The 70,133-nt window shown below is 55.2% G+C and overlaps 4 non-coding genes across 4 annotated transcripts; 3 read left to right on the forward strand and 1 right to left on the reverse strand.

Moving 5' to 3' along the window:
• Window positions 1-2,053: 2,053 nt before the first annotated feature.
• Window positions 2,054-2,241, reverse strand: LOC127041372 (U2 spliceosomal RNA). The gene has a single exon (XR_007771656.1). It is a non-coding gene; the product is annotated as a U2 spliceosomal RNA (small nuclear RNA).
• Window positions 2,242-15,576: 13,335 nt separating this feature from the next.
• Window positions 15,577-15,670, forward strand: TRNAI-UAU (transfer RNA isoleucine (anticodon UAU)). The gene is made up of 2 exons: window positions 15,577-15,614; window positions 15,635-15,670. It is a non-coding gene; the product is annotated as a tRNA-Ile (tRNA).
• Window positions 15,671-64,892: 49,222 nt separating this feature from the next.
• On the forward strand, window positions 64,893-64,964 carry TRNAE-UUC (transfer RNA glutamic acid (anticodon UUC)). The gene has a single exon. It is a non-coding gene; the product is annotated as a tRNA-Glu (tRNA).
• Window positions 64,965-66,232: 1,268 nt separating this feature from the next.
• On the forward strand, window positions 66,233-66,304 carry TRNAA-UGC (transfer RNA alanine (anticodon UGC)). The gene has a single exon. It is a non-coding gene; the product is annotated as a tRNA-Ala (tRNA).
• Window positions 66,305-70,133: the final 3,829 nt, after the last annotated feature.

Genomic DNA, 70,133 nt, shown 5'->3' on the forward strand with positions numbered 1-70,133 from the left:
ATCAACGATTTAGGTGTTGGCATAGAAAGTACGCTTGAATACTGGTCAAATCTGTATAAAATATACAGAACTATGTCAAAACTGTTGTTGCAGGACAGCCATTTGATCCAGCAAATGTCAATTAAAAGATCCAGTCCAACTAAAAAAACCAAAACAACCCAATAAACCAAAATGACCACAGCCTGAAACAAACCTACACAGAAGCAAAATTAAACCTGTACCAACACAGGAACAAACGATGTAAATTTCTAATTCTAACTTCTTGTTTCTCCCAGGAGGAAGGTGTTTTGCACCCCAGTAACCAGGCTGTCACTGCAGCTTTCCTTTCACTAAATAAGATTTTTACCAAATATAAATTGCCCTCCAATTTCTCTAAGAGAAATTGAAATTGTATCTTTGCACTAATAGCCCAAGTGTGCAAGTCCATCCCCTCAGAACAGCCCCACACCCTGAGGCCAGGGGAGAATCCCAGCTGGTTTGTACATTTGTAACCCTGGGGCCTGAAGCTGATGAGAGAAAGAGAAGTGAGCGATCTTGGAGCTTTCTGATACCACGTGCTGGGAGCGCAGGGAATTGACTGAGTGACGTCCTGGCTAATTTTCACCTTGTTCTGGGCCAGCAGGCTCCACTGGACAACTCGGGAGTGACTTGACCATGGCAACACCCTATTTACATATTAAAAGCTGGCATTTTGGAGCCAAGGGGGTGAAATGTGAGTACTTTTGGGGTTGGGACCCACGTGAGAAGGGATGTGGACAAACTGGAGAGAGTCCAGCAGAGGGCAATAAAAATGATTAGGGAACTGGGGCACATGACTTACAAGGAACTACAGGCCATATCCTGTATGTTAAGCTAAGGCAAAGTTAGCATACCTATGTTGTGACCTTTTACTAAGAAAGGAAAATTGACCTTTATCTTGTTACTTAAATAGATAAGTACCCATTCCTGTCTAAGAACTTTACCTAGACCAATCGACAATGGAGAATGGCATAGGGTTTTTTTCAGTGTTGTACCCACAGACTTAACAGGTACACCACAAGGGAACTTATGTGTATATGTACATGTCATCAACAAGCACAAACATACTAGCCTATGAAGTAAACGTACCCTAATGTTTTGTTGGCGAAGAATGAAATTTGGCCATAGGAGGAAGGATTTCCAGCGCTTGTACCCTATGAAAGAGGTAACCCACTTCGCTAGAGCACTTTGCTCTAGCATTCTGACTTACTTCCTCCACTCTCTCTCTATCTACTATCAGTAGGCTGTACTTGTTCTTAAACTTTAAGTTTCAAGGGAACTAGCCTAAGTTCGGTTTCCCTAAGTTTTTATTCTTTGTTTATTAGGTTTTGATTTTAGGTTGAACATAGTCAAATGAACCCTAAGTAACATTAGCTCAGGGGTCGGCAACCTTTCAGAAGCGGTGTGCCGAGTCTTCAGTTATTCACTCTAATGTAAGGTTTTGTGTGCCGATAATACATGTTAACGTTTTTTAGAAGGTCTCTCTCTATAAGTCTATATATTATATAACTAAAATAGTGTTGTATTGTAAAATAAACAGGGTTTTCAAATGTTTAAGAAGCTTCATTTAAAATGAAATTAAAATGTTGATCTCATGCTGCTGGCCCGCTCAGCCTGCTGCTGGTCTGGGGTTCTGTTCACCTAGGCCGGCAGCGGGCTGAGCGGGGCCTGCGGCCTGGACCCCGGCTGGCAAGGGCTCTCAGCCAGAACCCCAGACCAGCAGTGGGCTGTGCGGGGCTGGCGGCCAGGACGCAGAGGGCTGGAATCAGGGCTGGGTATGTGAGGGGGTGTAGGTGTCAGGGCAGAGGGGGTGCTGGGTATGGGTGGGGGTGCAAGAGTCAGGGCTAGGGTTGCGGGTGGTGGTGGGGGGATGAAGGAGTCAAGCAGAGGGCTGGGTATGTATGAAGTTATGTATGAGACGTAACTGATGAAAGAGTTACAAATGACTCGAACCATACTCCTAGTACAAAGCAAATGTTAAGACAGACACCACCACTTTTCTTCGCTGCTCTTCAACCACGATATTCTCCCCAAAGGGAGGGCCACCGTTCCTGGAGGTTCAGTGCCACAATAACAGGGCGCTGAGTGCAGTGGGTGCGGGAAGCTGCTGTTCCATCTCCCGCTTTCAAAAAATCAGTTTCATAGCTAGTCCTGAGATAGAGGAAGTATCAGTTCTTAAAGTGATAAGAACCGATGTAAAACTTGGATTCCAGAGAATGTTAATTAGATCTAAAATACAGGTTAATAAAAAGACTCCTAGTCCTTTGCACAGAACATTTAAATTATCCCCAAATAGCAAGTTTTGGTTTAAAAAATCATAAAAGGCACATCCTCCAGAATCTGACACTTGGTAAAATCTAAGTCTGGAACCTACCACTGATTCTGGGGCTGTGCCCTGCTTCTCAACAGTCTGGTCTAAGATTGCAACTCACAGTCAAGAGCTATTCCAGAAAGCTCAAACCCCTCCTTCTCCTGGATCAGTAACCTTTCAGCAGATAGGAAAGAAAAACTAGGAATCAATAGTCTATTTTTACAACTGAAAGGGGTAAATAGCAGGTTTCTAAAGTAGAAAATGAGAGAGATAGATTGGCCAGCCTTTCAATTCACTATGCTTTAGAACTCATGAGCCTTGTCTAGCAAGAATGATTTAGGCTACGGTTAGTCCATCAATCATGAAATGCCAAGTACCTTTCTGCTGTCCTTCATTCATATAACCACTATAACTACACTTTATTGCTCCTGCCCTAATAACAAAGAGACTAGGGATCCCACAGCAGCTGAAGTCATGATTTGGACAAGCAATCATGCAATGCAGGGTGGATGTGACCATGCAAATTACATCAGCCCCAAAAGTCCTTTACAACAGATCACCAACAGATGTCAGAGTAGAGTTCAAACTGACCCTGCTTACATCCTCTCCCCAGCCAAGGATTTGTGGTTCCCACAAATCACACTCTGTATTATACCATCTCATTGGCATTGAATGCTGAAGTCACAGCTAGCAAAAGTGGCCACCAATCTCTGCCCTGTAGCATCCAGCTTAGCCCTTGTTAACACGTAAGTCAGTGGATTGTTCTCTGTTCTCTGTCCATACTTGAAACTGAGCACCATATAAGTAGTCTCGAAATTTCTCAGTGATGGCTCATTTCTTGGGGAATGTTACTGTTGTTCTCTTAGCCGGAGATGAAGTAAAATCTGGTTCTGATACTGAGTTCCTCTTACAATCTGAGCCAGTCTTGTCTGATCCATCTGCTCAGCAGTCACTGCTCACCTCATGACAGCTCTCAGAAGCAATCTCTCCAGCCTCGGTATATAGGCGGAAGCCTTCTCGCCCCTTAGCTGTTGGGAATTAAGGAACTTACAGTAGCTGTCTTCAGAGCCCTCTATGCTCCCAAACATGTGATCAAGAGCCTCTAGGCAGTCTTTCACACTGACCCCAGGGTCAATGAGCTTCAGGGGGCAAATCGCATCTAATGCTGGGCCCATAAGACTCTCTAGTACACATCTGTGCTTTTCTGCATTGGGCATCTGCATCGGGTATGGCCCATTCCTGCACCATTTCAGTGGTGTGCTCTAACCAGGATTCAAACTCCTCTTCACCAGCAAATAACCTGAACATACAACAAGAGTCTGATGTAGCATGGGACAGCACAACCTTTTCCAATGTTTTCCCCAGTGCTTTTGCCCAATCGTTGGCTGAGGCTGCGGCTCCTGAGCTAGAGGCTGTTGAGCCAGGATCCAACAAACCTGACATATTAGCCATTATACAAACAGTCATTTCCTCAAAATATAAACACGATAGTTTCCCAATGTAGTGGATTGCTCAACAGGTGCTTGACAGGGATACTGACCCAGGGATCACGGACGAGCCCCCCAAAATGGAACCCTTCTGCCCATCAGAGTTGGCAGCAACAAGTGCCGGGGTCAGTATCTAGGGGTTCTGTTTCAATAACACAATGCAAAACTGGCTTGAGCCTCCACCCGCTGACTCGGGACAATTATACACCACCCCCTGGGTGCCTCTAAGAGGCAATACTTCCCCTCTCGCAAGCGCAGAGTCTGAGTGTAGCAAAAGCCTTTTAATAAAGGAGGGAACCAATGTGGCGTTATGTGGGGAAACACCACAAACAGGCTCCATAACAAAAATCATGAGCAAAAGATCCACCCCAATTAAGTTTGTCGTGTCTTTTTCCCCTCAGGGTCTTAAGTCCAGCAACCCAACAGTCACCCCACCCACAGTTTCTGTCCTTGGTCAGTGCAGCCCCAGAGTTCAGAAGTTTATCTGCAGACTTTACCTCCCAGCCTGAGTGGAACCGGGGGGAGGCATGGGGAGGCATCTTATATGTTCTGCTGCTTGTGTTGATGGCTGATTGCCACACCTCTCCATGGGGTTCTGCTGCAGTCTCCACCACCGGCTGCTCTTCTCCGCCAGCCATCCAGCTAGCCGCTCCTCTCCACCAGCCTTCCTGCTAGCTGCTCCTCTCCGCCAGCCTTCCAGCTAGCTGCTCCTCTCCACCAGCCATCCAGCTAGCGCTCCTCTCCGCCAGCCTTCCTGCTAGCCGCTCCTCTCCACCAGCCTTCCAGCTAGCCGCTCCTCTCTGAGCTGGGCACTGCAGGGAGCTCAGAAAGGAGCCATCTCCAGATGAGACCAGTGGATATCAAACTTTCTGGGTTTAAGACCTCAGTTCCCTGTAAGCTGCGCAGCCATGCAGCAGGCTCTCAAGGGCAGTGCAGGCTGGGAGAGGAGCCCCTCCCCTGTCCCAGCCCAGGCACACCAGAGCTGTGGGAGAGAGGAGTCCATGGCCCAGCCTGGCCCAGCTGAGGCCCTCCAGAGGAGCCCCTCCCTCCATCCAGGCCCACCGGAGCTTCTGCACGGGGGGAGAGGTGCCTCTCACCTGGCCCCTAGCTGCTCTGGTGAGAGGGGGATGGGAGAAGTCCTCTCTCCCCACTGCAGCCCTGGGGCAGCTGGCACCCCAACCCCTCACTCCCCCACCACAACCCTCTGCCCTAGCCTGACTCCCCTCTCGTACCTCAATCCCCTCTTCCCTGGCCTCACCCCAGAACCTGCTCCCCCAACCTGAGCCCTCATCCCCCTCAGCCCAACCCTCTGCCCTAACCCTGAGCCTTCTCCTGCATCCTGAACCTCTCATTCCAACCCCACCCTGGAGCTGCACCCCCAGAGCCAGTGCCCTTATCCCCCTGCACCCCAACTCTCTGCCCCATGTCGCTTGATTTAGGGTATACTAATAATATTAATTAGGATAATATGGTGGAAATTTAATGTATTAGTTTAATTTTAATTGTATTTAATTTAATTAGTAATATGAATACTAATTAATTATCAATATTATTAATATGGGTTTTAGGCTTGCCAATCTGTTTGACCAGAAGATGAAAGTTCTTATCCCGAATCAGGCGCCACAGAATTTACAAAGGACCCTTGGGGATATGACAGGAAACTCACACTGAGACAGATTATAGCCTTAAAGACCTTTTTATTAAAATCAGTGAAATAGTAAGTAAATGGTAAAATAAGCAGAGGTACAAAGTTACAGTTGCATTACTGCTATTCAGAAGATACATATGACATTCTATGCAACAAAGTTTTGGTTAATATACTCACACCCTTCCCTGATAATCTGGCGGTAAGAGACACAGGACCAGCCTTGCAGTTCAGGTTTCTCAATTCTTGAGTGAAAGATGCAGTGCTTAGAAAAAGCGAATGTTACGTAGGGTTTACTTGACTAAGTTAAACTTAAAATCAAAACCTAATAAACAAAGACTAAAAACTTTGGGAAACCGAACTTAGCCTAGTTCCCTTGAAACTTAAAGGTTAAGAAGACCAAGTAGAGCCTACTGATAGTAGATAGATATTACAGAGAAAGAAAGTGGAGGAGGGAAGTCAGAATGATAGAGTGAAGTGCTCTAGTGAGGTGGGTCACCTCTTTTATAGGGCACAAGTGCCAGAAATCCTTCCTCCTATGCCCACATTTCATTCCTCACCCGCAAAACATTAGGGTACGCTTACTTCACAGGCTAGTATGTTTGTGCATATTGATGATATGTGCATACACACAGAAGTTCCCTTGTGGTGTACCTATTAAGTCTGTGGGTACAAGACTGAACCCCCCCCCCCATGCCATTCTCCATTGTCGATTGGTCTAGGTAAAGGTCTTAGGCAGGCGTGGGTACTTATCTATTTAAGTAACAAGATAAAGGTCAACTTTGCTTTCTGAGTAAAAGGTCATAATATAGATATGCTAACTTTGCCTTAGCTTAACATACAGGATATGGCCTGTAGTAGATCCTGTGCATTACAGCCAAACTTACTTTCATATAAATCTATAAACCTTTTACAATAAGCCAAATACTTAAACTCTAAGAAAAGATATATATATGCAAGCAAGCAGGTTAGTCCTATAGGCTACACCCAGCCCTTAGTCCCCTCCTGTATCCTGAACCCCTCATCCCAAGCCCCCTGTGCCCACACCCCCAGCCAGAGCCCTCACCCTCCCACAAACCAACCCTCTGCCCCAGTCCTGAGCCCCCTCCCACAGTCCAAACCCCTGAGCCACATCCCACCACACATCACCTCTATATTGGCACACCTAAAACATTTAATTCCACACATGGACAAAACAAATTAAAGAGAACACTGCTCAGGGCCCATTTGTAAATCATAGAATATCAGGGTTGGAAGAGATCTCAGGAGGTCATCTAGTCCAACTCCCTGCTCAAAGCAGGACCAACACCAACTAAATCATCCCAGCCAAAGCTTTCTCAAGCCTGACCTTAAAAAACCTCTAAGGATGGCTATTCCATCACCTCCCTAGGTAACTCATTCCAGTGCTTCATCACTCTCCTAGTGAAATAGTGTTTCCTAATATCCAACCAACCTAGATGTCCCCCATTGCAACTTGAGACCATTGCTCCTTGTTCTGTCATCTGCCACCACTGAGAACAGCCGAGCTCCATCCTCTTCAGAACCCCCCTTCAGGAAGGCTGCTATCAAATCCCCCGTCACTCTTCTCTTCTGCAGACTAAATAACCCCAGTTCCCTCAGCCTCTCCTCATAAATCATGTGCCCCAGCCCCCTAACCATTTTTGTTGCCTGCCGCTGGACTCCCCAATTTGTTCACATCCCTTCGCATGTGGGTCCCCACCCCAAACGTACTCACCGGCTTTTAATATGCAAATAGGGTGTTGCCACGGTCAGATCACTCCCCAGCTCGTCAATGGAGCTGCTGCCAGAGAACAAGGTGGTAGTTAAATTAGCAGGGAGATCACTCGGTCAATTCCCTCTGCGCACCAGTAGGTGGCATTGGAAAAAATCTGTAGTAACAGCCTGGTTACTGGGGTGCAAAACACTTTCCTCCTGGGAGAAACAAGAAGTTAGAATTAGAAATTTACATCGTTTGTTCCAATGTTGGTACAGGTTTAATTTTGCTTCTGTGTAGGTTTTTTTTAGGCTGTGACTGTTTTGATTTATTGGTTTAGGAATTTTTTTTTTTAGTTGGAGTGGAGCTTTTCATTGCCATTTGCTGGATGGAATGGCTGACCTGCAATACCAGTTTTGACATAGTTCTACATATTTTACAGATTTGGCTAGTATTCAAGGATTCAGTTCCTTTATAGGAGGTTTTAGTGGTCGGGCTTTTTATTTTATATTATTTTATCATCCTGCTGTAGCACACTTTTTTGATAAAATTTTTGAAATAATTAATTTATGGCATTTGTTAGTTTTTATTTTTACAAACAAAGTTTTTCTTAATGTTTGGGTTTTAAATTAAGCATTGTTTTTGGTTTCAATTTTTCATTTAGGTTTTGGTTTCTGATGGGATCTTTAAGAGGATTTTGAATTTAATACTAAAACTTGGACAGATTTAGATTTTTTTTTTAGAGTAAGCTCTGTTTGCTATTTGATTTTAATAAAGGTTGTATTGCTGTCAACCCTGGCGAGGAGATGAGCCTGGTCTTTAACTGAGAAGGAGCAGAGGTATAGCCCCCATGAAGAGTGGGGCCAGGTGATGAGGGGCCCAGCCCCCCAATTTTTTTGTGTAGCCCACCTCAGTCCCCCATCAAATGGGAAGAGGCTGATGCCACCCCTGCTGGTCACTGGGTGTCACTGCTGCTCCATGGGAAACATGCTCTGTGCATTACCCAGATTGGTGGGAAACACACTATGTGCCTTATCGTGACTGGTCCGTGGGTGTCACTGCTCCTAGAAGGCAGACACACGCTGTGCATTACGCCACCTGACCACTGCGTGTCACTGCTGCGCCAAGGAAAACACCTTCTGTGCATTACCCTGAATGACCACGAGGTGTCACTGCTGCTCCAAGGGAGACATAAGAACGGCCAGACTGGTTCAGACACAAAGTCCATCTAGCCCAGTATCCTCCTGTCTTCTGACAGTGGCCAGTGCCAGGTGCCCCAGAGGGAATGAACAGAGCAGGGACTCATCAAGTGATCCATCCCCTATTGCCCATTCCCAGCTTCTGGCAAACAGAGGCTACAGGCACCATCCCTGCCACCCAGGCTAAGAGCCCTTGATGGATCTATCCACCATAAACTTATCTAGTTCTTTTTTGAACCCTGTTATAGTCTTGGCCTTCACAACATCCTCTGGTTGACTATGCAACTGCCCTGAGTTTACCCCCCTTCCCCTGGCCAGGTTGTATATGGAAAAGAGGATGAGGATGAGGAGAGCCATGATGTGTCTGTCACTGGCTGGTGACTCAGTTTCCTCTAGGCAGCAGTGCTGCAGGCTCCTTTGGTCAGTTCCCATGCAACTGTGTCTGGGGAAGGAGGAGTAGAGGTTCATGCTCCTCAGCTCCCATGCCACCAGCAACTGGGAAATACAGGCCAAATGTAACCCTGGTAGCTAGGCTGGGATTAGCCTGGGCCAGGGTAGGGCTGGGGAGGAATTGTGGGGGGAAGAGACAGACACACCACCCATTCCCTGCCAACCCCCCTCACTCCTTGCAGCATAGCACCCCCTAGCATTTCTTCCTTGTTGCGGGGACTGTCTGCTGCCTGCTTCTCCCTTAGCATCATCTCTCTCCACCCGGGGCACTGATATCAGCTGTCCTCTGCAAACAGGCAGGCCTCGGTGTGCTCCATGGCACTGCCCTGCAATTGTGGGGGAGGCAGCTGTTGGATGGAGTCATATGGAAATACGGGGGAAGGGCAGGGCTGGGATCCAGGGCTCCTGCGTTTTCTGCTTTTCTCCTGCAGTTGCCTCAGTCCTTTCAGTGCATTTCCTGTTCCAAATTAATTTGCTGACTTATGCAACCCACCTCAGAGATGGCTGCATCTCAGTGTTGGGTGAGGCATCCTTGGCTGCATCACTTCCTAACCATGTCCCTCTCCGTCCTGCAGGTGACCCTGCAGCACTCAGCAAACATCCGCAAGATTGTGGGGCACTTTGAGCATTGGGCAGGCAGGGGCCAGGCATCAAGCTCTTCCCCCCCGCCAGAATGGGACCCAGCACCCCCTACTTTTTACAGGGATTAAAAAGGGGCAAAGGATGGCAAATCAGAGGAGAAGGGGTGGCCAGGCTCTGAACGGGGCAGGGGGGAATTGACTGGTCAGGAGTATCAAGCAGTTGGAGGCAGAGTTAGGAGAGGGACTGAAGAGCAAAATCAGAAAGGGGGGAAAGGAGCCAGAGTTAAGCCCAGGGATGAGGCGCTGCCTGAGGGTTAAACCCCAGCACAGGCACGGGAAGAGGGTAACAGTAACCCTGGGGGGCTGCAACTACAGTGTTTGCAAAAATAGGATGGGGGAGCAGAGGGGCTTTTTTATTTCCCCTCCCACAGGCAGCACGTCTCAGCATGGGCTTCCCAGGGCTGGGCTCTTAAAGGCACAGGCACAGGCATCCCACTGCCTAGACACTGCAGCTCCTCTCTGAATAACCTACTGAGGTGCTGCAGTAGGAAACTCAATTCAGTGAAACTGGGCATTCCCTATACGCCCCCCAGCCAGGGGGCTGTGCACCCCCTTCCCCGAATTTCCCTAACACTTCCCCACTCCCAGGTGTTAAGGTAGTTACATACAGCACTGCCAATTTTGTCATTGGTTGCAAATTTGAATGGAAATTGAAACGTTAACACACACTTTAAAAGCAGATACAACGTATGAAAAATACTTGTACCTGAGAAAGTATAACAGGTTTTTTTAAAAGTCTGGACAAAGACTGGTTTCATCACCCAGCTGTTGTGTTTGCTAACAATGTTGGTGCATTATGATTTGCAAGCAAGGTATGAATGAGCTCTCCCCTGACAGCTAGTGATGAGCCAGGGTTAGGGCGAGGCTTTGGGACCAGACTGTATTTACATGAACTCACCTATTCTGCTGAGGTATGCAGCGAACAGAGCTGTGCTGCCTCTGCTCTAAGTGCCTGGAGGAGGGAAGGTGTGTGGGGCTCCAGCCTGGGACTCTTCCTCCCTCCTGCCAAGGCCTGACTATTAATCCCAGCCCAGGCACTCCTTTCTTCAAGCGCCACGTGGGCCAGAGGAAAAGTGTGGTGGGAAGCACAATGGCCAAACTTGTGGGCATTAGGTGAAGCAGCAAGAATCACAACCATTAAGTCAAACTGCAGGACTGCAGACAGCAGTAGCCAGGGTAGCAAGTTCTGGAACCCCAACCCACTGCAGCCATCCTGACCAGAGACCTGGCTCCAGCGGGTGTGAGTCACCCAGCAGCAGGGAAAAGACTCACTCTTGTACAACTGGAGACAGGAAAGAGGAGCACTTTGAGCTCCAGGGCTTTACTGCAAACCAGCACAAGGTCTGACTGAGATTTGAACTCAGATTGCCGGATTCAGAATCCTGGTTGCTGAGTGTTACATCATGGGACCAGCTTATGTGGCCTTCTCTGCCCATCGGTGACCCTCACAGGGCTGGTTTGTGTAATGGGCCTGCTCTTGGCCCTTTATTAAAACTTGGTGGGGGGCGGGTTGGTTGGCTAGTTCCCAGTCCCAATAGAAGGGGGAAGGGCCAATGGGAAATCAGGACCCTGAGACTGACAGACCCCGGGGCAATGGGGAGAGGCCAAAGCTCAAAGTTAGCCGGACTGATAGGCCAAGCAATCAAATGAGAGAGTCCCATCCTCTGTGTGAGCTGCAACTGTCTGGGCCAGAGTGGGGCGAAGCTAAGGAGAGAGCAGGAGCCCAAGAAGATCAGGGAGCAGAGCTGCACAGGTGTAGTGCCAGAAACTGCTGCATGTAGGAATTTGCAACCTGTAGCAGTTACTGATACCTGAGGTTGTTTTTATTTGCTGACTTGTCCTAATTGGCTAAAACTTGACAGTGGTTTCTCTAGCAAAGGCCAGTCCCTGGCCCCTTGGTCCAGACATTCACATTCACATCAGGCTTCAAGTTGAGAATCATTTCCCATTCCCGCTCTGTGGGAGGGGAGACTTTTGAAGGTGCTCTCTGTGCAACTGCACATGGCTAAGCAAAGAGAACTAACCTCAAATCCCCCCTGTGCTTTGGGAGCCAGGTTTGCTGTGGGAAATCTTCAGGCCTGGGCATTGTGATTATTGACCAGTTCATCGTGATTATTTATTCTGTGGTACTGAAACCTTATTATGCTGATGGCTGAGTGGTTAAAGTGTTAGAATTGATAAATCCAATAGTATTCCTCTCTGTAGGATTGAATCCTGCTCACAGCCTTTCACCCACGCAATACCTTTATACAAACTGATGCTCTCAATTCTCTCCCCACCCCAAGTAAATCCTGCTCTGCTCCTTTCATAGAGATGCCTAGGACACCACCTCACACTGTATCCCTGAGGTGTCAGGCAAACTCTCAGCACCTGAAGTCTCTGCCAGTCACCTGGTTCTGCTCCTCTCTTTAGAGCACGAAAGGAGCTGAGTCAGTGAATGCAGGGGTGCTATGGGGCTGCAGAACCAACAGGGGGGGAAAAATGGTGCTCAGCACCCACTGGCAGCCAGCTCTGCCCCTGCTTCGGGCCTTGTGGACAAGCTCCTGCTCTTCCCCTTCAGCACCTCCCCCTGCCAGTGGTCAGCTGTTCAGTGGGGTGCAGGAAGAGGAGGGAGAGGAATGGAGCAGGAAGATGCAGGGCAGGAAGGGGTGGGCCTTGGGGGAAGGGTTGGAGTGGGGAAGGGCAGAAAGGGGGGGATTTGTCCCAGGTCCTGCACCCCTCTAGGGCCAGCCCTGAAGGGAAGCACTGACTATTACAGTGGCAAGAAAACTGACCAGCATTGCGGGGGAGACTGAAGATCAGCTCTCATCAGGTCTCTTCTCTCCCCCACGGTGAGCCAGACACTGCTCTCTCCTGGCTCTCACTCTAGCAGCTGGACGCCAAGGAGCCATTTCCCCACAGGAAGTGCATTGAGTGCCCCTGTGGTGCTGGGGGGGCTGGCGCTTCTGCTGGCTCTGGGGCTGGCAGGGGGGTTGATGTCTGCACAGACTCTCAGCTGCCAGGCCGGAGGGGGCACTTGGGACCTTACCAGACTGGCTCAGTGAAGATGGGGGGTTGACAGATCAATACAGATGCTTTCCAGAGCACGGAGCAGCATCCGCCCATGCAGCCAGGCAATGAGCATTTCCCACAGCCTGGAGCCGAGGGGGAGGTGTCAGCTGCTGTTCCAGCTCCTCGAGGACAGGCCCTGTCAGCCAACAGACACTTCTTACTCACCACAGCTAAGGTCGTCTGGTTCCTCTCATGGGAGAAGTATGGAGCAGCCATTTGTTTTCCTGTGTGTGCTCCTCTGTGATGTGAAAATCGGGGAGGGGAGGTAGAAGCCCCACTTCCCTTCCTAAATGACATCCACTGGGGGAAGCCAGGACAACAAGGTGGGGCAGCAAGTGGTGGCCAGACTCTTACTGTCAGGGTCTAGTCTAGCTCATGGTCCAGCTCAACTTCCTCCCCGCATCACTGGCCCCCAGTCCCCTTCTGCCACCAGGTCAACCCGGGAACTAAGGCAGCAATGGTGTGAGGAAGCAAGTCAAGCTGAGCATGGCAGGCAAAAGCGAGTCTTGTCTTCGTGGGCCACTCACAATGACGTCCTTTTTGTGTGCCATGGCCATGACCGATAAAAACATCCCAGACAGAGAAGCAGCAGGCTGAAAAAGCAGTATGCAGGTGCCAAAGTAGCTCAGTTGAGCAAGCATTAGCATGAAAATCTAAAGGTACCTGGTTCAATCCCTGGCTTTAACAGCCCTTTTATCTTTCTTTGTGTGGAGGTGGCTTGTTTTCTGGGAACGCAGCAGCACCTTTACCTGAGGTGAATCCCTGATTTTGAGATCCCCAGCAAGACAATGGAGCATGGACTTCTGCCCCAGTTGGCCCACCTGACCTTTTAAAATCAGAGATAGGAGCTGTATTTCCCATGTGACTTATTGGTTGACCCAATATGGTGGGAAGAGAATGAGGCAGGGTGGCCCTCGGAGATGGTGCCAGAGGGGGCAGGGACTGGGGACAAAAGCTCCTCTCCACAGCTGAGCGAGGGCAGTACTGGGGAAGGAGCATCTGTAAAAGTGTCCACGTGGAAGGTGGCAGGGATTGGAGGGCCCAGGAGGAGATTGTAGGATGTCCAGTGACTTGGAGAAGCTGGACTTGGACATGGTGTCCATTCAGGAAATGCACATTAACAGCTTTAGGGTGGCTTGATGGGTAGAGGGTGGTTGGAGGAAGGGCCTGTCTTTCTGGCCCTCCTGGCCAGGGAAGAATGATGAGGTTGGAGTCTTGTTCTTCACATTTGCAGTGCTCCATGGCACTTGTTACTGCTAGATTAGTGTCTTTGGTCCCCAGTTAAGGTGTGAAAGGAACTGGCTCCCTTCCTCTGGACTACACAGTGTTTGGTGTAGGGGGTGGATTTTAATTGTGTCAGACGGCCTGAGAACCGCTGGTCCCATTTTCCCAACTGTCAGAGGAAACTCTTCTATGATGACCACTCCCTGGTGCAGGATTGTAGTGAGGTCGGTTTAGAGGACATGTCTCTCCATAGTGGAACCAGTGGAGGGCAGGAGGTAGCCTCCAATTCCTCTGATCTGAGCTCACACCAGACGCAGATGAGGCACACCTTTCTGCAGGGATAGGCCAGGAGTTACACTGATTTATGTGAAAGAGAGCACGTCGACAGCCCAGTTGCCACCCTCTTCCTCTTGCCCAGGTTTAATAGTCATGGATAGGCAGGAGGGAGGAAGAGTCTCAGGCTGGACCCCAGTACACCTCTCGTCCTCTGGGCACCTAGAGCAGAGGCAGCTGGTGCTGACAGCTCCAAGGGAAGGCTTAAAAGCCACAGAGCAACTGAGGGTGGGGCAAGAGGAGGGGACGATTTCCCCCAAGAGGCTCTTTCCCAGCTGCTGAGAAGCACAGAAGTACCCGGTGTTTGCTCTTGCAGTGAAAGGGGTTAATATGTTTAGGCGGCCTGGTTAGCTCAGCTGGCAGCACTTCTGCCTCTTACTCTGAAGGTTGAAGTTACAATTCCCTGTCTGGGTGCTTAGGGCTCCTCTTCAACAATACAACACACAATCTGCTTAATCTCCCACCCAGTAACCTGCGAAAACTAGCCCTGGCCACTGGGTGCCTCTAAGAGGTGACATTTTCCCCACCTACAAGCACTGAGTGTAGAAAAGAAACTTTAAGAAAAAGGAGGAAACTCACCTTGTATTAACTTGGGAAAACATCACAATGAGGATTCATAACACAACACTATGAGCAGAACACCCACCCACAGCCCTCTGTGCAGTGGCCTTTTGCCTCCGGCTCTTAAATCCAGACACCAAAAGCTCTGTGGATGTTCCCCTCCCTTCACAGCACCTCACCCACAGCTGCTGCTCTGGGTCAGTGAAAACCCAGAGTTCACCTCTTACCTCCTGGGGGGAAAGCCCCTTTCTCCCTCCACTGTCTGGCCACATTGCCGGCCACTTGCCGTTCCTCCCTGTCACTGCTCTGCTGGCCCCTCTCTGCTCTGGGACGTCTTGTGGTCCCACCAGGAGTGGAACAGGCTCCCTAAAAGTAGTGGCCACCAGAGCCCGAACAGTAGCTCCATCCCTTCCCCTTGAGGCCACGCCCCTGCACCACCCCTTCCCCCCAAGGCCCCACCTCCTGCTCACTGCTCTCCCCCCCTCCCCCTTCACTAGCCCTTATGGTCATTACAAAGTGGCAAGGCAGAGCTCTCCCATTTTTAAAAGTTCTGGGGTGTTGTTTTCCCCTGTTCAGGCACCCCTGGGGCCCTGCACTTCATGCAACTCTCCCTGATTTCAGCTGTTAGTGAGGGAGCCTCACTTCTAGCGCAGACTGAGTAGTTTGTTGGATGAGAGACGCTGTCCCAAAGCAGGACTAATGCTTAGACCTGGTGATCAGTGATTTCAGATCTGTTGGTCTGCAGCAAGACTCTACAGTGAGTCTTAATGAGCTCTGTTATTACACGGGACGAACAAAAGGGTCAAATGGTGCCTGGAAGCCTTAAGAAGAATCCACTCCACCAAGTACAACGCTTGTCGCTACCTGCTCTCAACTCCACTGAGAATGTTTTGGGGTCACTCCTTGCATTTATCAACCTAGGGAGAATGGCAATTAACAGGTGCTCCAGTGGCACAATTGGTTAGCGCACAGTACTTATAGGGCAGTGCTGAGAGGAGCTATGCTGAGGTTGTGAGTTCAAACCTCACCTGGAGCACTGGTTTTCATTAACCAAATGGCATCACCCCCTCATTTGGCCCTGTGGAATGTACAATTCCAGCCCAGGGGACACTGAGGCAGGGAAGAAGTTAAAAATGCCCCTTCACTTATTAGCTCTTCTCCAGAGTGCATGTCAGAATCTACAATCCTTTCTCCCCCACCAGCCCCTGTGCCAGGATCCCTCCAGCAGAGCCTGGAGTCCTGCCCATGGCGTCTGTACTATTGACAAACACTAAGTGACAGGGACAAAACACTCAAATCCCACCTGGTGCAGGGAGCCAGGTTTGCGCTTCAAATTCTGTTGTTCATAAATTTCCAGGCCGGGGAATATCCCACAACAGCATTTAATGGGAAGCTGCCTGCAGAACAATTACACTGCACAGAGCTGCTATGGAGGAAGGGTGGGAATTGATAACATTTTGAGGATTGTTTGGGAAATGAGCCTTTTTATTGTGAGGTTAATAACTATCTCCTCAACTTTATTTACTCAATTTAAAAATGGGTGTCACTTGATTTTTGCATCTCCCTGTGAAAATACAACTGGCACGTGTGGCTTTCTACAGGGGGTCATGATGTTAAAGTTGGGGAATTCAGTCTCTGTACTTCTGGGGGAGTGTTGCTTTTTTAAACTGCCTCACTGCCAGGCACACCGGGCTGTTAGCTGCACCCACTGTCCTTGCCAGGGGCCCTTGCTGAACCCTGGGCGGCTGCATTGCAGAGCTGGGGTTACTCTGCAGGGGGAGAAGCTGCTGGGGAACAATGTAGAGCAGGCGCAGGAAGGAGACGGGGTCACTATTCACATTCTGAACTGCACAATTTTCCAAATTTGGGAATAGATTCATAGATTCATCCTCCAGCAAGTGACCCCCGTGCCCCATGCTACAGAGGAAGGCGAATGTCTGAGAACAATTCTAAGGGGAAGGTGAATGCAGAGCTATGACACTGGAGATGCCCAGACCTCCAATGGGGGCAGCATGGCAATTAATAATGGGAAGATCATTTGCAAAATTAGTCGTCACTGACAAGATTTGTCTCTGTTCCTATTTCACGCTGTGGTGTTAGAGGAATCAGTACAGAGTTTTACTATATTAATTAAACACTTAATTTTATGTAACCAAGCCAAAAACTTAGTGTCACTTATTTTTTCTCTGTCCTAGTAAGAATGAATTGAATTTTATGACTTTCTGGAAAGTGCAGCAAGATTAAATGTGGGGAATTCAGTCTCTGTGTTTGTGATCTGATGTTTTCCTCTCACAGGTCAGTGCCTGCCTTGAAATACCAAGAGGAATCTAAGGGCTGGTGTACACTGGGCACTTAACTGGCAGAGCGACGTCTCTCAGGGTGTGATCTCCCTCGCAACCCATAGAGTTAAGGTGACCTAAGCCCTGGTTAGATAGTGCTAAAGAAAAGAAAGAACTGTTCTGTCAACGTAGCTATTACAGGGATGGGAAAACCCCTCCAGTCACTGTCTGCTCCAGAGAGCTATAGCAGCGCCACAGCAGTGTTTTAAGTGTAGATAGAGTGAAACTAGATCTGGCGCCAGTTCACACTGTGGATGCTCAGGCACTAAGGGTGCAATAATAACAACAACAACACTGCAGTTGTCAGAATTTGAACCTGTGCCAGGAAACCACAATGGATTTGTGATCTATCACCTTAACCACTTGGCCACAACTACTTAACATACATTTGTTTCACTACATGATGATTCTGTTCTCACTGAATTGTCATTCCCATTGTTTGCTCAGACCAGCTTCCCCAGCACACTCATGGCTGCGCATCAGTGTACGTGTGTCCTTGGCCGAACAGCGAGAATTTCTGCCCATTTCCCTTCCGGCTGGAGCAGGATGAGAGTGTGTTTGTGTGAACGACATTGCTGTAGAATGTTGTTCATTCCCCACTCTGACAATTCAGACAGTCCCTTTCCTAGTCAAATCTCCAGCACATCGTTCCAATAGCCGGGGCAGGATTTCTCTGGGGCACTGAAATATTTCCGGGAGCTGGTGCATGAGCTCAGCCTTGCATTTCACCCTCGATGTTTCATGGATGAACAACAGCAGCAGAAAGAAAGAGCCGAGCCAATATCTCCCTGGCAGGGATGCAGGTGCCACAACCCCTCTGTCTGCCCATCACCATGGCAGGAGAGAAGTGTTCACTGGAATCGAATGCCCTGGCTCAGACCAGAGACATAGGGAGGTTTTGCTGCTCATGGATTTGTGCAAAGGAAATTGTGTCTCTGTATAAAATTGAGGAGAGAAATGAAACGTCCACATGGTGGTCGAATGCTCTAGGGAATGTGGGTGAAGGACTCGGGCTGAGAAATGATTTAACGGGGTTTGTTTCAATTATTTGCCCTGATTAAAAACTATGGCTAAAAGGTAGCTACTGTTGTTAGTACTTGTACCTGTGTAGGGACACCCCAGTGGGTGTTAAGTCCATTGCCTTCACCAAGGGCAGTTGATTATTTTATCAAGGTACAAATTTCTTGGTCAAGGCCTAGACTCCAGAGAAAACAATACACTGATGATAAGAAGAAGTACATAAAAAGATTTTGCAGCCACCATGGGCATAACTATGATGTGTCATGTTTCACTCTTTATATCTGGCACCACCTTCTTTCCCTTTCGCCTTATAGTTGACCAAGGGCAAAACTGAACATCTGTTCAGATACCAGGGAGTGTTTATGTCCATCCCTGCGAGCTACACAGAGGTTTGATGCTGCTGCTTTCAATCCTCTGCCTCTGCCGGGATAAGGAACATTTCAGGCTGTCACTGAACTAAAGGAGGAAGATCATTTTTTGACAGGGAGAGGGACGCCTCCTCTTAAAGGTGTTTGTCTGGCTGGCAGTCCTGGTTCCCAGGTCTTGCCCATGGGGCTTCAGCATTTTTGGGACCAGGTCACTCCCTTGGCCCCATTTGCTGCCTCTAGGGGCTCCCCTCCAGGGGCCCCAGCAGTGCAGCATCTGCCTGCTCGCTCCAGTGGCTGCCAGCCTCTCCCCATGGCAAGGGGGGGCAGAGCTGTGCCTCTACGCGGTGCCCCCACTCCAAGCCCCTGCAGCCAATGGGACGCTGTGGGGGTGATGCCTGGGGGCAGCAGCATGCAGAGGCCCCCCAGCCTGCCCTACCTTGGAGCCCCAGGTAAGTGCCGCACCCCTGACTCCCTCCCAGAGCCTTCACCCCCTCCCTCCACACACCCCCTCCCACCCACCCCAATCTCCCTCCCAGATCCTGCACCCCCACCCCTCCTCCTATTCCCCCTACCCTCGCCTACAGCCTGCACCCAGCACCCAAACTCCATCCCACAGCCTGCACCCTAGAACCTCTCCCCCACCCAAACTCCCTCCCAGAGACCAGCCTCTCACCCCTTCTGCACCCAAACTCCCCCCAGAGCCTGCACCCCTCCTGCACCCCAATCCCCAGCCCCAACCCAGGGCCTGAACCCTAGACCTCCTCCCCCCATCTCTCTCCCAGACCCTTAGGCAAGTGAGAGGCAGAGTTTTGGAGGGTGAGTTCTGAGTGGTATGAGTGACATTATTGGCCCACTGGGAGGATTGGCACTGGCCCTTAGGTAAATTGAGGTTGAGATCCCGCTTTAAGGGATTGGAGCAACGCTGGAGAGACTGACGGGCAGGGAGCTGGGGAGCCGTGTGTGCTCCAAGGAGAGTTGTTGTTGTGCTCTGGTGACACAGAGTAGGGGTGGGGAGTTTGTAAGCTGTGGTGTTTGTACACAGAGAAAGTTTAGTAACCCCTAGGTTCAAAGCTGTTCCTGCTCTGGGCTATACATGACACTCTTTGTTGCGAGTATAGATCAGTGGGTGAATGTTTCCCTGCAGGATAATAGGTTCCTAGTTCCAATCCAAGTGATTCCCTTGAAAAACTTTTTCGAATGAAAATGGATTTCCAGACCCATCTCCAGTATGTTCAGGAGTTCGCTGAATGGGGACAGGGGGCTTTAAATCAATTTAAACACTCAGCATTTTCCTATGCAAATGTATAAAAACCTAGCAGAGCTGTCCAGCAGCTGAAATCAGTTCCAGTCCTCGGAGTGTCTAAGAGGGACACTCTGTATGTGAGTCGTGTGCGACACTTCTGGGATGATGACAGGTGAAAAAATGCTGGATTCAATGAAAGATGAGACCATAGGAGGGGAAGGTGAACGGCAGCACCACACAGGGTCATAACACTGAGACACGGGGCTTCACTGTCACTGCCCCTGTGTTTTCCATCATTTATATCCTAAGGAACACACCCTCCCCCTCCCCCTCCCCCACACACTGTCACATCTAAGGCTAATACTTCACCAATTGCCCTTAAAATTGTTCTGTGTTACTGTCTGTATTCCTGACACCTGGATTGCAGCATTCCAACAATTTTGCTTAAAGGTACAGACAGCATTTCTTTAATCCTTTCTATTTTCACAATATAATTCATTCTACTTTCACACTCAGTCTCCTAGCAGAGCTGGGAAGGGAATCAAGTGCCCCACCCCCATTTCAACGGGCGCTCCCCAGTCCCCTCACAGAGCTGAGGTGGGGAGGTAGCGCCTGGCCCCTGCTGGAATGGCCGCCCCCCAGTAACCTGGCAGAGCTGGGGAGGGAACACAGCACCCCACCCCCACAGGAACGGTCTATCCCCAGTCCCCTGGCAGAGCTGGGAAGAGAAATCAGCACCCCCCCCCGCAGGAATGACTGCTGCCCTGTCCCCTCACAGGGCTGGGGAGGGAACCCAGCGCCCAGCTCCCACAGGAACGGCTGCTCCCCACACCCCTCACAGAGATAGAGAGGGAACCCAGAGCCTCGCCCCAGCAGGAAAGGCCGCTTCCCGGTCCCCTCGCAGAGCTGGAGAGGGAAGGCAGTGCCCCACCCCCGAAGGAATGGCCGCTCCCCAGTGTTGGTGTCACTAGTCATAAATCTAAGCCTTAGTGAACCAAAGCTCCTCAATGCTGAACTCTACTTGATCTAGAAAGCTAGCAGCTGTGAAATGAAATGTGTAACAGTAAGTTATCAGTTGCAGCACAGCTAAAACCGATCTAAAGCAGTGGTGATAAGGCCTTTGCACCTTTAGCAGAAGGACAAGATAACTTACAGAAGGAAAACTTACTAACGAGCCGCCACGGCCAAGATTACTTAATGCACCTGTGCTTACATAACTGCTACGGGGGAGGAAGGAGGAGGAGGAGGGTGGGGGAAGAAAGAAGAAAGAGAAAAAAAAAAACGTATAAAAAGGGAAAAGCTGCTTGTGTAGTGGTGCATGATTTGAGGCGTTCGTCTCCTTGCACTGCTTTGAGATCCCAATAAACTTTGCTTGCTTCTCCACCCTGGTGTGTGTTCATTGGCGCTTCGCACTCTGGACAACAAACCACTGTTGCTTGCCTCGGGCACCCTCTGTGTCGGCAACAGAAGGCATCGCCCCGACCCCCGCTGGAACAGCTGCTCCCCAGTCCCTCCACAGAGCTGGGGAGGGAACCCAGTGCCCGGCCCCCGCAGGAACAGCTGCTCTCCAGTCCCCTAGCAGAGCTGGAGAGGGAAGGCAGCGCCCTGCCCCTGCAGGAACGGCCGCTGCCCAGATTCCTCGCAGAGCCATGGAGGGAAGGCAGCGCCCCGCCCCCGCAGGAACGGCCGCTGCCCAGTCCCCTCGGAGAGCCGGGGAGGGAACCCAGCACCCCGCCCCCGCAGTAACGGCCTCTACCCAGTCCCCTCACAGAGCTGGGGAGGGAAGGCAGCGCCACACCCCCTCTGAATCGTCCACTCCCCAGTCCGCTCGCAGAGCTGGGAAGGGAAGGCAGTGCCCCACCCCCGCAGGAACGGCCGCTGCCCAGTTCCCTCGGAGAGCCGGGGAGGGAACCCAGCGCCTCGCCCCAGCTGGATTGGCCCCTCCCCAATCCCCTTGCAGAGCCAGGGAGGGGAGGCAGCGCTCCTCCCGCACTGGAAAGGCCACTACCCAGTCCCCTCACAGTGTCGGGGAGGGAACCCAGCACCGCAACCCCACTGGAACGGCCTCTACCCAGTCCCTTCACAGAGCCAAGGAGGGAAGACAGCGACCTAGCAGCACTCCTGTCTCGGAGTATGGGGTAGTCCGGTCCTGCACCCCTCTTCCTGGACTCCCAGTGACTCTCAGCCAGCCAGTAAAGCAGAAGGTTTATTCGACACAGGAATGGAGGATACAGCATAGCTTGGAGGCACAACCAGGACCACTCAATCTAGTTCTTCTGGGTGTTCAGGGTAGTTGGATCCCAGCTTGGGATACCCTGAATTCCAACCACCCAGCCCAAAACAGAAACTGAACTGCCCCTCCTCCAGCCGGCTGCTTCCTTTGTCCAGCTTCACGGGCAAAGGCGCTGACACCCTCTCCCCGTACCTGGCTCAAGTTACAGGCTTAAAAATCCTGTCCCTCACCTAATGTCCTCCCCAGCTCTCCCATCCCCCCACAAAGAGAGTCCCTACTGCATCAAATCTCTCCCCCCTTCGAGACTGAACTGAGCGGGGTAACTCTGACCAGTGACCTGGGGAAGTTCAGGGCCCCCCTTTCCGGGACATCGCGTCCGCTATCAGTTGGCACTTCCCTTCACATGGATCATGTCCATGTCATAGCCCTGCAGGAGCAGGCTCCACTTCAGGAGCTTGGCGTTGGCTCCTTTCATCTAGTGCAGCCAAGTCGGGGAGAGTGGTCGGTGTACACAGTGAAGTGTCGCCCAAAGACATATGACTCCAGTTTCTTAAGGGCCCACACCATGGCCAGGCATTCCTTCTCGATGGTCACGTAGTTCTGCTATCGCGGTACCAACTTCTTGCTCAGGTACACGATGAGGTGTCTCTCCCACTTTTCATCCTCCTGCATTAACACCGCCCCCAGTCCCATGTCTGAGGCGTCGGTGAACACCATAAAGGGCTTGTCGAAATCTTGGTTTGCCAGAACTGGTCCACTAACTAGAGTCTTCTTCAGCACCTGGAGAGCCTGCTGGCACTGCTCGGTCCAGACCAGTTTGTCTGGCTTCCCCTTCTTGCACAGCTCAGTGATGGGGGCAGCTATGGCTCAAAAGTGGGGCACGAACCTTCGATAGTACCTCAAAATCCCAATAAAGACCTGGACCTGGTTTTTGGTTTGGGGAGCAGGCCAGTCTCTGATCACCTCCACCTTGGCTGGTTTCTGCTTTAGGCAGCCACTCCCCACCCGATGACCCAGATAAGATACTTCAGACATCCCCACCTTTCACTTCTCAGCCTTTACGGTTAACCCAGACTTCTGGAGTCAGTTCAGCACTTGTTTAACCTGGGACACGTGGTCCTCTCAGGGCCGGCTAAAGATGCAGATATTGTCAATATACGTCACGGCAAAATGCTCCATCCCCCTCAGTAGTTGATCCACCAGGCGCTGGAAGGTGGCTGGCACTCTCTTGAGGCTGAAAGGCAGGGTCAGAAACTCTTAGAGCCCAAGAGGGGTGATAAAGGCCGATTTCAGCCTGGCATCTGCGTCCAGCAGCACTTGCCAGTAGCCCTTTGTAAGATCCTCGGAGGTGAGGTACCGAGCGCCTCCCAGCTTCTCTAGGAGCTCATTAGGCCTGGGCATGGGGTAGGCAACAGATACAATGATGGCATTGAGCTTTCCATAGTCCACACAGAACCGGATCGACCCATCCCTTTTGGGGACCAGCACCACTGCAGAGGCCCAAGGCCTGGAAGACGGCTGGATCACCCCCAAAGCCAGCATGTCCCTGACCTCTCTTTCTAGGTCCTCGGCAGTTTTCCCGATGACCCAAAAACGGGATCATCTTATAGGAGGATGTGACCCGGTCTCCACCCAATGGACAATCAAATTAGTGCGTCCAGGCTGGTTGGAAAACAGCTGTCGGTACAGATGCAGCACCCCTGTGATCTCAGCGTGCTGGGCCGGGGTCAGCTGATCAGAGAGGGGAATTGCCTCCAGCGAGGAACCAGCTTTTGTCCCAGGAAATAGATCCATTAAAGCGTCATCTCCCTGCTCCTACCAATGTCCACACACGGCCAACACCACATTTCCCCTGTCATAATATGGCTTCATCATATTCACATGGTACACTCGACAGTGATGTGACCAGTTTGACAGCTCCACCACATAGTTTATCTCATTTAGTTGCTTGACAACCTTGAAGGGCCCTTCCCGGGGTCCTGAAGTTTGTTCTTTCTCATGGGGATGAGAACCGTCACCTGATCCCCGGTGGCGAAGGCGCGGGCCCGCACCGTGCGGTCATATCAGACCTTCTGCTTCCTATGGGCTCGGGCCATATTCTCCCTGGCCAGGCCCATGAGCTCGGCAAGTCTTTCCCGGAAGGTCAGGACATACTCCAACACTGATTCCCCATCGGGAGTGGCCTTCCCCTCCCATTCGTCTCTCATCAGGTCCGGGGGCCTCCTTACCTGCCTTCAATATAACAGTTCGAAAGGCGAAAACCCAGTAGATTCCTGGGGTACCTCCCTATATGCAAACAGCAGGTGAGGTAAGTGCTTCTCCCAGTCCTGCGGATGCTGGTTCATAAATGTTTTTAGCATCATCTTTAGGGTCTCGTTGAATCTTTCCACGAGCCCGTTGGACTGGGGGTGATACGCTGAGGCCCGGCTGTGCCGGATCCAACATTTCTCCCACAAGCACCGGAGCAGGATCAACATGAAGTTGGACCCCTGGTCCTTTAAGACTTCCTTGGGGAACCCCACCCTGCTGAAAATGGTCAGCAGCACATCTGCCACAGTGTCTGCTTTGATAGAGGACAAGGCCACCGCCTCGAGGTAGCGAGTGGCGAAATCTACCACCAGAATGAGGGATTTTTCTGCAACTCAGCCTGGAACTCAGCAGCTGAGACAGGGATGAAGACACGCTCTCTCTCTAGCTGGCTTGTTCTGTGGCCGCAGCCTTTCTGAGCCGTGTCCCTGGGTGTTCTCCTTGGGACGGGATTCTCCCTATTACCTCTTTGGGAGGTCCCAGGATGAGACTCTCTCTGCATCACTGTGGGCCTGTTCCTTTGGGACTCCTCCCTGCCACCTCCTGACCAGATCTTCACAAACTCATCAGCCAGCCACCCTGTATGTTGCGGGTCCTCTGGTTTTTGGTGCCTCAACCACAGCCTCAGATCAGATGGGTACTGCTCATACAGTTGTTCCAGTCCTAGCAGTTTAACCAGGTCCCCCTTCATCTGGGCCCCACTGGCCCACTTGCTGGTGTATCCCTCCATGTGGACAGCTAGTAGCAGATATGAGACCTCAGGGGTTTTATACTGACCCCGGAAACTCTCTCGGTACATCTCAGGTGTCAGCCCGAACTCGCATAGCAGGGTCTGTTTAAATAGTTCATAGTTCCCTTTCTCAGCATCTCCCAATTGGCGGTACAATGCCATGGCCTTGGGGTCCTGTAAGGGAGTGAGAACTTGGAGCCTGTCCCCAGGATGTACCTGGTGCAGCTTGCAGGCCATCTCAAAGGCAACCAGGAAGTCATCCATGTCCTCCCGCTCCTTACGCTGAGCCAGAATGCACCTACCAAAGCTCCACGCAATCCTGGGCCCCCCTCACTCCTTGCAGTTGGGGGCCCCACTGTTCCTCAGCCAAGCCAGTTCTAGCTCATACTGACGCTGTTATTCTTCATATTCGCTCTTTCTCGCTTTTTCCTCCTGTTCTCGCTGTTTTTGTCTCTCTTCATGTTCTCTCTGTCGCTCACGATCCTCCAGCTCTCTCAGTTTTAGCTCTCTCTCCCATTCCAGCCGCTTCTGCTCCACGGATGCCGAGCGTCGCCGGGACGATCCCCTGCTGGCGGGTGAGCTTTGCCAGCAGGATCCTCTGCTGGCCGGGGGTGTCACGGTGCCCTTGGTATTCGCTGGGCTCCTCCTGACCCTTCCCCTAGGCATGGGAAGGGGGGGTCTCGGGAAACCCTTAGCCGCCGGCTGACCACTCCCAGTGGGGACAGTGTGATGCAGTAGGGACTGTCTGTGTGGGGAGTGGGAGAGCAGGGGAGGACTTTAGGAGATGGACGATGCCAGAGCCTGTAACCTGAGCTAGGTAAGGGAGGGGAAAGGTCAACACCTTTGCCCGGGAAGGGGACAAAGGAAGGGAGTGGCAGGAGGGAAGCAGTTTGAGTTTGGGCTTGGGGCTGTGTGGGCGGAATTCAGGGTATCCTAGCTAGGATCCAAGCACCCTGAAAGCCCAGAAGGACTCGGTGGAGGGGTCCTGACTGTGCCTGCAAGCTCTGCTGTAACCTGTGTTCCTGTTGTCCAATAAACCTTCTGTTGTACTGGCTGGCCGAGAGTCACTGTGGGGCCCAGGAAGAGGGGTGCAGGGCCGGACTCCCCCACACTCCGTGACAACTGGTGGCAGCGGCGGGAGATACTGCACCCCGTGGACGGCGCTTCCTGCAGTAAGTGACTGGGGAGCAGTAAAACGAAGGGGTGGTTAACCCCTGGGAGTGTGTGCCCAGTGAGAAGGACTTTGCAGTAACAGGGTCCCCCGGGGGATTGCAGCGAGCGGTCCCAGGGGCGGAGGAGTCTGCAGCTCGACCCTGGCAGAGAGGTGGTGACCTCAAGAAGGGCTGGTGCACTAGGGGTCCCCCTGGAAACCGTGGGGAGCGGCGAGCACCCCGGCCTGTGAGTGGCCAGCAGGAAGATGTATGCCAAGCGGCGCAAGTGTGACCTGCTAGAGCTGTGTAAGCAGAGGGGCCTGCACCCGGGGAGGCTCAGCAAGGACCAGCTGATTGCACAGCTGGAGCAGGGAGACCGCATGAATGAACGGAGCCCTGTCTCTGAGGGAAGCAGCCGAGCAGATGCAGCGCAGGCACCAGTGTCTGTCCCCGCTGGGAGTGGTCAGCCGGCGGACGAGGGCTTCCCGAGACCCCCCCTTCCTAGGCGTAGAGGAAGGGCGGGGAGGAGCCCAGTGTATACCGAGGGCACCGTGACACCCCCGGCCAGCAGGGGATCTGCCCGGCGAAGCCCACCCCCCAGCAGGGGATCCTCCCGGCAACGCTCGGCATCCTTGGAGCGGATGCGGCTGGAATATGAAAGGGAGCTGAGACGGGAGGAGCTCGAGTTAAAGAGGCGAGAGCTGGAGGAGAAGGCGAAACAGCGTGAACATGAGGAGAACCAGCGTAAACATGAGGAGAACCAGCATAAACATGAGGAGAACCAGCGTAAACATGAGGAGAACCAGCGCCAGCGTGAGTGGGAGGAGAAGGAGAAACAGCGTAAACATGAGCTGGACCTGGCCCGGCTGAGGAGCTGTGAGGCTCCAGCTGCGGTGAGTGAGGGGGGACCCAAGCCTACAAAGAGCTTTGATAAGCACTTGCTGCCCCGGCGTAAGGAGGGGGAGGACATAGATACCTTCCTGACGGCCTTTGAGAATGCCTGCGAGCTGCACAGGGTTGACCCTGCAGACAGGATTGCAGTTCTCACCCCCTTACTGGACTCCACAGCCGTGGAGGTGTACAGCCGACTGAAAGGGGCGGAGGCAGGGGACTATGAACTGTTCAAACAGGCCCTGCTCCGCGAGTTTGGGCTGACTCCTGAGATGTACCGGAAAAAGTTCCGGAGCCAGCGTAAAACCCCTGAGGTCACATACCTACAACTGGTCAACCGGGCGCAGGGGTATGCCCGCAAGTGGACAGCTGGGGCCCAAACTAAAGAGGACCTGCTTGACCTATTCATACTGGAGCACCTGTACGAGCAGTGCCCGTCCGACCTGAGGCTGTGGTTGATGGACCAGAAGCCGGAGAACCCGCAGCATGCAGGCCAGCTGGCCGACCAATTTGTGGACAGTCGGGCAGGGGATGGCAGGGAGGAGTCTCGAAGGAGCAGGCCTGCCTCAACGCAGAGAGAGTGTCAACATGGGACCTCCCAAAGGGGGCCTATGGAGAACCCCCCCAAAAGGGGAACATCCAGCGGCAGGTCCCTCCGACCCACTCAAGGGGACCCACGAGATATGGGCTGCTATCGCTGTGGCCAACGAGGTCACATACGGGCCCAGTGCCCCAAGCTCAGGGACAGACCAAGCAGACCCAACCCGCAGAGGGTGGACTGGGTAAAAACCCAATCGGAGGAGGGGCTACATTCCCAGGAAAGGGGGGTTGGCAACATACCACCTATGGATGCTCCCGGTTCCGGGTTTTTGGTTTACCGGGTGGGCGCGGGGCTGCCCCTCCGGAAAGAGTGCATTGTTTCCCTGGAAGTGGATGGGAGGAAGGTCACTGGGTACTGGGACACGGGCGCAGAGGTGACGCTGGCCCGGCCCGAGGTGGTGGCCTCAGATCGGATGGTGCCCGACACCTACCTGACCCTGATGGGCGTGGGCGGGACCCCATTCAAGGTACCCGTGGCAAGGGTACACCTGAAATGGGGGGCCAAGGAGGGCCCCAAAGATGTGGGGGTACACCAATATTTGCCCACTGACGTGTTAATGGGAGGGGACCTTGAGGACTGGCCTAGTAACACCCAGAGTGCCCTGGTCGTGACTCGTAGTCAGAGTCGGCAAATGGCACTGCACCCCGAAAACGGGGAAGGTACTCGACCTGAGGTGCAGGACCCTAACTCAGGGAGCGGGGAACGCCCAGGGGCACGGTGCAGAGAGGCTGCGGCCTCAGACCCAGCCAGCAAGAGAGAGCCGGTCCCCATTCCTGTCCCAGCTGCTGAGTTCCAGGCCGAGTTGCAGAAAGATCCCTCCTTGCGGAAGCACAGGGACCGGGCTGACCTTAGTGCGGTACAGACCATGAGGAGAGGTTGCAAGGAGAGGTTCCTGTGGGAGAAGGGGTTCCTGTACCGAGAATGGGCTCCCCCAGGGGAAGTAGAGTCATGGGGGATCAGGAGGCAGCTGGTGGTTCCCCAGAAGTTCCGTCACAAGCTGTTGTACCTGGCCCATGACATCCCTCTCGCAGGGCACCAGGGAATCCGGCGCACCAGGCAGAGGCTGCTACAGAACTTTTACTGGCCTGGGGTCTTTACCCATGTCCGACAGTACTGCCAATCCTGTGACCCCTGCCAGAGGGTGGGGAAGGCCCGGGACAAGGGGAAAGCGGCTTTGAGGCCTTTACCCATCATAGAAGAACCTTTCCAGAAGGTGGCCATGGACATAGTGGGACCCCTCAGCAAGATGACCCGGTCAGGGAAGAAATACATCCTGGTGGTGGTGGATTTTGCCACTCGCTACCCCGAGGCGGTGGCCTTGTCCTCTATCGAAGCAGACACAGTGGCAGATGCGCTGCTGACAATTTTCAGCCGGGTGGGGTTCCCCAAGGAGGTCTTAACGGACCAGGGGTCCAACTTCATGTCGGCCCTGCTCCGGTCCTTATGGCAGAAATGTGGGGTCCAGCACAACTGGGCCTCAGCGTATCACCCCCAGTCCAACGGGCTGGTAGAAAGGTTCAACGGGACGCTGAAGATGATGCTAAAAACATTTATGAACCAGCATCCGCAAGATTGGGACAAGTACTTACCTCACCTGCTGTTTGCGTACAGGGAGGTACCCCAGGAATCTACCGGGTTTTCACCTTTCGAACTGTTGTATGGAAGGCGGGTGAGGGGGCCCCTAGACCTGATGAGGGACGAATGGGAGGGGAAGGCCTCTCCCGAGGGAGAGTCAGTGGTGGAGTATGTCCTGACCTTCCGGGAAAGACTGGCCGAGCTCATGGGCCTGGCCAGGGAGAATCTGGCCCGAGCCCAGAGGAGGCAGAAGGTCTGGTATGACCGCACAGCACGAGCCCGTGCCTTCGCCACCGGGGATCAGGTGATGGTTCTTATCCCCGTGAGGAGAAACAAACTCCAGGCCACCTGGGAAGGGCCCTTCAAGGTTATCAAGCAACTGAATGAGGTAAACTATGTGGTGGAGCTGTCAAACCGGGCACATCACCGTCGGGTGTACCATGTGAACATGATGAAACCATACTATGACAGGGGGAATGTGGTGTTGGCCGTGTGTGGACATTGGGAGGGGCAGGGAGATGACCCCTTAGTGGATCTATTCCCTGGGACAAAAGCTGGTTCCCCCCTGGAAGCGATTCCCCTCTCTGAGCAACTGACCCCGGGCCAGCACGCTGAGATCAGAGGAGTGCTGCATCTGTACCGACAGCTGTTTTCCAACCAGCCTGGACGCACTAATTTGACTGTCCACCGGTTGGAGACGGGGTCACACCCCCCTATAAGATGCTCCCCTTTTCGGGTCACTGGTAAAACTGCCCAGGATCTTGAAAGAGAGGTCAGGGACATGCTGGCTTTGGGGGTGATCCAGCCGTCTTCCAGCCCTTGGGCCTCGCCAGTAGTGCTGGTTCCCAAGAAGGATGGGTCAATCCGGTTCTGTGTGGACTATCGAAAGCTCAATGCCATCACCGTATCTGATGCCTACCCTATGCCCAGGCCTGACGAGCTCCTAGACAAGCTGGGAGGTGCTCGGTACCTCACCACTATGGATCTTACCAAAGGCTACTGGCAAGTGCCGCTGGACGCAGATGCCAGGCTGAAATCGGCCTTTATCACCCCTCTGGGGCTCTATGAGTTTTTGACCCTGCCCTTCGGCCTCAAGGGAGCGCCGGCCACCTTCCAGCGCCTGGTGGATCAGCTACTGAGGGGGATGGAGAGTTTTGCCGTGGCGTATATTGACAACATCTGCGTCTTCAGCCAGACCTGGGAGGACCACGTGTCCCAGGTTAAACAAGTCCTGGACCGACTCCGGAAGGCTGGGTTAACAGTAAAGGCTGAGAAGTGCAAGGTGGGGATGGCTGAAGTATCTTACCTGGGCCATCGGGTGGGGAGCGGCTGCCTGAAGCCGGAACCAGCCAAGGTGGAGGTGATCAGAGACTGGCCTGCTCCCCAAACCAAAAAGCAGGTCCAGGCCTTTATTGGGATGGCGGGGTACTATCGAAGGTTCGTGCCCCACTTCAGTGCCATAGCCGGCCCCATCACTGAACTGTGCAAAAAGGGGAAGCCAGACAAGGTGATCTGGACTGAGCAGTGCCAGGAGGCTTTCCGGGCGCTGAAGGAGGCTCTGGTTAGCGACCCAGTTCTGGCAAACCCAGATTTTGACAAACCCTTTATGGTGTTCACCGATGCCTCAGACATGGGACTGGGGGCGGTGTTAATGCAGGAGGATGAAAAGGGGGAGAGACACCCTATCGTGTACCTGAGTAAGAAGCTGCTACCCCGGGAACAAAGCTACGCGGCCATCGAGAAGGAATGCCTGGCCATGGTGTGGGCCCTTAAGAAGCTAGAGCCATATCTCTTTGGGCGACACTTCACCGTGTACACCGTCCACTCTCCCCTGACCTGGCTGCACCAGATGAAAGGAGCCAACGCCAAGCTCCTGAGGTGGAGCCTGCTCCTGCAGGACTATGACATGGACGTGGTCCATGTGAAGGGAAGTGCCAACCTGACAGCGGATGCGTTGTCCCGGAGAGGGGACCCTGAACTTCCCCAGGTCACTGGGCAGAGTGACCCCGCTCAGTTCAGTCTCGAAGGGGGGAGAGATGTGATGCAGTAGGGACTGTCTGTGTGGGGAGTGGGAGAGCAGGGGAGGACTTTAGGAGATGGACGAGGCCAGAGCCTGTAACCTGAGCTAGGTAAGGGAGGGGAAAGGTCAACACCTTTGCCCGGGAAGGGGACAAAGGAAGGGAGTGGCAGGAGGGAAGCAGTTTGAGTTTGGGCTTGGGGCTGTGTGGGCGGAATTCAGGGTATCCTAGCTAGGATCCAAGCACCCTGAAAGCCCAGAAGGACTCGGTGGAGGGGTCCTGACTGTGCCTGCAAGCTCTGCTGTAACCTGTGTTCCTGTTGTCCAATAAACCTTCTGTTGTACTGGCTGGCCGAGAGTCACTGTGGGTCCCAGGAAGAGGGGTGCAGGGCCGGACTCCCCCACACTCCGTGACAGACAGACACTGGTTTCTGCGCTGCATCTATCAGGCTGCTTCCCTCAGAGACAGTGATCAGTTCATTCAAGTGATCTCCCTCCTCCAGCTGGGCAATCAGCTGGTCTTCTGTGAGCCTCCCTCTGCTCAGCCCCCTCTGCTTGCACAGCCCAACCAGGTCGCACTTAAGCCACTTGGCATACATCTTCCTGCTGGCCACTCCCAGGCCGGGGTGCTCACTGCTCCCCACGGTTTTCAGGGAGACCCCTAGTGCACCAGCCCTTCTTGAGGTCACCACCCATCTGCCAGTGTTGATCCGCAGACTCTTCCACCCCTGGGACCGCTCACTGCAATCCCCCGGGGGACCCTGTTACTGCAAAAGTCCTCTCTGGTCACACACTCCCAGGGCTTAATCACCCCTAGAATCATCCCTTAGTTTTACTGCTCCCCAGTCACTTACTGCAGGAAGCGTCATCCACGGGGTGCAGTAGATCCCACCACTGCCGCCAGTTGTCACAGAGTGTGGGGGAGTCCGGTCCTGCACCCCTCTTCCTGAGACTCACAGTGACTCTCAGCCAGCCAGTAAAACAGAAGGTTTATTGGACAACAGGAACTCAGGTGACAGCAGAGCTTGTAGGCACGACCAGGACCCCTCAATCTGGTCCTTCTAGGGGTTCAGAGTGTTTTGTCCCCAGCTTTGGATTCCCTGAATTCCAACCACCCAGCCGTAAAACTGAAACTGCCCAAACTCTCTCTAGTCAGCTCTCTGCCTTTGTCCACCTTCTCGGGCCAAGGTGTTGAACTCCCATCGCCCCGGCATCGCTCAGGTTACAGGCTCAGGTCCTGTCCCTCACCTAAAGTCACCTCCTGCTCTCCCATCCCTCACACAGACAGTTCATACTCCATCACAAGGGGCACCAGTAGAGCTGGGGGAATCCCAGGGGGCTGCGGGTTGGGAGTGATGGGCATCAGCAGACCTGTGAGTCTGGAGGTCAGGACTGGGATAGCAGGGGCTGCGGGTCAGAAGTGAGGGGTACCGGTTGCGCAGTGAGTGGGGAACCTAGCGGGGAGCCCAGGGGGCTGCAGGTCAGGAGTGAGGGTCACCAGCAGAGCTGGAGGGAGCCCACGGGACTACGGGTCGGGAGTGAGGGGCACCAGCAGAGAGTCTGGAGGTCAGGACTGGGATATCAGGGGCTGTGTTTCGGGAGTGGGGGCACAGGCAGTGCAGTGACTGGGGAGCTCAGCGGAGAGCTGAGGGTGCTGTGGCTTGGGAGTGAGGGGCACTGGTAGAGCTGGAGGGAGCCCAGGGATGGCGGGTCAGGAGTGAGGGGCACCGCTAGAGCTGGGGGAATCCCAGGGGGCTGCAGGTAGGGAGTGATGGGCAGCAGCAGAGCTGTGAGTCTGGAGTACAGGACTGGGACAGGAAGGGCTGCGGGTCAGGAATGAGGGGCATCAGCAGCGCAGTGACACGGGAGCTCAGCGGGGAGCCCAGGAGGCTGTGGTTCAGGAGTGAGAAGAACCGATAGAGCTGGAGGGAGCCTAGGGGGCTGCGGGTCGGGAGTGAGGGGCACCGTCAGAGCTGGGACAAACCCAGGGTACTGGGGTTTGGGAGTGAGGGTCACCAGCAGAGCTGTCAGTCTGGAAGTCAGGACTAGGATACCAGGGACTGCGGGTAGAGAGTGAGGGGCAACGGCAGAGCAGGGATCGGAGAGCTCAGCGGGTAGCTTAGAGGGCTGTGGGTCGGGAGCGAGGGGCTCCGTTAGAGCTGGAGGGAGCTCAGGGGGCTGCGGGTCAGGAGTGAGGGGCACCATCAGAGCTGTGAGTCTGGAGGTCAGGACTGACATTGCAGGGGCTGCGGCTCAGGAGTGAGGGGCACCGGTAGAGCTGGAGGGACCCCGGGGGCTGCAGGTCAGGAGTGAGGGGCACCAGCAGAGCTGTGAGTCTGGATGTCATGATTGGGACAGGAGGGGCTGCGAGTCGGGAGTTAGGGGCACCAGCAGCGCAGTGACTGGGACTCTCAGCGGGGAGCTCAGGGGGCTGCGGGGCTGCAGTGAGAGACACCATCAGAGCTGGAGGGAGCCCAGGGGGATGCAGGTTGGGAGTGAGGGGCGCCAGCAGAGCTGTGATTGTGGAGTTCACGACAGGGATAGCAGGGGCTGTGGGTCGGGAGTGAGGGGCAATGGCAGCACAGTGACTGGAGAACCTAGCGGGGAGCCCATGGGGCTGTGGGTCCGGAGTGAGGGGCACCAGTAGAGCTGGGGGAAGCCCAGAGGGCAGTGGTCGGAAATGAGGGGCAATGGCAGCACAGTTACTGGGGAGGTCAGGGGCAGCACAGCAGTCTGCGGGTCGGGTGTGAGGGGAACCTGTAGAGCTGGGGGGAGCCCAGGGGATTGCAGGTCGGGAGTGATGGGCATCGGTAGAGCTGTGGGACCCCCTGGGGGCTGTGGGTCGGGAGTGAGGGGCATCAACAGAGCTATGAGTCTGGAGTTCAGGACTAGGACAGCAGGGGCTGAGGGTCAGAAGTGAGCGACACCAGCAGAGCTGTGAGTCTCAAGCTGAGGACGGGGATAGCAGAGGCTACGAGTCGGGAGTGAGGGGCACCATCAGCGCAGTGACTGGGGAGCACAGCCGGGAGCCCAGAGGGCTGTGGGTCGGGAGTGAGGGGCATCGATAGAGCTGGGGGAAGCCCAGGGGGCTGTGGGTCGGTAGTGAAGGGCATCAGCAGAGCTGTGAGTCTGGAGATTAGGACTGGAATAGCAGGGGCTGTGGGTTGGGAGTGAGGTTAAGCACTAGAGCTGGGGGGAATCCAGAGGGCTGCGGGTTGGAAGTGAGGGGCACTAGCAGAGCTGTGAGTCTGAAGGTCAGGACTAGGATAGGAGGGGCTGCGGGTCGAGAGTGAGGGGCTCTGGCAGTGCGATGACTTAGGAGCTCAGAGGGGAGTCCAGTGGGCTGCAGGTCGGGAGTGAGGTGCATCAGCAGATCTATGAGTCCTGATGTCAGGACTGGAACAGCAGGGGCTGTGGGTCGGGAGTGAGGGGCACCGTCAGAGCTGCAGGGAGCCCAGGGGCTGCGGGTCAGGAGTGACGGGCACCGGTAGACCTGGGGGAAGCCCAGGGGGCTGCGGATCTGGATTGAGGGCCACCAGCAGAAGTGAGAGTCAGCAGATCAGGACTGGGAAAGCAGGGGCTGCGAGTCGGGAGTGAGGGGCACCATCAGCGCAGTGACTGTGGAGCACAACCGGGAGCCCAGGGGGCTGTGGGTCAGGAGTGAGGGGCACCGATAGAGCTGGCAGAAGCCCAGGGGGCTGCGGGTCGGTAGTGAAGGGCATCAGCAGAGTTGTGAGACTGGAGATTAGGACTGGAATAGCAGGAGCTGCGGGTCGGGAGTGAGGGTAAGCACTAGAGCTGGGGGGAACCCAGAGGGCTGCGGGTTGGAAGTGAGGGGTACCAGCAGAGTTGTGAGACTGGATGTCAGGACTGGGTTAGCAGGGGCTGCGGGTCGGGAGTGAGGGGCACCAGCAGAGCTGTGAGTCAGCAGGTCAGGACTGGGATAGCAGGGGCTGCGGGTCGGAAGTAAGGGACTGCGGGTCGAGAGTGAGGGGCTCCGGCAGTGCAGTGACTGGGGAGCTATGCGGGTAGTCCAAGAGGCTGCGGGTTGGGAGTGAGTGACACCAGCAGATCTGTGAGTCTGGAGGTCAGGACTGGGATAACAGGGGCTGCGAGTTGGGAGTGAGGGGCACCGGCAGAGCTGGAAGGTGCCCAGGGGGCTGCGGGTCGGGAGTGAGGGGTACCGCTACAGCTGGGGTGAACCCAGGGGGCTGTGAGTCGGGAGTGAGGGTCACCAGCAGAGCTGTGAGTCTGGAGGTCATGATTGGGATACCAGGTGCTGCGGGTCGGGAGTGAGGGGCATGGGCAGCGCAGTGACTGGGGAGGTCAGCGGGGAACCCAGAGGGCTGCGGGTTGGGAGTGAGGGTCACCAGCAGAACTGTGAGTATGGAGGTCAGGACTGGGATATCATCCAAACTGATGGTAAGTGATACCCAGCTGAGCCCATGGCCAGTACATCCTGCTCCACCCACAGCCCGGCTGGGAGCCAGGACTCCTGGTTCTTATCCCCAGTCTGGGACGGCAGTGCAGTCTAGTGGTTAGAGGAGTGGATGCTGGGAGCCAGGCATGGGCTGTGACTAGAGGGGACCTGGGGAGGCACCTGGCCCATGCTCCACTCAGAGGCCCTGATCCCACTCGTCCTCTCCCCCCTAAAGGCCCCATCCTCACTCTGTCCTGTCCCAAGTTCCCATCCGCCCACATGAAGCCACGGGGGGAGAGGCAGGGGTGCAAACGTCAGACAGGCAGGCAGGGGCCTTGGGGTAGGGGGCAAAGGGGCACAAGTGGCAGGGCCCTGGGGGAAGAGACATGAGAGTTAGGCGGAGGGGGTCAGGGGAGTGGAACAAAGGGGGCCTGAGGGTGGAGTGTGGGTGGGGCTGAAGGGGGAGTGTGGGCGGGGATTCAGCAGGAGGAGGCAGAGTGGGAGCGGGCCTTGGGGCAGGGCCGCAGTCCGGGACCACCCAGCCCCCACAAATGGAGGCGTCCCAAGCTGCCCATGGAGCCAGAACTCCTGGGTTCTATTCCTGGCTCTCCCACAGACTCCCAATTGGAGCTGGCGCAGGCCATATCACCCTCCCTGGTGCCTCAGTTTCCCCATGTGTGAGACAGGTACCAGTGTGAGTGGATACAAAACTGTGGAGAATCTAGTCCCTTCTCCTGGCGGCTCCTAGTAGCCCTCAGTAAGCAGCCAACTGCTCCAGACCCTGGATCCCATATGGGTAGACCGGGGCTGAGGGCTAGATCTGGGCAATGGAAAGAAGAAATCCACTCTTATCCGACCGCACCCCGGGATACATGGCAGGGAGGCTGGTGTTGGAGGGGGCAGGGAGCCCTGCAGCCCTCGCAGGGGAGAAAGGGGGCGATTCCCCGGCCTGACTGCTGATGGCAGTGGCAGGGCGGGGGGCACTGGGGGATTGTGATCTCATCCCAGCGGGGCTGGAGATGGAGCACGGCCTGCTGGGAGCTGACGTCTCCTCTGTATGTGGGAGGGTGACACTGAGCCAAATTGTGGGACCCCTGCCCCCCCCCCGGGACAAGGGAAGGTCCTCAGCCTTGCCCGCTCTTCTCTCTTTTACCAGGATCTGCCCAAGCAGCTGGGCCAGCCCAGGCCCCACCTTCCTCAATGCCAGCAGCTTCCAATTCTGGGGAGTGGAGCGGTCGGGGAGTGGGGGCCTCTCAAGCCCACCTCGGGGAGCAGGGGCTAGGGCACTAGGGGGGCAAGGGCTGTGATGCGGGGAGGTGGGGTTGGAGAGATGTCAGGGGGTGAAGCTGGGACTCAGCAGGGAATGGAGCAAGCTCCAGGGAGAAAGTGTAGAGGGGGGGATGTGACAGGGGTGGGAGCTGGGGGGGAGGGGACACAGCCAGGTGGAGGACTGGGCAGACCGTAGGGGGGGCTTCTCAGAGGCAGTAGCATGGGGGGGAGGCACGGTGGGAGCTAGGGGATGGGATTGTCACGGAGTGTGGGGGAGTCCGGCCCTGCACCCCTCTTCCTGGGACCCACAGTGACTCTCGGCCAGCCAGTAAAACAGAAGGTTTATTGGACAACAGGAACACAGGTTACAGCAGAGCTTGCAGGCACAGTCAGGACCCCTCCACCGAGTCCTTCTGGGCTTTCAGGGTGCTTGGATCCTAGCTAGGATACCCTGAATTCCGCCCACACAGCCCCAAGCCCAAACTCAAACTGCTTCCCTCCTGCCACTCCCTTCCTTTGTCCCCTTCCCAGGCAAAGGTGTTGACCTTTCCCCTCCCTTACCTAGCTCAGGTTACAGGCTCTGGCCTCGTCCATCTCCTAAAGTCCTCCCCTGCTCTCCCACTCCCCACACAGACAGTCCCTACTGCATCACATCTCTCCCCCCTTCGAGACTGAACTGAGCGGGGTCACTCTGCCCAGTGACCTGGGGAAGTTCAGGGTCCCCTCTCCGGGACAACGCATCCGCTGTCAGGTTGGCACTTCCCTTCACATGGACCACGTCCATGTCATAGTCCTGCAGGAGCAGGCTCCACCTCAGGAGCTTGGCGTTGGCTCCTTTCATCTGGTGCAGCCAGGTCAGGGGAGAGTGGTCGGTGTACACGGTGAAGTGTCGCCCAAAGAGATATGGCTCTAGCTTCTTAAGGGCCCACACCATGGTCAGGCATTCCTTCTCGATGGCCGCGTAGCTTTGTTCCCGGGGTAGCAGCTTCTTACTCAGGTACACGATAGGGTGTCTCTCCCCCTTTTCATCCTCCTGCATTAACACCGCCCCCAGTCCCATGTCTGAGGCATCGGTGAACACCATAAAGGGTTTGTCAAAATCTGGGTTTGCCAGAACTGGGTCGCTAACCAGAGCCTCCTTCAGCGCCCGGAAAGCCTCCTGGCACTGCTCAGTCCAGATCACCTTGTCTGGCTTCCCCTTTTTGCACAGTTCAGTGATGGGGCCGGCTATGGCACTGAAATGGGGCACGAACCTTCGATAGTACCCCGCCATCCCAATAAAGGCCTGGACCTGCTTTTTGGTTTGGGGAGCAGGCCAGTCTCTGATCACCTCCACCTTGGCTGGTTCCGGCTTCAGGCAGCCGCTCCCCACCCGATGGCCCAGGTAAGATACTTCAGCCATCCCCACCTTGCACTTCTCAGCCTTTACTGTTAACCCAGCCTTCCGGAGTCGGTCCAGGACTTGTTTAACCTGGGACACGTGGTCCTCCCAGGTCTGGCTGAAGACGCAGATGTTGTCAATATATGCCACGGCAAAACTCTCCATCCCCCTCAGTAGCTGATCCACCAGGCGCTGGAAGGTGGCCGGCGCTCCCTTGAGGCCGAAGGGCAGGGTCAAAAACTCATAGAGCCCCAGAGGGGTGATAAAGGCCGATTTCAGCCTGGCATCTGCGTCCAGCGGCACTTGCCAGTAGCCTTTGGTAAGATCCATAGTGGTGAGGTACCGTGCACCTCCCAGCTTGTCTAGGAGCTCGTCAGGCCTGGGCATAGGGTAGGCATCAGATACGGTGATGGCATTGAGCTTTCGATAGTCCACACAGAACCGGATTGACCCATCCTTCTTGGGAACCAGCACTACTGGCGAGGCCCAAGGGCTGGAAGACGGCTGGATCACCCCCAAAGCCAGCATGTCCCTGACCTCTCTTTCAAGATCCTGGGCAGTTTTACCAGTGACCCGAAAAGGGGAGCATCTTATAGGGGGGTGTGACCCCGTCTCCACCCGGTGGACAGTCAAATTAGTGCGTCCAGGCTGGTTGGAAAACAGCTGTCGGTACAGATGCAGCACCCCTCTGATCTCAGCGTGCTGGCCCGGGGTCAGTTGCTCAGAGAGGGGAATCGCCTCCAGGGGGGAACCAGCTTTTGTCCCAGGGAATAGATCCACTAAGGGGTCATCTCCCTGCCCCTCCCAATGTCCACACACGGCCAACACCACATTCCCCCTGTCATAGTATGGTTTCATCATGTTCACATGGTACACCCGACGGTGATGTGCCCGGTTTGACAGCTCCACCACATAGTTTACCTCATTCAGTTGCTTGATAACCTTGAAGGGCCCTTCCCAGGCGGCCTGGAGTTTGTTTCTCCTCACGGGGATAAGAACCATCACCTGATCCCCGGTGGCGAAGGCACGGGCTCGTGCCGTGCGGTCATACCAGACCTTCTGCCTCCTCTGGGCTCGGGCCTGATTCTCCCTGGCCAGGCCCATGAGCTCGGCCAGTCTTTCCCGGAAGGTCAGGACATACTCCACCACTGACTCTCCCTCGGGAGAGGCCTTCCCCTCCCATTCGTCCCTCATCAGGTCTAGGGGCCCCCTCACCCGCCTTCCATACAACAGTTCGAAAGGTGAAAACCCGGTAGATTCCTGGGGTACCTCCCTGTACGCAAACAGCAGGTGAGGTAAGTACTTGTCCCAATCTTGCGGATGCTGGTTCATAAATGTTTTTAGCATCATCTTCAGCGTCCCGTTGAACCTCTCTACCAGCCCGTTGGACTGGGGGTGATACGCTGAGGCCCAGTTGTGCTGGACCCCACATTTCTGCCATAAGGACCGGAGCAGGGCCGACATGAAGTTGGACCCCTGGTCCGTTAAGACCTCCTTGGGGAACCCCACCCGGCTGAAAATTGTCAGCAGCGCATCTGCCACTGTGTCTGCTTCGATAGAGGACAAGGCCACCGCCTCGGGGTAGCGAGTGGCAAAATCCACCACCACCAGGATGTATTTCTTCCCTGACCGGGTCATCTTGCTGAGAGGTCCCACTATGTCCAGGGCCACCTTCTGAAAAGGTTCTTCTATGATGGGTAAAGGCCTCAAAGCCGCTTTCCCCTTGTCCCGGGCCTTCCCCACCCTCTGGCAGGGGTCACAGGATTGGCAGTACTGTCGGACATGGGTAAAGACCCCAGGCCAGTAAAAGTTCTGTAGCAGCCTCTGCCTGGTGCGCCGGATTCCCTGGTGCCCTGCGAGAGGGATGTCATGGGCCAGGTACAACAGCTTGTGACGGAACTTCTGGGGAACCACCAGCTGCCTCCTGATCCCCCATGACTCTACTTCCCCTGGGGGAGCCCATTCTCGGTACAGGAACCCCTTCTCCCACAGGAACCTCTCCTTGCAACCTCTCCTCATGGTCTGTACTGCACTAAGGTCAGCCCGGTCCCTGTGCTTCCGCAAGGAGGGATCTTTCTGCAACTCGGCCTGGAACTCAGCAGCTGGGACAGGAATGGGGACCGGCTCTCTCTTGCTGGCTGGGTCTGAGGCCGCAGCCTCTCTGCACCGTGCCCCTGGGCGTTCCCCGCTCCCTGAGTTAGGGTCCTGCACCTCAGGTCGAGTACCTTCCCCGTTTTCGGGGTGCAGTGCCATTTGCCGACTCTGACTACGAGTCACGACCAGGGCACTCTGGGTGTTACTAGGCCAGTCCTCAAGGTCCCCTCCCATTAACACGTCAGTGGGCAAATATTGGTGTACCCCCACATCTTTGGGGCCCTCCTTGGCCCCCCATTTCAGGTGTACCCTTGCCACGGGTACCTTGAATGGGGTCCCGCCCACGCCCATCAGGGTCAGGTAGGTGTCGGGCACCATCCGATCTGAGGCCACCACCTCGGGCCGGGCCAGCGTCACCTCTGCGCCCGTGTCCCAGTACCCAGTGACCTTCCTCCCATCCACTTCCAGGGAAACAATGCACTCTTTCCGGAGGGGCAGCCCCGCGCCCACCCGGTAAACCAAAAACCCGGAACCGGGAGCATCCATAGGTGGTATGTTGCCAACCCCCCTTTCCTGGGAATGTAGCCCCTCCTCCGATTGGGTTTTTACCCAGTCCACCCTCTGCGGGTTGGGTCTGCTTGGTCTGTCCCTGAGCTTGGGGCACTGGGCCCGTATGTGACCTCGTTGGCCACAGCGATAGCAGCCCATATCTCGTGGGTCCCCTTGAGTGGGTCGGAGGGACCTGCCGCTGGATGTTCCCCTTTTGGGGGGGTTCTCCATAGGCCCCCTTTGGGAGGTCCCATGTTGACTCTCTCTCTGCGTTGAGGCAGGCCTGCTCCTTCGAGACTCCTCCCTGCCATCCCCTGCCCGACTGTCCACAAATTGGTCGGCCAGCTGGCCTGCATGCTGCGGGTTCTCCGGCTTCTGGTCCATCAACCACAGCCTCAGGTCGGACGGGCACTGCTCATACAGGTGCTCCAGTATGAATAGGTCAAGCAGGTCCTCTTTAGTTTGGGCCCCAGCTGTCCACTTGCGGGCATACCCCTGCGCCCGGTTGACCAGTTGTAGGTATGTGACCTCACGGGTTTTACGCTGGCTCCGGAACTTTTTCCGGTACATCTCAGGAGTCAGCCCAAACTCGCGGAGCAGGGCCTGTTTGAACAGTTCGTAGTCCCCTGCCTCCGCCCCTTTCAGTCGGCTGTACACCTCCACGGCTGTGGAGTCCAGTAAGGGGGTGAGAACTGCGATCCTGTCTGCAGGGTCAACCCTGTGCAGCTCGCAGGCATTCTCAAAAGCCGTCAGGAAGGTATCTATGTCCTCCCCCTCCTTACGCCGGGGCAGCAAGTGCTTATCAAAGCTCTTTGTAGGCTTGGGTCCCCCCTCACTCACCGCAGCCGGGGCCTCACTTCTCCTCAGCCGGGCCAGGTCCAGCTCATGTTTACGCTGTTTCTCCTTCTCCTCCCACTCACGCTGGCGCTGGTTCTCCTCATGTTTACGCTGTTTCTCCTTCTCCTCCCGCTGGCGCTGGTTCTCCTCATGTTCACGCTGTTTCGCCTTCTCCTCCAGTCTCTCCGGGGATGTGGGTTCGGATCCCACCGCTGCCACCAGTTGTCACGGAGTGTGGGGGAGTCCGGCCCTGCACCCCTCTTCCTGGGACCCACAGTGACTCTCGGCCAGCCAGTAAAACAGAAGGTTTATTGGACAACAGGAACACAGGTTACAGCAGAGCTTGCAGGCACAGTCAGGACCCCTCCACCGAGTCCTTCTGGGCTTTCAGGGTGCTTGGATCCTAGCTAGGATACCCTGAATTCCGCCCACACAGCCCCAAGCCCAAACTCAAACTGCTTCCCTCCTGCCACTCCCTTCCTTTGTCCCCTTCCCGGGCAAAGGTGTTGACCTTTCCCCTCCCTTACCTAGCTCAGGTTACAGGCTCTGGCATCGTCCATCTCCTAAAGTCCTCCCCTGCTCTCCCACTCCCCACACAGACAGTCCCTACTGCATCACAGGGACACAACCAGGGGGGGATTGGGAAGACCGTAGGGGGGGCTGCTCAGAGGCAGTGGCATGGAGGGGGCAGGATGGGAGCTAGGGGTAGGGGACACAGCCGGCGAGGGGTCTGGTCAGACTGTAGGGGGGGCTGCTCACAGGCAGTAGTATGGGGGGGAGGCAGGGCGAATGCTGCGGGGGAAGGGGACACAGCCAGGAGGAGGACTGGGCAGACAGTAGGAGGGGCTGCTCAGAGGCAGCAGCATGGTGGGGACAGGGTGGGAGCTGGGGGGGAGGGGACACAGCCAGGGGGAGGGACTGGGCAAACTGTTAGGGGGGGCTGCTCAGAGGCAGTAGCATGGCGGGGGAGGCACGGTGGGAGCTGGGGGATGAGACACAACTGGGGGGGGGGACTGGGAAGACCGTAGGGGGGGCTGCTCAGAGGCAGTAGCATGGAGGGGTCAGGATGGGAGCTGGGAGTAGGGGACACAGCCGGGGGGAGGGACTGGGCAGACTGTTGGGGGGGCTGCTCAGAGGCAGCAGCATAGTGGGGACAGGGTGGGAGCTGGGGGGGGACACAGCTGGGGGAGAGACTGGCCAGGTCGTAGCGGGGGCTGCTCAGAGGCAGTAGAATGGGGGGGCAGGGCAGGAGCTAGGGGGAGGGGACACAGCCGGGGGGAGGGACTGGGCAGACCGTAGGGGGGGCTACTCAAAACCAGTAGCATGCGGGGGAGGCAGGGTGGGAGCTGGGGGGGGACACAGCCGGGGGGAGGACTGGGCAGACTGTAGGGGGGGCTGCTCAGAGGCAGTAGCATGGGGTAGGCAGGTTGGGAGCTGAGGGGAAGGACACAGCCAAGGGTAGCATTGGGCAGACCATAGAGGGGGCTGCTCAGAGGCAGTAGCGTGGGGGGGAGGCAGGGCGGGAGCTGGGAGGGGACACAGCCAGCGGGAGGGACTGGGCAGACCATGGGGGGGCTGTTCACAGTCAGTAGCATGGGGGTGTTGGTGTCAGTAGGCATAAATCTAGGCCTCAGTGTACCAAAGCTCCTCCATGTTGAACTCTACTTGATCTAGAAAGCTAGCAGCTGTGAAATGAAATGTGTAACAGTAAGTTATCAGTTGCAGCACAGCTAAAACCGGTCTAAAGCAGTGGTGATAAGGCCTGTGCACCTTTAGCAGAAGGACAAGGTAACTTACAGAAGGAAAACTTACTAATGAGCTGCTGCGGCCAAGATTATTTAATGCACCTGCGCGTACATAACTGCTATGGGGGAGGAAGGAGGAGGGTGCGGGAAAAAAGAAGAAAGAGAAAAAAAATTATAAAAAGGGTCAAGCCGCTTGTGTAGTAGTGCATGATTTCAGGCGTTTGTCTCCTTGCACCGCTTTGAGATCTCAAATAAACTTTGTTTGTTTCCGCACCCTGGTGCGTGTTCATTGGCACTTCACTCTCTCTGCACACACCACTGTTGCTTGCCTCGGGCACCCTCTGTGTCAGCAACAGAAGGCAGCGCCCTGCCTCCCGCAGGAACGGCTGCTCCCCAGTCCCCTCACAGAGCTGGGGAGGAAACCCAGCGCCCGGCCCCCGCAGGAATGATGGCTCCCCGGTCGCATCGCGGAGCCGGGCAGTGAAGGCAGAGCCTCGCCCCTGCTGGAACGGCCGCCCCCCCGTCCCCTTGCAGGGCGGGGGAGGGAACCCAATGCGCTGCCCCTGCTGGAACGGCCGCCCCCCTGTCCCGTTGCAGAGCTGGGGAGGGAAACCAGAGCCCTGCCCCCGCCAGAACAGCCGCTCCCCCGTCCTCTCACAGGGCTGGGAAGGGAAGGCAGCACCCCGCCCCCACTGGAACGGCCGCTGCCCAGTCCCCACGCAGAGCCGGAGAGAGTCCAGCGCCCCGCTCTCGCAGGAAAGGCTGTTCCCCAGTCCCCTTGCAGAGCCGGGAAGAGAACCCAGTGCCCCACCCCCACCAGAACGGCCACTCCCCAGTCCCCACACAGAGATGGGGAGAGAACCCAGTGCCCCACCCCCGCTGGAACAGCCGCTCCCCAGTCCCCTCGCAGAGCTAGGGAGGGAAGGCAGCGCCCCGACCCTGGTGGAAAGGCTGCTCTCTAGTTCCCTGGCAGAGCTGAGAAGGAAAGGCAGCGACCCACCACCCAGGAACGGCCGATCCCCAGTACCCTCGCAGACCCGGGGAGGGAACTCAGCTCCCCGCCCCCACTGAAACGGCAGCTTCCCAGTCCCCTCGCAGAGCCGGGGAGGGAACCCAATGCCCTGAACGCGTAAGAACGGCCGCTGCCCAGTCTCCTAGCAGAGCTGGGGACGGAACCCAGTGCCCGCCCCCGGTGGAAAGGCCGCTCTCTAGTTCCCTGGCAGAGCTGGGGAGCAAAGGCAGTGCCCCACCCTCCAGGAACGACCGCTCCTCATTTCCCTAGCAGATCCCGGGAGGGAACCCAGCGCCCCGCCCCCGCTGGACCAGCCGCTCCCCAGTACTCTTTCAGAGCTGGGGAGGGAATCCAGCGCCCAGCCCCTGCTGGCACAACCACTCCCCAGTCCGCTGGCAGAGATGGGGAGGGAACCCAGAGCCCTTCCCCGGCTGCAATGGCCGCACCCCAGTACCCTCCCAGACCTGGGGAGAGAAGGCAGCACCCCGTCCCCGCTGGAACGGTCTCTCCCCATTCTCCTGAAGAGCTGGGGAGGGAAGGTAGCACCCCGCCCCGCTGGAGAGGCGGCTCCACAGTCCCCTAGCAAAGATGGCGCGGGAACTCAGTGCCCAGTCCATTGGCAGAGGTGGGGAGGGAACCCAGTCCCCGCCCCGCTCGAACAGCCACTGTCCAGTCCCATCACAGAGCTGGGGAGGGAAGGCAGCTCCCAGCCCCCGTAGGAATGAACAGTCCCCACTCCCCTGGAAGAGCTGGGGAGGGAATGCAGAGCCCCATCGCTGCAGGAACGGCCGCTCCTCAGTCCCATCGCAGAGCCGGGGACGGAACCCAGTGCCCCACCCCCGCTGGAATGGTCGCTCCCCAGTCCTCTAGCAGAGCTGGGGAGGGAAGGCAGCACCCTGCCTCCGCTGGAACGGCCGCTCCCTATTCCCCTCGCAGAGCTGGGGAGAGAACTCAGTGCCCCACCCCAGCAGGAACAGCCGCTCCCCAATCCAATCGCAGAGCTGGGGAGAAAACCCAGCGCCCCAATACCGCAGGAATGGCCACTCCCCAGTCCCCTCGCAGAGCTAGGGAGCGAACCCAGTGCTCCGCCCCCGCAGGAACAGCTGCTCCCCTGTCCCCTGGCAAAGCTGAGGAGGGAAGGCTGAGCCCCGTCTCTGTAGGAATGGCCGCTCCCCATTCCCCTCGCAGAGCTGGGGAGGGAAAACAGTGCCCCACCCCTGCAGGAACGGACTTTTCCTAGTCCTCTGCCAGAGCTGGGGAGGGAATCCATCGCCCCACCCCTGCAGGAATGGCTGCTTCCCAATCCACTGGCAGAGCTGGGGATGGAAACTAGCACCCTGCCCCCGCTGGAACGGCTGCTCCCCAGTCCCCTCGCAGAGTTGGGGAGGGAAGGCAGCGCCCCACATCCACAGGAATGGCCGCTGCCCAGTCTTCTTGCAGAGCTGAGGAGGGAACCCAGCGCTTCACCCCCGCAGGAATGGCGGCTCCCCAGTCCCCTGGCAGAGCTGGAAGGAAACCCAATGCCCCGCCTGCCCAGGAAAGGCCGCTCCCCAGTCCCCTCGCAGAGACAGGGAGGGAAACAAGCGCCCCGTCCCTGCTTGAACTGTCGCTGCCCAGTTCCCTCGCAGAGCTGGGGAGGGAAGGCAGCACTCCGTCGCCACAGGAACGGCCGCTCCCCATTCCCCTAGCGGAGCTGGGGAGAGATGGTAGTGCCCCGCCCCCGCTGGAATGGCCGCTTCCCAGTCCCCTCACAGAGCTGGGAAGGAATCCCAATGCCCCGTTGCCACTGGGACCTCCGCTCCCCAGTCCCCTTTCAGAAGTGGGGAGGGAAAGCAGCGCTCTGCCCCCACAGGAACGGCCACTCCTCATTCCCCTGGCAGAGCTGGGGAGGGAAGGCAGCGTCCTACCCCTGCTAGCACGGCTGCTCCCCAGTCTCATCGCAGAGCTGGACAAGGAACCCATCGGCCCACTCCCCAAGGAATGACAGCTGCCCAGGCCCCTCACAGAGCTGGGAGGGAAACCCAGTGCCCTGCCCCCGCCTGAATGGCAGCTTCCCAGTCCCCTGGCAGAGCTGGGAAGAGAACCCAGTGCCCCACCCCAGGAGAAATGACAGGTGCCCAGTCCCCTCGCAGAGCTGGGGATAGAACCCAATGCCCCGCCCCCGCAAGAACGGCTGCTCCCCATTCCCCTCGCAGAGCTGGGGAGGGAATGCAGTGCCCCACCCCAGGAGAAACGACAGGTGCCCAGTCCCCTCGCAGAGCTGGGGAGGGAACACAGCGCCCCGCCCCTGCAGGAACAGCCACCCCCATTCCCCTCTCAGAACTCGAGTGGGAAAGCAGCCCACCCACCCCTCTGGAATGGCGGCCCCACAGTCCCCTCGCAGAGCTACGGAGGGAGGCAGCGCCCCGCCCCAGCAGGAACGGCCGCTCCCCAATCCCCTGGCAGAGCTGGGGAGGGAACCCAGCGCCCCGCCCCTGCAGGAACGGCCGCTCTCCAGTCCCCTGGCAGAGCTGGGCAGGGAAAGAGCGCCCTACCCCTGTTGCAGGCACAGAGGGTGCCCGAGGCAAGCAGCAGTGGTGTGTGCCTGGAGTGCTTAGCGCCAATGAACACACACCAGGGCGGAGAAGCAAACAAAGTTATTTGAGATCTCAAAGCGGTGCTGGGAGACTTGACATGCCTCAGATCCAGCCCCCTACACAAGCGGCTTCCTCCCTTTATATCCCAGTTACTTTCTGAGAACTATTTCTTGCTGACTAGCTGATCTCTCACTCCCCCATCCTGTCCCATCCCGCTGCAGTGTCTTTTCTCACTCAATCTTTTGTCTTCCCCCTTCCTCCCCCCTCTCCGCTGCTGAGACATGGACACTGTATCTAAAAGTGACCTTGAAACTTGCTTCAATTCAGCTCCAGTGTGTTACAGCAGGGAACTGGCTGTTACAATCAGAAAAGTAACTGCTGACAGTACATTTTACAGCTCTTAACACATTGGGTTACACTAGGTTACACAAAGTGTTTAACATGGAGGAACATTGGTTCATTGAGGTCTACAACAGGAGGGCTTCACTGACACTTGTGGTCTACCACCCTGCCGAGTTACCTAGGGTTATGCCTAGTGACACCAACACCCCTGCAGGAACGGTGGCTCCTCACTGCCCTCGCAGAGCTTGGAGGGACCCTAGGGCCCCGCCCCCGCTGGAACGGCCGCTCCCCAGTCCCCTGGTAGAGCTGGGGAGGGAAGGCAGCTCCTTATCCCCGCTGGAATGGCCCCTCCCCAGGGAACCCAGCGCCCCACCCCTGGAGGAATGACAGCTGCCCAGTGTGATGGAGTAGGGGCTGTCTGTGTGGGGGATGGGAGAGTCAGGGATGTCCAGCATAGGGGGCAGAGCTGGGGAGGGAACCCAGTGCTCCGGCTCCGCAGGAATGGCCACTCCCCAGTTCCCTGCAAAAGCTGGGAAGGGAAGGCAGCGCCCCGCCCCCGCAGGAACGGCCGCTCTCCACTCCCCTCACAGAGCTGGGAGTAAAATCAGCGCCCTGCCAGCCGAGGAACAACCGCTCCCTAGTCCCCTCGCAGAGCTGGGGAGGGAAGGAAGCACCCTGCCTCTGCAGGAATGGCCGCTCCCTAATCCCCTCGCAGATTCAGGGACGGAAGGCAGTGCCCCGCCCCTGCAGGAACAGTCGCTCCCCATTCCCCTAACAGAGATTGGGAGGGAACCCAGTGCCCCGCCCCCGTTGGAACGGCTGCTCCCCAGTCCCCTAGCAGAGCTGGGGAGGAAACTTAGCGCCTCAACCCCGCAGGAACGGTTGTTCCCCATTCCCCTTGCACAGCTGGGCAGGGAAGGCAGCCCCCCGCCCCCGCAGGAACGGCCGCTCCGCAGTGCCCTCCCAGAGCTGGCAAGGGAACCCAGCGCCCCACCCACAGTTGAACGGCCACTCCCCAGTCTCCTGGCAGAGCTGGGGAGTTAAGGCACAGCCCCGCCCCCACTTCATCGGCTGCTAACCAGTCCCCTCGCAGAGCCGGGGAGGGAAGGCAGCGCCCCATCTGCAGGGATGGCCGCTTCCTAGTTCCTTCACAGAGCTGGGGAGAGAAGGCGGCGCCCCACCCCGACTGGAACAGCTGCTCCTCATTCCCATTGCACAGCTGGGAAGGGAACATAGCGCCCCACTACTGCAGGAACGACCACTGCCCAGTCCCTTCACAGAGCTGGGAGGGGCACCCAGAGCCCCGCCCCCGCAGGAACAGCCGCTCCCCAGACTCCTCGCAGAGCTGGGGAAGGAAGGCAGCGCCCTGCCCCGCCAGAACGGCTGCTCCCTAGTTGCGTCGCAGAGCTGGGAAGGGAGGGCAGCAAACCATCCCCACAGGAACGGTCACACCCTAGTCCTCTCGCAGATCTGGGGAGGGGAGGCAGCTCCCCACCATCCCTGGTACGGCCTATCCCCGGTCCCCTCTCAGAGCCAGGGAGGGAACCCAATGTGCCGCACCCTCAGGAACGTCCGCTCCCCAGTGCCCTCGCAGACCCTGGGAGGGAACCCAGCGCCCCACCTCTGCATGGCCGGTGGCTCCTCAATCCCCTGGTAGAGCTGGGGAGGGAACACAGCGCACCACCCCCGCTGGAATGGCCGCTCCCCAGTCCTCTTGCAGAGACAGGGAGGGAACCTAACGCCTCACCCCCACTTGAAAGTCCGCTCCCCAGTTCCCTGGCAGAGCTGGGAAAGGAACTGAGCTCCCTGTCCCCGCAGGAACAGCCGCTCCCCAGTCCCCTCACAGAGCTGGGGATGGAAGGCAGCGCCCCAATCCCGAAGGAACAGCCACTCCCCAATCCCCTGGCAGAGCTGGCAAGGGAAGGAAGTGCTCCACACCCGCAGGAATGGCCACTCCCCATTCCCGTCGCATAGCTGGGGAGGGAAGGCAGCGCCCCGCCCCCGCAGGCAGGGCTGCTCCCCAGTCCCCTTGCAAAGCTGGGAAGGGAACCCAGTGCCCCACACCCGCAGGAACAGCTGCTCCCCAGTCTCCTGGCAGAGCTGGGGAGGGAACTCAGCACCCCACCCCCCCCCAGCAGGACTGCCGCTCCCCAATCTCCTTGCAGAGCTGGGGAGGGAAAGTAACACCCCTCCCCCGCTGTAATGGCGGTCCCACAATCCCCTCGCAGAGGTAGGGAGGGAAAACAGTGCCCCACTCCCGCAGGACTGCCGCTCCCCAGTCCCCTCGCAGACCTGGAGAAGGAATGCAATGCCCCGCCCCCACTGGAACGGCCGCTTTCTGGTCCCCTCACAGACCTGGTATGATGTTATGAGTATAATATAATATCTCATTGAAAGGTGACAGGGCCAGAAAGAGTTAATTAACTCACCTCACCAACTGACCTGACCCATGAGTGAACCTTAAGAACTGGTTAGCAAGATATGTAAATGAACAGAGCTTTGAAATGCAAGTCTGCATTGTCAGAGGTAGAAGGGGAGGTGTTTGCTCAGATCTTGTGATGTAAGCAAACAAGTCTTGTCTATTGCTATAGTTTTAATTCAAAGATCAAAAAAGGAATATTAGCATTTATGATGATACTTGAGTGAAATAGTATTATTGTCTATGTGTCTCTTTGAAGGTTATGGTCACCTGTATCTGAACTGTTTAATGGATAAATTACTCTGTGCTAATTGCCAGGATGTTTGGGAGAAGGAGTTAAGCCTGGGACACGATCCTTCTTCATCTCAAATCTGCTTTGGTTTTCAAGAGGGGGAAACCTTAAGCCACAAGGAATGAGATCCCCAGTCATTGACTGGAGCCACCCTGAGTATGGACATTGGACTATAACCTATGGACTATTTCTAAAAGGACTTTTGGCTACTACAAGCTCACCTCTACTATGTATCTGAACCTCAAAAATTGAATTCAAGTCTGTATGTGTATTAATCTTTTAACCAACACTCTCTCTCTTTTCTTTTCTAGTACATTTTAGCTTAGTTAACAAGAATTGGCTATAGTGTGTATTGTGGGTAAGATCTAAGTTATAATTGAACCTGGGTTTGTGGCTGATCCTTTGGGATTGGAAGAACCTTTTCTTTTATATGATGAAGTAAGATTTTCAGGAATCATCATCATATCTGACAGGTGGGTCTGGACGGAGGCCTGAGGCTGGGCACTTTAAGGAAACTGCATGGTTTGGACTTCTAAGTAACCAGTGAGGTACTACAGAAGCTGTTTTGGGCTGGCTTGGTAAATCTAAGTATTGGAATAACCACCAGTGTTTGGGGTTTGTCTGCCCCGTTTTGTTTGCAGTTCACCCTGATTGAGTGACGTCAGCTGACTCCCACAGGCAGCACCGTCACAGTGGCGTAGTCGTGCTAGTATCCATAGAACCAGGTCAATTAAGCTTTGCGTCAGAACCCGACGCTATCCAAATTGGAATTTTGGTATTGAGAGATTGGTTGGTTAAAGAGCAGTTGCAATGGGTGAGCAAAGAGCATATGAGGGTCTTGACAAAAGAGCCCTGGAGGATTTGTGTTCAGAAAAGGGGATAAGCTTTAGAAAGACGCTACAAATCAAGAACTGAGAGATCTGTTAATGGGCAGTGATCAGGAGGCAGGAGCACAGCCCTTACATGATACTACAGAAACTGCAGAAGCAATTTGAATAAAAAAGGCAGCAGATAAACTGCAACTGGAGCATAAACAGAAACTAGCAGATCTTCGATTGCTGGAAAGGCAAAAAATAGCTGAATTAGAAAGAGAAGCTGCTGAGAGAAAGAAAGAGGCTGATGAGAGAGAAGAAACAGCTCGGAAGGGGCGTCTGGAATTACTGGCTGAGGAGGAGAGAGCTTGAGAGATGGAACAGGAAACGGTCAAATTTCAGTTCCAAGTAATAGAGGAGCGGAGAAAGTCATCGCCACCTGGTACTCCACTTACCCACCACCATGAGAAGACCTGGGAGAGAATGTGTCCCATCCACAATGATACTGAAGATATAGAGGAGTTTTTGTCTACCTTTGAACACCTCTGCCATCTGTACCAGATCCCCGATGATCAGCGAATGCCTGTCCTGCTGACCAGACTGACTGGAAAAGCCAGGGAGATATTTAATGAATTGAGGGAACAAGAAGCCTTGGATTATGGGCGGTTTAAAGATTCTGTGTTAAGGCGGTTCAAGGTTACTCCTGATTCTTACAGAGTTAAGTTTAGAAAGTTTAAGATGTCTAATGATTGTACTTTTGTAGAATGTGCTCATAAGCTGATGGGTTTTTTTAAAAAGTGGGTTATGGGAGCAAAGGCACATGGGAGTTTTGAAAAGCTGCTGGATTTAATAACTTTGGAACAGTTCTTAAACATTGTGCCTGACCATGTGAGAGCAGCTGTGTGTGATAGAGACCCTGAGTCAGTCCTACGGGCTGCAGAGATTGTGGCTGCCCATACCCAAAACAGGGCTCAAGAAGGGTATAAACCTCAGGGGAAAACTAGTCACCATTCTTCCTAGTTCAAGAGGAGGGAAGGACTTAAAGGTAAACCTGGCTCCGACTCTTATAAGGTGGCTCATGGGGGCCCACAGGGTAGGAACTCTCACTCCGAAAATAAACCAGTTAAATGCTATCACTGTGGTATGCTTGGCCACATAAGACCAGATTGCCCGACCCTAAAGGGCAGCCCAAAAACAGCAACTCCAAGAGCCACAGTAAATGCCAACTCCATTACCCTGAGCACCCAGGCTGAACCGAACCACAACAGAGCCACCTTAAGTCCAGGTGCAAGCAGAGCAGTGGCTAATGCCAACCCCCTCATCTCTGATGCTCTGGGAGGAGGTGATGAGCTCACCAGTTATGTCAGAACTGAGGCTTGCAAGGAAGTGAGAGGTTTATTAAGGAGGCCTGAGGCTGGGCACTTTAAGGAAACTTCATGGTTTGAACTTCTAGGTAACCAGTGAGGTACTATAGAAGCTGTTTTGTGCTGGCTTGGTAAATCTAAGTATTGCAATAACTACCAGGGTTTGGGGTTTGTCTGCCCTGTTTTCTTTGCAGTTCACCCTGATTGAGTGACGTTAGCTGGCTCACATGGGCAGCACTGTCACACCTGGGAAGGAAGGCAGCACCCCACCCCCCCGCAGGAACGGCCGCTCTCCAGTTCCCTCACAGAGATGAGAAGGTAACCCAGTGCCCCGCCCCCGCAGGAACGGACTCTCCCCAGTTCCCTCGCAGAGCTGGGGAGGGAACCCAGCGCCCCGCTCCCAGAGAAACGGCCGCTCCCCAGTCCCCTGGCAGAGCTGGGGAGGGAAGGCAGCGCCCCGCCCCAGCTGGAACAGCCGCTTCCCAGTTCCCTCGCAGAGCTGGAGAAGGAAGGCAGCGCCCCACGCCTGCAGGAACGGCCGCTCCTCAGTTTCCTAGCAGAGCTGGGAAGGGAAGGCAGCACCCCACCCCCGGAGGAACGGCCTTTCCCCAGTCCCCTTGGAGAGCTGGGGAGGGAACACAGCGCCCCTCCCCCACAGGAATGGCTGCACCCCAGTCCCCTGGCAGAGCTGGGGAAGTAAGGTAGCGCCCCCCTCCCGCAGGAATGGCCGCTTCCTAGTCCCCTCGCAGAGCTAGGGAGGCAACCCAGCACCCTGCCCCCACTGGAATGGTGACCCCACAGTCCCCTCGCAAAATTGAAGAGGGAAGGAAGCGCCCCGCCCCCACTTGAACGGCAGCTCACCAGTCCCCTCGAAGAGGTGGGGAGGGAAAGCAGCACCCCACCCCCGCTGGAACGGCTGCTCACAAGTCTCCTGGCATAGCTGGAGAGGGAAGAGAGCGCCACGCCCCCGCAGGAATGGCCGCTTCCAATTCCCCTCGCAGAGCTGGGGAGGAAAGGCAGTGCCCTGCCCCCGCTGGAAGCGCCGCGCCCCAGTCCCCTCGCAGAGCTGGGGAGGGAACACAACACCCCCCTCCCTGCCGGAATGACCGTTCCCCAGTCCCCTGGCAGAGCTTGGGAGGAAACATAGCTCCCCGCCTACACAGTAACGGCCGCTCCCCAGTCCCCTGGCAGAGCTGAGGAGGGACCCCCGCGCCATGCCCCCGCAGGAAGGGCCGCTCTCCAGTCCCATCGCAGAGCTGGGGAGGGAAGACAGCGCCCTGTCCCTGCAAGCACGACCGCTCCCCACTCCCCTCGCAGAGCTGGGAGGGAACCCAGTGCCCCTCCCCTGCTGGAACGGCCGCTTCCCAGTCCTTTCGCAAAGCTGGGGAGAGAAGGCAGCGCCCCATCCCCGCAGGAACAGCCGCTCCCCATTCCCCCAGCAGAGCTGGGGAGGGAAGGCAGCGACCCATGACCAGAGGAACGATAGCTTCCCAGTCCCCAGGCAAAGCTGGGAAGGTAAGGCAGCACCCCGCCACCGCTGGAACGGCCGCTCCCCAGTGCCCTCACAGAGCTGGGAAGGGTACCCAGCGCCCCGCCCCCGCAGGAATGGCCTCTCCCCAGTCCCCTCGCAGAGCTGGAGAGGGAAAGCAACTCCCCGTCCCCACTGGAATGGTGGCCCCACAGTCCCTTCGCAGAGGGGGGAGAGAAGGCAGAGCCCCACCCCCACAGGAACGGCCGCTGCCCAGTCCCCTGGCAGAGGTGGGGAGGGAAGGCACCGCCCTACCCCCATTGGAACAGTGTGATGGAGTAGGGGTTGTCTGTGTGGGGGATGGGAGGGTCGGGGATGTCTTTAGGTGAGGGAAAGGATCTTTAAGCCTGTAACCTGAGCCAGGTAGGAGGGAGGGGGTTAGCACCTTGGCCTGGGAAGTTGGACAAAGGAATCGGCCAGCTGCAGGAGGGGCAGTTCAGTTTCGATTTTGGGCTGGGTGAGGGGAATTCAGGGGATCCTATGCTGGACTCAAGCACCCTGAAACTCCAGAATGACTCAAATAAGGGGTCCTGATTGTGCTGAAAGCTCTGCTGTAACCTGCATTCCTGTTGTCCAATAAACCTTCTGTTTTACAGGCTGGCTGAGAGTCACTGTGGGTCCCAGGAAGAGGGGTGCAGGGCCGGACTCCCCCACACTCCGTGACAACTGGTGGCAGCGGCGGGAGATACTACACCCCATGGACGGCGCTTCCTGCAGTAAGTGACTGGGGAGCAATAAAATGAAGGGGTGGTTAACCCCTGGGAGTGTGTGCCCAGTGAGAAGGACTTTGCAGTAACAGGGTCCCCCGGGGGATTGCAGTGAGTGGCCCCAGGGGCGGAGGAGTCTGCAGCTCGACCCTGGCAGAGAGGTGGTGACCTCAAGAAGGGCTGGTGCACTGGAGGTCTCCCTGGAAACCATGGGGAGTGGCGAGCACCCCGGCCTGTGAGTGGCCAGCAGGAAGATGTATGCCCAGCTGCGCAAGTGCCACCTGGTGGAGCTGTGCAAGCAGAGGAGGCTGCGCAATGGGAGACTCACGAAAGACCAGCTGATTGCCCGGCTGGAGGAGGGAGACCGCTTGAATGGACGGAGCCCTGTCTCTGAGGGAAGCAGCTGGGCAGATGCAGCGCAGGCACCAGTGTCTGTCCCAGTTGGGAGTGGTCAACCGGCAGCTGAGGGCTTCCCGAGACCCCCCCTTCCTATGCCTAGGGGAAGGGAGAGGAGGAGCCCAGCGAATACCGAGGGCACCGTGACCCCCCCAGCCAGCAGGGGATCCTCCCAGCGAAGCTCACCCTCCAGCAGGGGATCCTCCCAGGGGCGCTCGGCATCCGTGGAGCAGATTTGGCTGGAATATGACAGGGAGCTGAGACGGGAAGAGCTCGAGTTATGGAAGCAAGAACTGAAGGAACGGGGGATCCAGCGTAAACATGAGGAGAAACAAGGCCCGCGTGAGGAAAACCAGCGCCAGCGTGAGCTGGAGGAGAAGGAGAAACAGCGTAAACATGAGCTGGATCTGGCCCAGCTGGCGAGCAGTTGGGCCCCGGCTGCGGTGAGTGAAGGGAGACCCAAGCCTACAAAGAGCTTTGATAAAGGCTTGCTGGCCCAGCGTAAGGAGGGAGAGGACATAGATACCTTCCTGACGGCCTTTGAGAATGCCTGTGAGCTGCACAGGGTTGACCCTGCAGACAGGATCTCATTTCTCACCCCCTTACTGGACTCCACAGCTGTGGAGGTGTACAGCCGACTGAAAGAGGCGGAGGCAGGGGACTATGAGCTGTTCAAACATGCCCTGCTCCGACAGTTTGGGCTGACTCCGGAGATGCACTGGAAAAGGTTCCGGAGTCAGCGTAAAACCCGTGAGGTCACATACCTACAACTAGTCAATCAGGAGCAGGGGTATGCCCGCAAGTAGACAGCTGGGGCCCAAACTAAAGAGGACCTGCTTGCCCTATTTATACTAAAGCACCTGTAAGAGCAGTCCCCATCCGACCTGAGGCTGTGGTTGATTGGCCAGAAGCCGGAGAACCCGCAGCACGCAGGCCAGCTGTCCGACCAATTTCTGGACAGTCGAGCAGAGGACAACAGGAGGGAGTCTCAAAGGAGCAGGCCTGCCTCAACGCAGAGAGAGAGTCATCATGGGACCTCCCAGCGGGGGCCTATGGAGAACCCCCACCAAAGGGGTACATCCAGCGTCAGGTCCATCCGATCCACTGGAGGGGACCCACAAGACATGGGCTGCTATCACTCTGGCCAAAAAGGCCACATACGGACCCAGTGCCCCAAGATCAGGGACAGACCGAGCAGACCCAACCTGCAGAGGGTTGACTGAGTAAAGACCCAGTCAGAGGAGGGGCAACGTTCCCAGGAAAGGGGGGCTGGCAGCGTGCAACCTATGAAGGAGGGAGGAGGTCCCCAAGTCAGCCCCTCTGGGGGGCTGGATGCTCCAGGCTCTGGGTTTTTGGTTTACCGGGTGGGCACGGGGCTGCCCCTCCGGAAAGAGTGCCTTGTTTCCCTGGAGGTAGTTGGGAGGAAGGTCACTGGGTACTGGGACACGGGCGCAGAGGTGACGCTCGCCCGGCCCGAGGTGGTGGCCTCAGATCACATGGTACCCGACACCTACCTGACCCTGAAGGTCGTGGGCAGGACCCCATTCAAGGTGCCCGTGGAGAGGGTACACCTGAAGTGGGGGGCCAGGGAGGGCCCCAACGATGTGAGGGTACACCCACATTTGCCCACAGACGTGTTAATGGGAGGGGACCTCGAGGACTGGCCAAGTAACATCCAGAGTGCCCTGGTCATGACTGGCAGTCAGAGTCAGCGAAGGGCACTGCTCCCCAACAACAGGGAAGGGACTCTGCCTGAGGTGCAGGACCCTAACCTGGTGGGGGGGAGGAACGCCCAGGGACACAGCTCAGAGAGGCTGCGGCCTCAGACCCTGCCAGCAAGTGAGAGCAGGTCCCCATCCCTGTCCTAGCTGCTGAGTTCCAGGCCGAGTTGCAGAAAGATCCCTCCTTGCGGAAGCCCAGGGACCGGGCTAACCTCAGTGCAGTACAGACCATGAGGAGAGATTGCAAGGAGAGGTTCCTGTGGGAGAAGGGGTTCCTGTACCGAGAATGGGCTCCCCCAGGGGAAGTAGAGTCATGGGAGATCCGGAGGCAGCTGGTGGTTCCCCAGAAGTTTCGCCACAAGCTACTGTACCTGGTCCGTGACATCCCTCTCGCAGGGCACCAGGGAATCTGACGCACCAGACAGAGGCTGCTACAGAACTTTTACTGGCCTGGGGTCTTTACCCATGTCTGACAGTACTGCCAGTCCTGTGACCCCTGCCAGAGGATGGGGAAGGCCCGGGACAAGGGGAAAGCAGCTTTGAGGCCTTTACCCATCACAGAAGAATCTTTCCAGAAGGTGACCATGGACATAGTGGGACCTCTCAGCAAGAAGACCCCATCGGGGAAGAAATACATCTTGGTGGTGATGGATTTTGCCACTCGCTACCCCGAGGCGGTGGCCTTGTCCTCTATCGAAGCAGACACCGTGGCAGATGCGCTGCTGACCATTTTCAGCTGGGTGGGGTTCCCCAAGGAAGTCTTAACAGACCAGGGGTCCAACTTCATGTCTGCCCTGCTCTGGTGCTTGTGGGAAAAATGTGGGGACCGGCATAACTGGGCCTCAGCGTATCACCCCCAGTCCAACGGGCTGGTGGAAAGGTTCAACGGGACCCTGAAGATGATGCTAAAAACATTTATGAACCAGCTCCCGCAGGACTGGGACAAGTACTTACTTCACCTGCTGTTCGCGTACAGGGAGGTACCCCAGGAATCTAGCGGGTTTTCGCCTTCCAAACTGTTGTATGGAAGGCGGGTAAGGGGGCCCCTGGACCTGATGAGAGATGAATGGGAGGGGAAGGCCACTCCTGAGGGAGAGTCGGTCGTGGAGTATGTCCTGAACTTCTGGGAAAGACTGGTAGAGCTCATGGGCCTGGCCAGGAAGAATCTGGCCAGAGCCCAGAGGAAGCAGAAGGTCTGGTATGACCGCATGGCGCAGGCCCGCACCTTCGCCACCGGGGATCAAGTGATGGTTCTCATCCCCGTGAGGAGAAACAAACTTCAGGCTGCCTGGGAAGGGCCCTTCAAGGTTATCAAGCAACTAAATGAGGTAAACTATGTGGTGGAGCGGTCGAACCGGGCACATCACCGCCGGGTGTACCATGTGAACATGATGAAGCCATATTATGACAGGGGGAATGTGGTGTTGGCCGTGTGTGGACATTGGGAGGAGCAAGGAGATGACCCTTTAGTGGATCTATTCCGTGGGACAAAAGCTGGTTCCCCGCTGGAGGCAATTCCCCTCTCTGATCAGCTGACCCCGGGCCAGCACGCTGAGATCAGGGGGGTGCTGCCTCTATACCAACAGCTGTTTTCCAACCAGCCTGGACCCACTAATTTGACTGTCCACCAGGAGGAGACTTGGTCACATCCTCTTATAAGATGCTCCCCTTTTCGGGTCACTGGGAAAACTGCCCAGGACCTAGAAAGAGAGGTCAGGGGCATGCTGGCTTTGGGGGTGATCCAGCCACTTCCAGCCCTTGGGCCTCGCCAGTGCTGCTGGTCCCCAAAGAGGACGGGTCAATCTGGTTCTCTGTGGACTATCGAAAGCTCAATGCCATCACCATATCTGATGCCTACCCCATGCCCAGGCCTGATGAGCTCCTAGACAAGCTGGGAGGTGCTCGGTACCTGACCACCATGGATCTTACAAAGGGCTACTGGCAAGTGCCGCTGGACGCAGATGCCACGCTGAAATCAGCCTTTATCACCCCTCTGGGGCTCTACGAGTTTCTGACCCTGCCCTTCGGCCTCAAGGGAGTGCCAGCCACCTTCCAGTGCCTGGTAGATCAGCTACTGAGGGGGATGGAGAGTTTTGCCATGGAGTATATTGACGACATCTGCGTCTTCAGCCAGACCTGGGAGGACCACGTGTTCCAGCTTTAACAAGTGCTGAACTGACTCCGGGAGGCTGGGTTAACCGTAAAGGCTGAGAAGTGCAAGGTGGGGATGGCTGTAGTATCTTACCTGGGCCATCGGGTGGGGAGCGGCTGCCTAAACCCGGAACCAGCCAAGGTGGAGGTGATCAGAGACTGGCCTGCTCCCAAAACCAAAAAGCAGGTCCAGGCCTTTATTGGGATGGCGGGGTACTATCGAAGGTTCGTGCCCCACTTTAGCGCCATAGCCGCCCCTATCACTGAGCTGTGCAACAAGGGGAAGCCAGGCAAGCTGGTCTGGACCGAGCAGTGCCAGCAGGCTCTCCGGGTGCTGAAGAAGGCTCTGGGTAGTGGCCCAGTTCTGGCAAACCCAGATTTCGACAAGCCCTTTATGGTGTTCACTGACGCCTCAGACATGGGACTGGGGGCGGTGTTAATGCAGGAGGATGAAAAGGGGGAGAGACACCCCATCGTGTACCTGAGCAAGAAGTTGCTAGCCTGGGAGCAGAACTAAGCGGCCATCGAGAAGGAATGCCTGGCTATGGTGTAAGCCCTTAAGAAACTGGAGCCAGATCTCTTTGGGTGACAATTCACCGTGTACAGCAACCAGTCTCCCCTGACCTGGCTGCACCAGATGAAAGGAGCCAACGCCAAGCTCCTGAGGTGGAGCCTTCTCCTGCAGGACTATGATATGGACGTGGTCCAAGTGAAGGGAAGTGCCAACCCGATAGTGGACGCGTTGTCCCAGAGAGGGGCCCTGAACTTCCCCAGGTCACTGGGCAGAGTGACCCTGCTCAGTTCAGTCTCGAAGGGGGGAGAGATGTGATGGAGTAGAGGCTTTCTGTGTGGGGGATGGGAGAGCCGAGGATGTCTTTAGGTGAGGGAAAGGATCTATAAGCCTGTAACCTGAGCCAGATAGGAGGGAGGGATTAGCACCTTGGCCCGGGAAGTTGGACAAAGGAATCGGCCGGCTGGAGGAGGGGCAGTTCAGTTTCAGTTTTGGGCTGGGTGAGGAGAATTCAGGGGATCCTATGCTGGACTCAAACACCCTGAAATTCCAGAAGGACTTGATGGAGGGGTCCTGACTGTGCCTGCAAGCTCTGCTGTAACCTGCATTCCTGTTGTCCAATAAACCTTCTGTTTTACAGGCTGGCTGAGAGTCACTGTGGGTCCTAGGAAGGGGGTGCCGGAACGGACTCCCCCACACTCAGTGACAAACGGCCACTCCCCAGTCCCATCTCAGAGCTGGGAAGGGAACCCAGCGCCCCACCCCCAGAGGAACGACAGCTGTACAGTCCCCTCACAGAGCTGGAAGGGGAACCCAGCGCCCTGCCCCTGCAAGAATGACCACTCCCCAGTCCTCTCACACAGCTGGGCAGGGAAGGCTGTGCCTCTCCCTCGCTTGAACTGGCGCTCCTCAGTCCCCTGGCAGAGCTGGGAAGGGAGCCCAGCACCCCGCCACCACAGGAACGGCAGCTCCCCAGTCCCCTCGCAGAGCTGGGGAAGGAAAGCAGCGTTCCGTCCCCGCTGGAATGGCGGCCCCGCAGTCCTCTCGCAGAGGTAGGGAGGGAACCCAGTGCCCCGTCCCCACAGGAACGGCCGCTCCTCACTCCCCTTGCAGAGCTGGGAGGGAACCCAGCACCCTGCCCGACCAGGAACGGCCGCTCTCCAGTCTCATAGACTCATAGACTTTAGGGTCAGAAGGGACCAATATGACCTCCTGCACAAAGCAGGCCACAGAACCATACCCATCAACTTCTATAACAAACCTCTGACCTATGTCCGAGTTACTGAAGTCTTCAAATTGTGGTTTGAAGATATCAAGCTGCAGAGAATCCACCAGCAAGTGACTCATGCCCCATGCTGCAGAGGAAGGCGAAAAACCTCCAAGTCTTCTGCCAATCTGCCCTGGAGGAAAATTCCTTCCCAACCCCAAATATGGTGATCAGCTAAACCCTGAGCATGTGGGCAAGACTCACCGCCAGCACCCAGAAAAGAATTCTCTGCAGTAACTCAGATCCCATCCCATCCAACATCCCATCACAGACCACTGGGCATACTTGTCTGCTGATAATCAAAGATCAATTGCCAAAATTAAACTATCCCATCATACCATCCCTTCCATAAACATATCAAGCTTAGTCTTAAAGCCAGATATGTCTTTTGCCCCCACAACACCCCTTGGAAGGCTGTTCCAGAACTTCACTCCTCTAATGGTTAGAAACTTTCATCTAATTTCAAGTCTAAACTTCCTAGTGTCCAGTTTATACCAATTTGTTCTTGTGTCTACATTGGTACTGAGCTTAAATAATTCCTCTCCCTCCCTAATTAATTCCTTTCCCTCCCTAATTCCTAGCAGAGCTGGGGAGGAAAGGCAGCGCCCCGCCCCCCCGGAATGGCAGCTCCCCAGTCACCTTGCAGAGCCGGAGAGGGAACCCAGCGCCCCACTCCCAGAGGAACAACAGCTGCCCAGTCCCCTCACAGAGCTGGGGAGGGAACACAGCGCCTCGCCCCCGCAGGAATGGCCGTTCCCCAGTACCTTCACAGAGGTGAGGATGGAACCCAGTGCCCCGCTCCCGCTGGAACGGTGCCTCCCCAGTCCCCTCGCAGAGCTGGGGAGGGAAGGCAGCACCCCGCCCCAGCAGGAACAGCCGCTACACAGTCCCCTCACAGACCTGGGGAGGGAAGCCAGGGCCCCGCCCCTGCAGGAACGGCCGCTCCCCAGTCCTCTGGCAGAGCTGGAGTGGGAAGGCAGCGCACTGTCCCCGCAGGATTGGCCGCTCCCAATTCCCCTGGCAGAGCTGGAGAGGGAAGGAAGCACCCCGCCCCAACTGGAACAGATGCTCCCCAGTCTCCTCGCACAGCAGGGGAGGGAAGGCAGTGACCCACCACTGCAGGAACGGCTACTCCCCAGTCCCCTCGCAGAGCTGGAGAGGGAACTCAGCACCCTGCCCCTGCAGAAACGGCCACTCCCTAGTCTCCTGGCAAAGCTGGGGAGTGAACACAATGCCTGGCTCCCGCAGGAAGGGCCACTCCCCAGTCCCCTCGCAGAGCTGGAGAGGGAACCCAGTGCCCTGCCCCTGTAGGAACGGCAGCTCCCCAGTCTCCTGGCAGATCTGGGGAGGGAACACAACACCTGGCCCCTGCAGGAATGACCACTCCCCAGTCCCCCCGCAGAGCTGGGGATGGAAAGCAGCGCCCCGCCCCTGCTGGAATGAGGGCCCCACAGTCCACTCGCAGAGGTGGGGAGGGAAAGTAGCACCCCGCCCCCGCAAGAACAGCCGCTCCCCAGTCCCCTCGCAGAGCTGGGGAGGGAAGGAAGTGCCCCGCCCCCCCAAGAACGGCCGCTAGAGAGTCCCCTAGCAGAGCTGAGGAGGGAACACAGTGCCTCACCCCCACAGGCATGGCCGCTCCCCCGTCCCCTGGCAGAGTTCATCAACTATTAATGAAAACTAGGGTTGATAAGTCATATTCTTTGTAATATCAGGATGGTGGAATGGTCTAAAGTGCTAGTTATTAGACTCTTTTTTTTCCTAATCCCTTGGGTGTTCTGGTCTCTGCATGGAGACGTGGTTTCACATCCCACTCCTGATATTACCATTAATTCTATCCGGAGAATATGGCCTCACTTCAATCTCCTTTGGAACAATAGAACCCCATTTGCTTAGCTTTTCTATTCCAGTAGCTGTGAGAGAAGCTCCAAACCAGGGGGAAACAGGGCCTGTTCTCTCGACCCATCAATTTTTTGTCTTCCTTCATTCCAAGCCATTTTCTCAAATACATCCGTATTTCCGACACTTTTATGAAACTTTAGGGTCATCATTTAATTGCCACACAACTGTACTTATGAAGTGACGTGAAACACAACATTTTTTGGATATTCTTGCAGAAGAGTTTTGCTTTCTGACCTGGAATTGAACAGGGGCTACCCGAGGGGGACAATGCTGCTCCCTTTTCTTGACTCATCCAAAAAACATAAGTGTGTGGTGCCCTTTGTTTCCCTGTTCTTCAAACACCTGTCGGGGTGGCCAAGGGAGACTTGGTCCTGACTCTCAGGGCCCCTCCCTGCCCTACCTTTCTATATGATTCTGTTGTGTGGGTTTGTGCTGTGTCGTTGTTACACGCTGAGCTGTTTTGCACAGTGTCACTTTGCACTCTGATGCATTGTTTCGTGTTGTATGGTTTTTGCACTGGCTTGTGTTGCGTTGGTTTGAGCTGAGCTCTTTTGCAGTGCGTCGTTTTGCCCTATGGGGTGTTCATTTGCATGGTGCTGAATTGTCGGGCTTTGCACTCCTACGTGTTGTCACTTTGTGCTGCGGAATGTCAGTTCACGCTGAATTGTTAGATGTTAGATTGGGGTGTTTCCACTTTTGTTGTTGTTTGTATTGTATTGCGATGGCATCGAATTATAGAGCTGTACGGCTGCAAGGGCCCTGGAGAGGTCATGAAATCCAGCCCTCTCTGCTGAGGCAGGGTCAAGCAGAGATGATGTATTGGGGGCATGTGGGATCAAGTGCCCCCAGCAGCCGGCCCAGGCAGGGAGCAGAAGGAGGGAACCAGAGCCAGAGCAGGTTGTCTATGGGACCAAGTATATGCAGAGTATCCTTGACAGAGGTTTGTTCAACCTGTTCTTAAAGACCTCCTAGGACAGAGACTCCACAGACACCCTTGGGAGCCTATTCCAGAGCTTAACTACCCTCAGAGTTAGAAAGCTGTTCCCAACATCTAACGTGACTCTCCCTGGCTGCAGATTAAGTCCATTACTTCTTGTCCTACCATCAGTGGACATGGAGACCAATTGATCATTGTCCTATTTATAAAGACCAAACTTTTCCCTCTGCAATCATCCGTTAAATGGTTACTATCCTCTCTTCTTGCCTAGGGTACAATGGAAGAGGAGAAAATACTCTCTTAACATAGGATGCAAATGTCAGTTTGTTCTCTCTTCATGTTTTACTGAAGCTCAGAGAGAGGAAGAAACTTGACCTGCCGAAGACAATAGAGAGTTTGTTTCATTTTGATCTGTGACTATTATCAGAGGAGTGACGCCTAAGGTTTGTTGCAACCACCCACCATGGGGCTTGAATTTATGATGGTGGGATTAAGAGCATCATGCTCTACCAACAGAGCTAACTAGATTTAAAGTCAGTCAACTGCCCAGTTCCAGTGTAGAAGGAGCCTGAGGGTGTTTATTTGTGAGCTGAGGTTCCCTGTCTGACATTTACCTTCTTTCCTGGTTTGTTATGTCTCCAGCGAGCAAACCGGAGCTGTCACAAGGCTGGTTAGATGCTGCTTTCTAGACCAGAGAGCTGGGGCTGATTTAGCATGCTGCCGCCATCAGCTGGTCAGAGTAACCAGGGTGGGAGGTCAGAATTTAGGATTCTCCCACCAAGGGGAGGTGCTGTTGGACTCATCTAGTGGGGGAGAGTCTGAAAAAGTTTCTCAGTTCCCAGAGAGGGGACAGAGAAGCTGGTGCCACACACACATTTTCACAGGGAATCAGGCCCCCCCTTGGGAAAAAATTCAAAAGAAGCCCAGACCCAGGAGTGTCAGAGAAGAGAATCACTGTTTGCTTTAAGAGATGGGTGAGGGAAACCTGCAGGTCCTTAGATCCCTCCAGCACCTGATAGAACCATTTGTGGGGAAAGTCTGGGGAAGTCAAGGAGGACAAGGAGAGGGAAAAAGGCCTTGTAGCTGTTGTGCAATCACCATGCTCTCAGCAGAAGGGTCCAGGGATCTCTGCTCTCAGAACTCACAAGATGGCAAAGTTCAGAGCCCTATTACATGGAGTCAGACTGTGATCAGCTCACAGCAAGGGGAAGCAACACTCTTTCCTTGGTCTCTATGCCAGAGCTCCTATCATCTGAGTGTCCTTCCTGCAAGAGTCGGCTGCTGAGAGGGTTGCGATAGGGTAAATGAAGGCAGAGGAGGATTGTTCCTCATGGGGTTTTTCTTGTGTGTTTCTCTGATCCTGCTGGAGGAAGCATCCTTAGAGTTTATTTCAGTGGCTTGTGTAGGGCTGAGGTTGTGACCCTGAGTACAAGGTTTCCTGTACTCTTTGTTCTTAATCCCTCAGGGAGTGGACAATGGAGTATTGTCAGAAAGTGGATAGAAAGTAGCCTAAAAATGTGTAGCATAAGTGAGGAAAAAAACAATGTTATCAGGTCCCTGGTGGTCTAGTGGTTAGGATTTGGCACTTTCACTGTCAAGGTCTGGGTTCAATTCCCAGTCAGGGAAAAGTGACTTCAATTAAAAAAAAAAAAGCTTCAGTCATTCTTCACTTGCAATGTAAATAAATCTGTGGCTGTTTCCTGATTCCCCCATCTTCCCAGTGTTTCCCTGGCAGGGCTGGCTCCAGGCACTAGGGACGGCCAATGGAATGGGGAGGCTTCTGTGGCTATTGGGTCCTCTCAGTCCCCCTTGGAGGGAGAGACTCACTGCCAAAAGTGGCAGAAGTAGAGCTGCTCCTGATTGCAGCTTTTTAATTTTTTTTTCTGCTTATGGTGGCAAAAATGCTGGATCTGGCCCTGCTCCATGGAAGACAATTTGTTAAATCCCAGATAAGTGGAATTCTATCACTTCTCAGCCTGAGTCCTTAGGTCTTAATCCTGAGGATATTGTCCCATCATGGGGCCATTTCCCTCCTCTCTTTCATACAGAAGCACAATTTTCCTTGCACAGCCACAGCAACAGCAAGATCTTTCTCCATCCCTTGTGCAAAGCAGGGGGCCAAATTCCATGGAAACAATGGATGAGTTGGGGCCCTGGGCACATCCAGCCCTGGCGGTGAGATGTTCCCTCCCCTCTTTCTTTATGCTCCTGTTGTTATTTCATGGATTGTCTGGGATGGGGGAAAAGCTGAGTTCACTCCAGGTGAAGGGTAAAAAGGACCCTCAAAGTCTCAGGACCCAACCCCTGCTACCAGGATCACTGAGGTGCTGGGGATTTGAGTAGGAAAGGGACTATGTGAATTGTCAAGGTGAGGAATGAATAACAATCTACAACTAGATCCACCTCATCAACCACTGACACAGGCTAATCCTGCTGCAGCTAGAAGGGAAACTGGGAGTGATTCTTTGCTGTTCAGCCATGGAAACAGTGACCCAATTGCACCACAGTGAATGTGCTGGGGAAAGCTGGACTTCACAGGCAGGTGGAAACACCTAGAACTCCGCAGCCCACTTCTGCCACCAGGGTGAGGTGTTGAGCTGCTCACAGCATCCCCCACAATGACCTTACAGCAGGGGATTGCAGCACCCCTGCCACCCAATGCAGGGGAGAGGGCTGAGTGTATCTCTGCATCCTGAGTCCAGGGCAGAAACTCTCTCTGCCCCACACACAGAATCTTGCCCTGCTGCAAAGTGACTCCTATGAACAAGTAACCTCCAGGAGAGCAGGCCTGGTCCTCAGAGAGGGGAATGGGCTTCTCGTGAAGCTTATAGGTCACTGGATGCAGTGAGAACAGGAGGGCTCTGAGTATAACTCATAGCAAACACAGCCCATCTGGGGATGTAGCTCAGTGGTAGAGCACATGCTTTGCATGTATGAGGCCCTGGGTTCAATCCCCAGCATCTCCAGGTTCATTTTCTCACCTTGCTGCTTTGCTCATGCCCAGAGGGGATGTGGCCCACCAGTATCCCTGCACCAGTTTCAGTCCTGCTCAGTGAGGGGAAAGTGCCAATTGCATGGAAGGTCTGGGGATGGTTCTGCTCCAAAGTCACCTTGGTACATTTAAGATTCCCTCTCACTGTACTGCTTGGGACAAGGGTAGATGAGAAGGGCGAATCCTCCAGCACTGGAGGGAAAGGTCCCATCTGCTCAGACTGAGAGGCAAGGAAACAGAGCGGCAGTCAGTGCTCGGACAGGAGAGAGGTCAGTGATGTACACCCAACAGGGGACACTGTCTTTTTGAGTATCACAGGGGTAGCTGCATTAACCAGGATTTGTAAAAAGCGAGAGTCCTGTGACACCTTATAGACTAACAGACGTACAGGAGCATAAGCTTTGAGGGGTGAATCCCCACTTCATCAGATGAATGTAGTGGGAATTCTGTGCCTGGCTAGCCAACTACAAAAGCAATTTCTCCTCCCTTGGCATTCACACCTCAGCTGCTAGAATAAGGCTTTATCCTCCCTGATTGAACTAACCTCCTTATCTCTAGACTGATTCTTACCTGCATATTTATACCTGCTCCTGCAAATTTCCGCCACGTTCATCCAACGAAGCAGGTATTCACCCACGAAAGCTTATGGTCAATACGTCTGTTAGTCTATAAGGTGCCACAGGACTTTATGTCTTTTTGAGGTGAGTGCAGCTTGCTTGGGAGGTGCTGACGATGGATGGAAAAAAGGCTGGAGTCAATGACAGATGAGACCACAGAAGGGGAAAGGGAATGGCAGCCCCACAGAAGGTCCTGGGTGCTCTGATGCCCCAGTTATTGCACCCTGGCCTGTCGTAGAGAGAGAAAACACACCGAGGGACCCAGCCCCCGTAACAGTGATCCCATGGACAAGAACCTGGTTGTTAGTGGGGTGAAGGTTCCCTGTAGGCAAAGTGGAGCTGAAATCCCTCAGTGTCCTGGAATTTAAGCAATGGAAGCTTCAAACGCTGCACGGGTGTGGGCTGAGGTGCATCAGCAGAAGTTTGGGCTGGACAGAGGCAGCAGGTTTGTATAATTTTTGGTGGTGCCTAGAATGGGACCAAGTCCTGCCCCCCTCCCCACACCAACCTAAGGCTCTGGGAGGGAGTTTGGGTGTGGGAGGGAGAGGGGCTGGGCTCTGGGAGAGAGTTTGGGTGCAGAGTCTGGGCTCAGTCAGGGGGTTGAGGTGCAGGAGAGTGTGCAAGGAGCAAGGTCCTGGAAGGAGTTTGGGTGCAGGTGTGGGGTCTGGGTTGGGGCAGGGGGTTGGGGGTACAGGAGAGGATGAAGGGTGCAGCATTTACCTCGGGCATCTCTCGAAAGCAACCCGCACCCTCCTCTGGCAGCAGCCCCTAAGCAGGAGGGCTGGGGGCATCTCTGAGCACTGCTGCCCACAGCCTCCAGCCCTGCAGCTCCCATTGCCACAGTTGGCTCTTGGGGCGGGGACAGCATGTGGAGACCCCCCACACACAGTTGTTCTTCCCGCAGATGGGGGGCAGCAGGGGATCTCCCCTGTTTGGAGGAATCTTTCTGGGCCCTACTGTTAGGTCTCCATCCTTTCCCCCCTAACCACGCACACCCCTCCTTTCCCCATTATCAATGTTTTAGAGTGACCCCTCCCTCCATTTGTAGGATACAGACTCTCTGTGACAGAGACTGACTGGGGCTCCTCTCTGCATGGCCCCAGTGGGGAAGGAAAGAGACTGGGGGGGGCAGAGAAGATGGGCAGAAGGAGTCAAATGGGGCTAAACCAGAATAGAGGAGACTTTCTTCCTGTTAAAATGTACTGGAGTCTCATCACTGAAAAGCCGCATCTTGAATTAGGTTGGAACCAGCTGCTTTTCAATTACCAGGCAAAGGTGTGAACCACAGAGACTGGGAACTGCCTGTTTCCCAAATCCATCTAAACAGCATCTGCAGTGGTGCAATTGGTTAGTGCAGAAGGGCAAGCTGCTGGGATTATATATTCAGGCCGCATCTGGAGCCCTGGATTCTGTTCCCCATGTACCTTCCCCAACTGGTTTCTCTTACCTGTGTAGTTTGCTTTGCCTAATTCCCATGGAAAGTGCCCTGCTCGGAAAAGGAGAGTAAGTTCCAAAATGTGGAAGTAAGTGCACAGCTTGGAAACATCCTCGCTGTGCTGCCATTAGTTCCAGGAGATTGTTCTCTGGCAGGGCATATTGATTTCTCTGCTGCTGAGAAAGCTGCCAGGACAGATCTGTGGGCACCAGAGCTCCCTGCTTCTTCCAGCACACCCCTGGCTCCTTCCCTGCCCCAGTCACTGATGTAGGAGGGTCCTATATGCACAGAGCCTAAAGCTATATCAAGTCTTAGTGCAGTTGACAGTGTGTCAGTCTCATAATCTGAAGGTCATAAGTTCAAGCCTCAGAGGTAGCAATGGCTTTTGCTCCCTGCTTCAGATTTTCCAAAGGAAATCAGAGAAAAGAAACTAGAGGCGAGTGGTTTCTAAACACCCTCCCACCCATCTAACAAACACACGCACACAGAGACTTTTCTATGGCATTATCTTTTCCTTCTCTGTGCCATTTGTATTCTCCATAGAGCAAAATAAAACAAAAACATGCAAGTCCAAGCCTAATACAGCATGAAACTCAATACAGATCAAGTCTCACCCTCAGAGATCTTCCAATACTCTTCTTTTGCAGACTAGACTTATTTCTTGTCTGGGCCCAATCTTTTCACCTTGTATAGTCCTTGTTCCAGCTCAAGGTAGTTGGGGGATTTCTCATGACTGCACCCACCTTTCTCCTGTTCCATCCCCTTATACAGCTTTGCTACAAGGCAGGAATCTTTTGTCTCTCTGCTGAGGAAAAGCCCCAGGTTTAAGATGGATTCCTGTACCAGGTGACATGGTCACATGTCCTGGGAGACCCCAAGCCTTCATTCTTCCTGGCCTGACTCACAGATGGTGCAGGACAGAGCCATCTCCAGTCAATTGTTCTGGTTAATGGGAGCCATCAAGAGTCCAAACCACTATTAATGGCCCACACTTTGCATCATTACAATAGGATCTCAGAGTTATATTTCATATTTATATTTTCAGATACAGGAATTATCGGTTCATACAAATAGGATGAACACACGCAGTAGATTATAAGCTTTGTAATGATACCTTACACGAGACCTTTTGCATGAAGCATATTTCAGTTACTTTATATTCACACTCATTAGCATATTTTCATAAAATCCTATGGAGTGCAACATCACAGCAGGGAAAGGGTTTTTCTGTAGCATCTGGGAGCAGTTGAGTTTCATGTTCAGGCTGTGGTATGAGTTCCTCCAGGTTTCTCGTAAGCACACAGGGACTTTAGTGGGTGCTCTCGTTATAGGAATGGCCCAGATATGCTATAGTGATGGCAATTGCATTTTCCTTTTTAATTTTTGTATTTCCAATGACATTTCTGTATAACTGTATTTTCTCCTGGATTTGATATTTAACTAAAGAAAGAATAAGGCCTCAGGGCTCCAGATGGAGGAGCAGGCTGGGGCTAGGACTGCTAAGAAAGCAAGAATAGCAAGTTTTCTGTATTGTTTCCTGCCCTCATTTTCATGACTAATTTCTCTTCTGCATGAAATTTGCCATTTGGACATGTGAGCCTGGCTAGTTCAGTTGGTAGAGCATCAGGCTTTTAATCTGAGGGTCTAAGGTCACTGGTCAATGAAAAAGACAGTTTTCCCTGTAATATTCTCCAAGATCTTGAGAAGGTATCTCTTGAGGACTCTCCGTGACTTCAGCTTCTCCTTTCCAG

Source organism: Gopherus flavomarginatus (genome assembly GCF_025201925.1).
Source record: "Gopherus flavomarginatus isolate rGopFla2 chromosome 13 unlocalized genomic scaffold, rGopFla2.mat.asm SUPER_13_unloc_2, whole genome shotgun sequence".
NCBI classification, from domain to species: Eukaryota; Metazoa; Chordata; order Testudines; family Testudinidae; genus Gopherus; species Gopherus flavomarginatus.